The following is a 72,089-nucleotide window of genomic DNA, read 5'->3' as shown; positions in this document are numbered from 1 at the left end:
AAGAGGGTTGAAAGAATGGAGAATTTGTTTCAATTGATGGTTGCGGTGGAATGGACATGGATATTTATAGTAGAAAAAGACACATGAAAAGACGAAACGATTGCCATTAGATTTGACAAATAAAAGATAACATAAACAAATAATAATTAATATTATGAGTATACTTACTTTAGATTATTAACTATATTAATACTCTTATAATATAATATATAATATACGTAAACTCTGGTATATAATATATATACTATATATATCAATAACTATATAGTCAAATACCATATACACCTACCTATATATTATGCCATTAAAAATAATATCAATAAAAATATACAAAAGATACAATAAAAAAAGAATATAAAAAAATTCTTTTCAAACAAATTTAAAACCAAGACTATTACAAAAATAATTAAAATGAAAATGTTATATCAATATAATTCAATTAAATATTATAAATTGGAAAATTATCAAATACTTAAAATTTATTTTATTATTTAAGTAAATCATTAAATATGATTATTAATAAAAAATTAAGTTAGCAGAATGAAAAATATAAAGACATTTATATTGAAATTTATTTTTTTATGGTTAAGATTTTTTTTAAGTTGAAGTGAGTACACAGCAAAATGATTCAAATTGCAAATGGCACCCAATTAAGTTGAGACAACTTAAAATCTGTGAACAGTTATTTGGTTAGCCAATATAACTTATTTATGAAAATGAAAATAAATAAGCAAATCAAAATTGTAAATTCATTCTTCAAAAGAACAATTTCATTCGCTAATGTAGAATTTCATGTTAACAAATATTTTAAAATGTATAAGTATCAGTAGTAACAATATTTGTAGAAACTTTATGTAGTTGGCATTCATTTTTGTTGACACAACTTGATAAATGTCAACAATTATTTGTAAACCAGCAAAGAAAAAAATAGAATTAAAACATAATTAATCAGATATAAGCGCATAAAATCATTAATAAAAAAGTAGTAGTTCAATACAAATTAAAGACAAATGGATTCGTAGACATATTACAATCACAAAATACCATCAAATAAATTGTCTTAAAATATAAAAAGCAAGATTATCTCTGAAATCAATCATTTCTCCTTTTTAATATTTCTCGTCAGAAGCTTCAATGGAACATTGTCTTCTTCGATGGAGTCAAGTGATACAATCTTCTTTGCAGATTCTCTCTTTAGTGAATTGTTTACATCATCATATGTTGCATTATCTTTGATTAGCTCAAGTGACTGGGAGCCAGAGTCGATCGTTTTGTTGGTAAATTTTGCTAATAAATCCTATAATAAATGTCAAAATCAATTAAATGTTAAAACCAATTACAATGAATAAAAGAATATAGAATGATTAAAAAAGATTAAGATGTTTTGTATACCTCTACAATATCAACAGTGGACCCATTGACCACACGTTTTTCCCTACTAAACTCTCCATTCCCAACATATACATCCTTAAATAACATATTGACAAACATATGAGTAAATATTGAAACATAATTACCATCTTTAATGTAGAGAATCAAATTCAGAAATAGATCTTACCACTGATTTCATGGAAGAATCACTGAACTTTTGAATTATATCATCATCAACACATACTTTCTTCACTCTGAAAGACTGTTCAACTTGGAAACTCTGATCATTCCTACTTTCAACTTGTCATGACTTTCTAACCTATCAGCACAAGATTTCTTTAAAAGGATGGTTGCATCCCTATCAAACAGCACGAGTGTGGTTGAATTTGATGAGTCCATCACTCGAATTTTGATCTTATATCTGTAAAAAGAATAAAATTTATGATTCATAAAAATTGTAAAGTACAATAACATATTTGAATAGACAATAAATGAAATGCACAATAAGTTTACCTTGGAAAGACTTTCATAACATGCTTGTTACACTTTTCACACAAAAAAAACATCTTAGAATCTGAATAAACTGCTTTGTTGCAAACACAAGCTGTATACCACCAATCATCCTCATCCAAAATATGCTTAATGGTTCCAAACAATATGTAAGTGGTTACCTTTGAATATAATTTTTTTTTATCAAAACATTAATGTGAACAACAAAATTGAAAATGTTGATATATGTTGACCTCTTTACAATCCTTGAGACCTTGTATGTTTGTCCTAGGTGTAAGCATTAAGAAGTCATCTTCAACAGTATGTTTGGAACTTTGCGAAAGCTGAGTTAATCCTTGAGATGGAGAATCAATGTTCTCATACATTTTGTGAAGTTAAAAAAATGGTTACAAAATACATATAATCCAAGATATGTAATTTATAACAAAATGAAGAACAAATACAGTATTACCTTGATTTGAGTTCAGATGCCTCCTTGAAATCAACATTGTACTTAATCCTAGTGCAGAACTTACAATTTTGAACTTGCACCTTATCTAAAATGCAAAATAGTGTATGTGATACTAACATTGATAATAGTGTAATGAATAATGTATAAAACTAATAAAAACGTTTTACCTTGAAAAGTTTTAACTTTCGCAAACTCTATACTTATTGCAACATTTTGTACTTCTCCACTTGAGAGAAAGACATTCAGTTCATCCACATAAATACCAAACAAAGTACATTCTATGCGGAACCTATAAATTCAATAAATGTTATGTGACATCATTATTTTCATACATCCCAAAAAAATGTATATAGTAAACTTTTAGAACTAAATTACCCATCAGCTTCTATGGCAATGACATTTAATTTTGTTGTCTTTCCATCCACTTGCAATTCTCTTTCAATGCCAACTCCTACCAGTACTCCCAAGATATCTACATAATAATACAGCAAATGGTTAAAAAACTTAATAAACATATATTAATACCAATAAAAAATAGATAATAAAAAAATATAATATCAACTTAGCAACTAAATAATTTGTATCAAAGCCAGAGGTGGTCAATAAACACAAAGGTGTGTATTGTGGTTTCATATCTGAAACCAATTTAGTGTCAAGCAAAGAAAATTTTGTACCAAACTGGAAATTAATCTTATATGGGTGGTGTGTAGTTCGGTATATTCCATTATTCGGAGCCACACTGAAATTTTGGATGCCAAAAACATGGCCTTCAGATATTTCATTTTGAAATTTGTAAATTAAAGTACGTCTAATAGACGCGTGTATTTTGCCTCCCTGCAAAAAATGAATATAAATAATATGTTTAACGTACAAATATTTTTTCTTCATAACAGTGATGGAAGAAATGAAACGCAATATTACCTCTTTGTCTTGAATAACCAACTCCATTGAAAACGGACACCTCTGTATACTAAAATCTGGAACAAACCATGAACTGATTACCCTAACAATGATATTCCAGTTTTCCTTTTCTGGATTAACTTCATCTAGTTTTTGGCTTTGCTTTTGAACTTCATAGAAAGACATATTCAACTCACAACAACGATATATCAAAACTCAACAATATTTATAGATACAAAGTTGATATTCAGATGAAATTAAAAGAAATAATAAATAAATAGTTTAGAAATATATGTAAAGTTTCAATTTTTGCTTTGGTCAAACAATGCATACAAAATTCTAAGATGATGATAAACGTAAGCTTTAATAATAACATGGATTTGGCAATTCTCGAAAAACTTAACGCTAATATGTTAGTTGGGTATTTACTTTTCAACGGTAGAAGAATCAAGAAAGGACAAATGCAGATTCCATTGAGTTGTAAGCTATTAAAAAAGTGATAGGCATGTGATGTTAATAGAAATATATATTTTTGACCTACAAATGCAGATTTCATACTAACATGTTTTTGTGAAAACTGTAGATATCAGGTTTTGCATGCCAGAAACAATTAAACATTCATATTCATGTATTCAGAGGTTACATAAAAGGTCAAAAGAAATACAAACAAGTTATGATGAAGAAAAAGTAGGATACCTATTTTTAAAAGTAAAAACCTAATTTGTTGGCGTGGTGTATTCCACTGTCAAGCATTAATTGTAACACTAATGTGGAAACAACGCAGATCTGTATTCCACCAAAAGTAATAGCCACAAATAATGCTGAAGAGAAAGCATGTAATATATTATTTATAAGTACATACATAATGTGTTGGCGTGGTGTATTCCGCAGTCAAACATTCATTGTAACACTAATGTGGAAACAATGCAGATCTGCAAATACATATTGGCGTAGAAAGCATTCAACAAAAAAGGATTGAAGAAAGAAGATGTTATCTGAGATAGGACAATAGAAGGACAAACCCTAATAATGTGGACATAAACATATGAAATGCATAAAGAACAACAGATGAAGTGCATACCTTTGCTACTGATAAGTAATCTGGTTGAAAACTTGTGCACAGACCATTTGACATCAAAAAAACAGATAAGATTTCAATACTGATACAAACTTGCTGGAGAAGCAAACTAAACATGTGCTCCAATTTATTTAATTTATTAGAATTATATCATGGATTGAAAATTTGTTTGGTCAAACAATGTATAACATGGATTTGGAAATTTTCGATAAACTTAAGGCTCATATGTAGATGAAGTGCGTACCTTTGCGAGTGTTAAGTATTTTGGTTGAAAACTAGTGCGTACAAAAAGGGGGGTTAGTAAAACAGATCAGATTTCAATTTCAATTTCAATGCTGATACAAATTCCTGGATAAGCAAAGTAAATATGTGATGAAATAAATTTATTAATTTATTTTATTATACTTATATGACGTGTTGATATGCATTAATTATGACCAGTGAAAAATATCGTGGAATATGTACAAAATATATCGATAAGTACAAACAATCATAACATTACACAGTTTCAAAACCAGAGTTTACAAATTATAAAAATTGAAAAGATGAGAGATATTTTTGACGGTTGAGTATGGAATTAAGTAACTGCAAAAGTGTCTTGAATAGCGCAAAAAATGAAAAAAAATTTAAAAGTGATTTTAATCAATAGTTAAAAAATCATATTTTAAATTAGAAAATCTTTTTAAAAATAAAAACTGAATGATAAGACATTTTGGTGTCTGACATTAAATAAATGGCAAAGATATTGAATTGTGGAAAAAGATATGGAGCAGTGTTGAATTAAATGACAACTTTTTAAAATGGCAATAATATAGTTGAAAATCAATAGACTTAAACATATATATAATAAAATAATAATTCATACAAACAATAAAGTGATAAAAATGTTCAAATATTATAATTGATGAATGCTTTTAGTCGCGATGATAATATTCATTTATATTAAACAGAACATTGACATCCGGGTTTCTGTTTTCAACGTCAACCTCGAAGATAACTATGTCTCTTACCTCTAGTCCATGAACATCACAAAATTTTTTCCATCCACTGCCTATCTTGACAAACTTAGCTCTTATCACAACTTACACTAAACTTGTGCTTTTGGACCGTAAAGCACAATATCTGACAATTGACTATTGCGAAAATATTTACATAAGTCTGAATTCAAATCCTGCAGAAAAAAATAAGAAGAAATAATATGAAATAAAATAAAGTATTAATAGAGAATAATAGAAGAGAAAACAATAAGTTTGGTCATGAAATTAACAAAATTATAGGAAAAAAGGAAAGAAACCTTACCAAAAAACTTGCTTTGCAGTTCAATTTGGATAGCCTGAACTCAAAATGAATTAACTTGGACCTTGTCAGAGGAGCATTTGTTTTAACATGACTTAAAAATTTATGAACATTTGATTCTGAACACTGTTCGTAAAGGTATATTTCAAAAGCCGAATTTCCAGTATGTCTTAAATAACAAAGTTTGGGTGGTTGTAAATGATAAAAATTTCTTAGATCAGACCAGCCTTCAGTAATCCTTGGATTATAAATATCCATGTTGAAGGTAACATGGTGAACATTACCCTTGTTATCAGAAATAGTCCAACGTGGACCGAGTTCATGGCGTAATCTTATGACAAACAAACGGTTCACGAACCCAAAATCCTTGTCAGAACAGGAAGATCATATAAGAAATAAAAGAAAATCACATAAGAATGCTAGTAAAGATTTTAATGTGTGAAATATTGCAAAAACTTGTTCTTCGAGAAAAATAGCAAAGAATCTTTCACTTTGCAGAAACAATGGAACTTTCACAAAGTATGCATTGTCTAGTGGTCATCTGTTAAAATAAAAGACGGACGATCTATCAATGAATCGTATGTGAAAGTTTACAACTTCATCAAAATTAAATCAGTTTCATAGACATTGAAGTAGATCGTAATGTAGCAAAAAAATTGGTGATTCGAACATGCGTACCTTTCTGTAATGAAGAAGAAGTTTAAAAAATACTCAGTGTAATGTGAAATGTTGAATATGATGATGAGAAACGATGATCATGAAACAGAGAAGATAAAAAGAGTGTTGGTGAAACAAATCTTGAATAAGAACATGCATACCTTTCTACAATGTAGAAGATAAAAGCGTGTTGTAGATGATGATCAAAGAAGAGGATGCAGAAACGGAGGAGATAAGAGCCAGATGAGAGAAGTAAATGTCTTTTGAAATGTGAAAAGACATTATGGTGAGCAAAGAGTGTTCTGATTAAAATATGAAAGAGAGCAGTTGAGAAATCTTGACATTGCAATCATGAATTTTTTCAGAAGTGAACACCATAATGAAAGAAAACATGCACCGTGATCAAGAATCAGAATTATTATTCATTAGTGGATAATTTAAAGGTTGTAATATGAAACAGTTGAATAATGAAAATGTGTGGAAGATGAAGGAGCAGTTTAACTACATAAAACAGTGCTTTAATAATCATTATCTCGAGCAGTGCGAATATTAATGAGTTTGAATATTGATTGACACGTTTAATGCGTTGGAATAAACAATGTGTTGGAATAAACAATGAGTTGTAAGACAAAGAGGTTTTAAATGATTAGTGACAATGATAAATAGTGATTTCCAATGTGTTGGAATTTTACATATTTATGTAATATTTATATAAAATTAATTAAATATTAAATGATTAGGTTAAATTACTTCACGTTAAATGATCTTGGCTTGCGAATGTTCTCAAAATTAATATTTAATGTTTATATTAAATTATTTTTTAAAAAATAATAAGTAATATTTAATGTTTTGGTCTACCATTTAAATTTTGAATTTAGATGGAATCATCATTAATTTTTATTGATTCCAAATATAATTAACATTTATTTAGAGTTATTTCAAACTTCTGATTTTCATTTTTTTTATCAAAAAACTTCCCAATTAAAATAATTAATTAAAATAATTACGTTGAAATAACTATATAACAACAAAAGAAAAAACACATAACTTGATATATATATATATATATATATATATATATATATATATATATATATATATATATATATATATATATATATATATATATATATATATATATATATATATATATATATATATATATATATATATATATATATATATATATATAAAGTTTAAATTACAAAATATACATTCATACATATAATAACTGCATAAAATATTAAAGTCAAGTTTAAATCTTCTTATATATATATATATATATATATATATATATATATATATAAAAGAAGTTCCAAAAAAAGAATAACATACTAAATGTTGAACTTTTAAACCAAATTAAAGGATAATGAACTTTGATATGAATGCTTGATTTTTCACTTTCAATTTCAAAAAAGAGTTCATTGTGATCCTCTGCAGATAGTTCATGAAGAGCACAAAACTTTTTCCAATTAGCTCCTATCTTTACAAACCTACGTCTTATGATCAATTTACATTCCACTTTGCCCCTTAGTCCATGTAGAACAACAGATGAAAATCCACTATTTTGAAAATAACTCGCAAATTCTTTTTTCAAATACTGCAAACATAATGTGAAGATATATTACTTATTAAGAAGGCATGTAAATAAATAATAAACAAAAATAAAAGAACTAACCAAGTGGCTGGCTTTACAGTAGTATCTAGATAGTTGAACTTGAAAATGAATTAACTTTGACATACTTAGAGGACGACGGATGGAAATATTGTTTAGAAAATTCGCTTGGAGTCGTGAGTCTGTCGAATGGTTAGAGAAGTGGAGTTGGAAAGAAGAATTTCCAACGTATTTGAACAAAACCAATTTGTCAGACTTATCTGCATAGAAAGATCTTAAATCATTACAACCTTCGGTAATCAGTGAAGTGTGAATATCCATGTTGTAGGTAACATTGTGAACATTACTTTCGTAATCAACAATGGTCCACTGTGAACTAATGTCCTTCCCATATCGTATTATGAACAGCCGGTCGACATGTCCAAAAGCCTTCATAGATTAGCAAGTTCAGAAAAAAGAAATAAAAATAAAGATAACAAATAAATGTCAAGGAATAAAAAAATAAACCTGGTCCTTCAGAAACATAGTAAGGAATCTGGCAATAAGTTTTGCAGAAAGTATAGATTGTGGGGTGGCGATGGATGCCATTGCACGATAATAGATTGGTGATGAAGAAGATTAGTAAGAGAAGAGAATGGGTAACAGAAGAAAAAGAAGATTTTTCACTTGGTAGTTGGTAATGGGTAACAGAGGTGCAAACATTAGGAATATATATAAAGAGAATAGGATAAGTCATACCTGTTCCAAGCATTCGTACTTACTAGACAGACTGCTTCATAATTAATGTAATCGCTTGGGAATAAAAAACTTAAAATGAAGTACGAATTAAAAAAAAATGTTAAAATAAAAATTTAAAATATACAAAAATATTAATTATAAAAATGATAATTTGTAGAATAATCATTAACCTTTAAGAAGATAATAAGAAAAAATAAAATCCCACCTCTTGAATTAAAACATTTAAAAAAAGGCATCAAAGGTAAGATCAATTACATAAAATAAAAGAAAATAAGCAATCTTTAGATAGAAGAAGATAAATAAAATAAGAAATATGGGTAAAGATAGAAGAATAAGATCAAAAACATTGAGAAAGCTGAAAAACTATGAAATTTACATACCAGTAAGATTCTGCAACGAAAAAGATTCAAATTCTTTTGCTCTTTAAGACTGTTGCATGTGTTTGAACTCTTGATTTCAAGCTTGTAAACAATAAAAAATAGCATGAAAAAAATCTGGGTAAAAATATAAGAAGAATATGAAGCTGAAGATAAAACGAAATTTGGGTAAAAACATGAAATCTGGTCGCAACCAATGTTGTACTCAGTTCATTAATTTGAAAAAAAATTCCAAAACAAGGAAAAAGAGAGAGAAAAATCGGATGACAGAGAAGAAGCTGAAAAAATACAACGAAATATGGGTAAAAATAAAAGAAAAGATCAACTCTAAAGTTAAAAAACCTGAAATCTGGTAGTGACCAATGTTCTACCCAGATTTCATTCATCTGAACAAAAAATCCAAAACAAAGAAAGGGTGTAAAAAATTGAAAGACAGATAAGAAGCTGAAAAAATACAACGAATTCTGGGTAAAAATAAAATAAGAACATCAATTGTTTGCTTGAGAAACCTGAAATCTGGCCGTGACCAATGTTCTACTCACTTCATTCAGTTGAAAAAAAAATTGAAAAACAGAGAAAGGGTGAGAAAAATCTGAAGACAGAGAAAAAGTTGAAACAATACAACGACATCTAGGTAGAAATAAAAGAAAAGATCAACTGTTTACTTCAAAAATCTGAAATCTAATTGTGACCAATGTTCTACTCAGTTCATTCATCACCAAAAAATTAAAGAATAGACATAAAACAAAAAAAATAATAGATGAAGAATCGAAAAAAAGCAAAAATACAAAGAGATCTGCAGCGAAAAAGACTGAAAAATTTGTAGTCTTTAAGACTCTTGCATGTTTTGGAAGTCTTCATTTCAAGCCTATAAGTTCTAAAAAATAACATCAACGAAATCTGGGTAAAAATATACGAAGAATATGAACTGTTTGTTTGAGAAAACTGAAGAAAAAACGAAATCTGGGTAAAAACACGAAATCTGGCCGCGACCAATGTTCTACTCAGTTCATTTATCTGAAAAAAATTCCAAAACAGAGAATGGGTGAGAAAAATCGGATGACAGAGAAGAAGCTGAAAAAATACAACGAAATCTGGATAAAAATAAAAGAAAAGATCAACTGTAAAGTTAAAAAAAACCTAAAATCTGGTCGTGACCAATGTTCTACCTAGATTTCATTCATCTGAAAAAAAATCCAAAACAAAGAAAGGGTGAAAAAAATCAGAAGACAGAAAAGAAGCTGAAAAATACAATGAATTTTGGGTAAAAATAAAATAAGAAGATCAATTGTTTGCTTGAGAAACCTGAAATCTGGCCATGACCAATATTCTACTCAATTCATTCATCTGAAAAAAAATTCCAAAACAAAGAAAGGGTTAGAAAAATCGGAAGACAGAAAAGAAGCTAAAATAATACAACGAAATATGGATAAAAATGAAAGAAAAGATCAATTGTTTCCTTCAAAAACCTGAAAAAAATTAAAGAACAAAAATAAAACAAAGTAAATAACAGATGTGAAGATGTTAGAAATCTAAAGAAAAAATAGAAAGAGATCTTAAGATGAAGATTATGTGGAGGCCATGGTGTTTTGATGGCCTAAGAAAGAGAGAGAAAAACCAAAAAGAATTTGAAAAGAAGATGAAGAGTTTGAACGTGTGGGAGTGAGAAAGAGAGAGAAAAAATAAGAAGAATCTGAGAAGAAGATGAAGATTTATGGAACGTGTGAAAAGTGAGAAAGAGAGAGAAAAAGTTGAAGAGTCTACGATGAAAGAGGAGAAAGTTGGCGGCGGTGGGATAGAGAGGGTCGGTGGAAATGAGAGAGAAATGTATTTCTTTTAGATTTTTTTTTCAAAGTCTCAAAATTAGGAGCATTTGACACGTAAGCTTTCTTATTTTTTTTAGATAAAAAATTTTGAATAGAAGTTTGTCAGATATATTATTTAATCGAAGAACTTTCTATTTATTAGTTCTCATTTGTATTAAAATTAGATTAGATGTTATTTACTTTTCATTAGTAATTCACCGATAAGATGTGAACTTAGAATAGTGTATTGGTGGAAAGGATACAACGATATGAACGAGCTATAACAGGAATGAGTTTAATTAGTGAGATACATAGAATTGTACATATTATGACAGGGTACAATTTTTTGAATTATGCAGTAGGGTAAGAAGCTTGCATAGCTATGCCACAGAGTCCTTCCTGAGAAGCCACACCTCTTTGCATCCTAATGTAGCCTTCTTCACCCCACTGGGTTCCCCATGAGTTCTTTACAAGCCAATACTCAGTTCCATCGTCACTAACACCATATCCCACAGCTGTGACACCGTGATCTAAGTCAGTTCCACATGACCCAGTGAACACACCACTCTCGTAAAATTGAAAGTCAGAGCCACTGGCATCGATGGCCACAGACACCGGTTGATTGGCCACAGCCTTCTGCAGTGCCTTCTCATTGTTGGCAGGAACATCCTCGTACCCAGTAATGGTAGCAGCATCGTTGGCTAGTGCATGGAGTCATCTTGGAGAGTGCGAGATGTGACTTCAAAAGCCCACATCGCCATGCACAAAACCAATGTCAAACAAATATGATAGCACTGAGTTTTGGTAGCCATGGTAGCTAGTGTATTCTTAGAGTTGTTTGAAATTGGTACGTGAAAGATGCAGTGTGGTGCTCCCAACATTATTTGTGGTATTTATTCTAAATTGTCTTTGAATCGTAAATTAACCTTATGTGTTTTCAATTCATATCTGAAAGCACCTTATCCTTAATATACCAATGAAGTAGTTTTCCAAGGAAGCCTTCTTTGTTGGCACTGGAAAAGTTTGGAGCTATATAAACGAAAGTTTGAAACTTGTTTTGTTTTATTTGCATGCATATTGCTATGGCGCAAAACCAAATAAATTTAGTAGCAGTATTTTTCCTTCCAGCCTTCCAAATCCAATAAAATATAATATACTATGGATTAAATTATTTTTCTATCTTTATGTTTGTTCTTGTTTCTCAGTTTTAGTTCTTCCACGTATGACAACAAAATATCAATAATTTTAGTCTGTACATATGTCTTTTGTAGCCGTTTCTTACTGTCATAAATTTTCTTTATAGCAGTTTTATACTGATTCAGAATTTTAATACAGATAAACCATCAGCTAACTATATTTTAATTTTTTTTTAAAATATCATTTGTATGGATGGATGGGATATCCATGTAGTAAAACAATGGATTGGATTAGATTTTTATGAAATGAATCAGATTGATTCATATTTTTTTAACTAAATTTTTACTAAATTAAAATGGATTAGTGGAAACTTTTTAAAATCGATTCATTATGATCAAGAATAAAATTTACACAATTTATTTGTTTCTGAATTCATGCTAAGTTTAGCATAAGGTTTAAACCAAAAACAACACAACATAATTCATTTGTTAATAAATATCTTTGTATAAACCTATTTGGTTTGGAAAAGTGCGACTTTTATCTGATTATGGTGTAGAAATTTGCGTGAATGAAGTTAATAAAGTTTTCATACTTCAATTTTTATAATACTAAACTTTCCCAATACGCACATTCTCTTTGACAAGCACTTTGGCACCATATATCGCACCATTTATACGTTACGCTTGACAAGTAATTTGTCCACACTGCCAATATCCACTAGCAATGGTCTCTTTTAGAAAAGAATAATCTCAGCTACATACAATAAAGAGGTTCTTTCAGATTGAAGTTGGAAACTAAAACAAACTAATTTAGAATTCAACGCTATCATGCCTATATAAACACCACAAACAATGCAGAATACCACGCCACAACACATCTTTCAATCATTTCACTAACCAGCCTAAAGTAGTTATTCCAATTATCTGTCACATAAGTAGCCACCATGGTTGCAAAAAATCAGTTCTATCATATTTCACTGGCACTGCTTTTCTGCATGGGATTCTTGGCTTTTCAAGTCTCATGTCGCACTCTCCAAGATGCCACCATGTATGAGAGGCATGAGGAATGGATGGCTCGTTATGGCAAAGGCTACAAGGACCCTCAAGAAAGGGAAAAGCGATTCAGGATATTCAAGGAAAATGTGAACTACATTGAAGCCTTCAACAGTGCTGCCAATAAACCTTACAAGTTAGCTATTAATCAATTTGCAGACCTCACCAACGAGGAGTTCATAGCACCAAGAAATAGGTTCAAGGGGCACATGTGTTCCTCAATCATAAGGACAACAACTTTTAAGTATGAAAATGTGACTGCAGTACCATCCACTGTGGACTGGAGGCAAAAGGGTGCAGTGACACCCGTCAAGAACCAAGGCCAGTGTGGTACGTGCTTCATTACTCATTCACATTGCTGAGTAAAATTAAATTGCTTGATTATCTAACTATTAATAATTTACCTTGAGTAGGATGCTGCTGGGCTTTTTCTGCTGTTGCAGCAACTGAAGGAATTCACAAACTGAGTACTGGAAAACTGATCTCTTTGTCAGAACAAGAACTCGTTGATTGTGACATAAACGGGGAGGACCAAGGTTGTGGTGGTGGTCTTATGGATGACGCTTTCAAATTCATCATTCAAAATCATGGACTCAACACCGAAGCCAATTACCCCTATCAGGGTGTTGATGGAAAATGCAATGCAAATGCAGCAGGCAGCCATGCTGCTACCATTACTGGGTACGAGGATGTCCCTGCCAACAACGAGAAGGCACTGCAAAAGGCTGTGGCCAATCAACCGGTGTCTGTGGCCATCGATGCCAGTGGCTCTGACTTTCAATTTTACGAGAGTGGTGTGTTCACTGGGTCATGTGGAACTGACTTAGATCACGGTGTCACAGCTGTGGGATATGGTGTTAGTGACGATGGAACTGAGTATTGGTTGGTTAAGAACTCATGGGGAACAGAGTGGGGTGAAGAAGGCTACATTAGGATGCAAAGAGGTGTGGCTGCTCAAGAAGGACTCTGTGGCATAGCTATGATGGCATCTTACCCTACTGCATAATTATTAAATTTGTATACCACTATTTCTAAACTGCTTTATGTTGTGTATAACAGTGTATTCTCTCATGAATCGTTGTATTTCAACATATCACTTATGATGAAATGAAAAATTTGTCTGTGACTAAACATGTTATGATGGTTCATATATGCTTAGACTATTTTACCTTTCTAACTGAGATCCTGGAAGAGAAACCCATTCATACTTGAACTAGCTCAGAAAACAAACTGGTCTAACGGTTTAACGGTTTATTTGCACTGTGTTTTGTTTAGAATTTTTCAACAATAGGTTGTTCCCTTCCAATCAAGGAAAGTGTCTTAGTGCAGATTCTGAATTGAAGGAACTATGGTTGGTATTTTGCCATTTTGAAAGTGTGCATTGTGTTACAGAGGAAAGCAATTCCATGCTTTCTGGATAACATCACCTATGCACCTGAAAACAAAGTTTGTTTTTCCTTCTGTTGATCTCATACCAAAAGCAGTATATGAAACAATTATGATGGATAAAAATGGATATAATGGGCCTAGATCACCGGCTGGCCTTGTTGATCGGACACGCTCACCAACCTTCCACATCCTGGTTTGATCAATTTTGCCCATGGGAAAGGCAGGCAGACCCTCTTTCTCCTGTAAAACACAGGTACAGTTTAGATATTGCTCAATAGCTCTAAATGGAAAGTAAATATGCACGTACATAAAAGCGACGTCCAGCCAAGACAACACTGCGAATCTCACTCCCAACTAGGGATGGCAACGGGGCGAGGCGGGTACGGGTATCATGATCCCATCCCCATCCCCATAATAAAAATTCATCCCCATCCCCATCCCCAAACCCAACGGGTATACAACTTTTGACCCATCCCCATCCCCACCGGGTAACGGGTATTTTCTTATACCCATACCCATACCCATTTTTTTATTGTTCCATATATCAATTAAATATTTTTTATAAAAAAAATTTAAAAATCACACCAACGGAATCATGATACTATCAAAATATTCAATATTAAAATAACATACTCTTTTTTATTTTCATGATGTCAAATATTAAGAAAAATATTATAATAGTATAAATCTCAAATTAAAGTATCAAATAACAACTAAATAAAATTCAAATAATTATATAAAAGCTAAAAAATTACACATTACTAAAATTTTATAATAACCAAAATATTTATTAATTTTACAAATGATCAGTGGTTTCATTTGCATTCGATCCACCTACACATAGAAAAAAAATGAAAAATTAGATATGATATAATAATTGAAATTTAAAATTTTAATTACTAGAATATAATGTACCTTCTTCATCAGATTCATTTTCACTCATGAGAACATCTTTTCCTTTTAATTTTTTAACACCTACAAACACCAAATGTAGAATATTAGATGACAATTCACAAAAAATACTAACAAAAAATATTAATAAATTTGAGTAACTTACCTAGATGGTTTGAGTTCCATATCCAACTTCTTGTACACATCAAAGCCTCTATAGTAATATGATGAAGTCGACTACGGTGAGAAGTTAATATCTGACCACCAGTACTAAAAGCAGATTCAGAAGCTACAGTTGTTATTGGAATAGCTAAAACATCCCTTGCAATTGCTTGAAGGGTTGGAACAAACAATCAACTAATACATTGCAAAGTCGATCAGTTGTGTGAGGTGCGGGAACATAAATGAACCTATAAATTAAGCAATATTTTGTAAGACATATAATCTTTCTAGAGGTGCATAAAAAAAATTATTGGAAAATTTATAAATTAAAAAAGGTGTACCTCAAAATTATATTTTGCAATGTCCAATTGTCATCAATATAGTGAGTTGTGATAAACATATACCCTTTCTTTTGATTGCTTGCAGTCCACATATCCGATGTAATTGCTATTCTTCCTTTATTTGTATCTATCAACTTCATAACAACTTGTTTTTCATGTTCATAGATGCGGAGTATCTCTTTCTTTATCATATTTCGTGAAGGAAGTTGAAATAATGGTTGAATTGTTGTCACGAATCTAGTAAAACCAATATGGTCCACTATTGACAATGGATATTCATGCAATATAATCATTGTTGCAAGTTCCCTCTTGGCATTTTCTTCATTATAAGCTCCACAAGCCAATTCCTTTTTGCCACTTGAAATCTTAGAAAAAAGTGTTTTTTGTCCCCCTTTTCCTTTTGCTAAAGCCTTCTTTTGAATACATATGTTTGTATGATGGTGCAAGTGCTTTGTTCCATTCTTTGTTTCTCCACCAAGCAGTTTCTTGCAATAGTTACATTTAGCTTTGTATTTTCCATCAACTTTTATCTTTTCAAAGTGTTCCCACACAACACTTTTCAATTTCCCTTTCTCAGGCTCTACTTGTGTTGTTGAATGTATTTCATCATGAACTTTTGAAGGTGTTTGCGTAGATGGATTCAATGGAGATTGACTGTCATTATTGGAACTTTGAAAGGGAGTTGGTTGTTGTGAACACTGTGGTGGACTTGGTACCTGCAAATCTTGATCTCCTGTGCTCATTTTCTCTAGAAACTAACATACGTAACAAAAAAAATCAAACAAAGTAAAAAGGTTAATTTCTTTTTTAACAAAATATAAAAGGAAAACCAATAATCAAGTTTAAAAATATTTCAAATATTTTTTATACTATTAAAAATTTATATTATACCACTTAAACGAAATAGCACAAATAACAAAATTAAATTAATAATAATTCAAATTTAAACATAGATTCTTCATCTTTTGATCTTGAATTAAATTAAGGATTTATGCAATTGAGCACTTAAAATTGAGAATTAAACATTATCATGAAACAAAAAATAAATAATAAATAAAATTATCATAAAGGAGTAAAGATAATTAAATGTGTGACCCAAATTTGAGAATATCCATTTGAACATCACATAACGGAAAAAAAAATGTATAATTAAGATTATGATAAAAGGAAAAGTACCTTGAAGATCTGCTTAAACCTTAAAGAACAAGCCAAACAATTAAAAGAGAGTAAAAAAGTGTATAACCAAAGTAACAAAAAGAAGAGCTACAAAATAAGAGTCAAACATTTTCATGAAAATAAATAAATAAATAAAGATAATCAAATGTGTAACCTAAAAATTATTTCATAGAATGAAATTGAGGAACACCTATTTGAACATAACCATGTACAGAGAGTAAATATTATGTAATAAGAAGAAGAAAAATTACCTTCAAAATTAAATCTTAAAAAACAAACCAGACAATTGAGAGAGTAAACAAAGTGTATAACAAAAAACAAAGAGAATGAGAAATATGTTATATATATATATATATATATATATATATATATATATATATATATATTATATTATATTATATTATATTATATGTTATATTACTATGTATATATATATTATATGTGTGGATATCTTATGTTTATATATATATATAATTATTTATATATATTATATTATATTATATATTATATTATTATTACTATGTATATATATTATATGTGTGGATATCTTATGTTTATATATATATATATATATATATATATATATATATATATATATATATATATTTTTTATAGATATATATTTATTTTAAGTATATATTATATTATATTATATAATAATATAAATATAATAATATATATTATATTATTATGTATATATATTATATGTATATGCGTAGATATTTTATGCTTTTATATATATATATATATATATATATATATATATATATATATATATATATATATATATATATATATATTTCTTTTAAATTTTTATAAATTTGTAATGTTATAAATTTGTTTATAAAAGATCTCACTAGTTAAATGATTAATTTGTTTTATACGTATATATTATATATATTATATTATATTATTATGTATATATATTATATGTATATTATATTATATTATATTATATTATATTATATTATATTATATTACATGTATATGTGTAAATATATATATATATATATATAAAAGTATATTTTATTTATATGTATATATACTATATTATATTATATTATATTATATTATATTATATTTTATGTGTAAATATATTATTTATTTATATATATTTTTTAGATTATTTAATAAATTATAAATAGTTTAGTAATTTAAGCGGGGACGGATATTTGGGCGGGTATATATATATCCCCATTCCCATCCCCATCCCCAGTTGAAAATTTCGGGTATTACCCATACCCATACCCATACCCAGTCAAAGCGGGGATTCCCCGTCAAAACGGGGACGGGTTCGGGTGATACCCACGGGCACGGGTTTATTTGCCATCTCTACTCCCAACAGCGATATCCTCATAGCACTCGTACAAAATATCCATGCAGGGATAATATGAAGCACTATATGCTTTCTCAAATTCCCTTTTTCCATCTTCAGATAAAGTATTGTATACAGACAAAACAAGAAGTTAATTCAGAAGCACAAATTCACATGCTCAAGTAAAAGCTTTCTACTATGTTTCAGAGGTGCATAACAGTAACATTGCAAATGTAGAATGTAAACATAACTGGCTCTCAGAAGGCCCTAAAGTTATTATTAAGGCCTCAAATGATGCTATATCACTTAGAGTTTTCTTTGTTGTATGAATTGAGAGATGCTCTTATTCTGGTTTTTGGAGAAGGACTTGACAATGTGATTGCAAGGAACAGTCGTTTAGGCTTGTAGTCCAAATATCCTAGTTAAGAAAATTAGAAAGTTTATGCTCCCAATCAATCTGTATCATTTATTTGTTATAACTTTCAAAATGGTTACAGTAAATTTTAATGTATGTTTTAGTTTATGATTGAATGATATCAATTAGTAAATGATAGTTAAGAAGAAAACAAGCAAAAAATACAAACAATCCATAAAATATTTTATGCATAAGCTTCAAAACACGACTTCCAACTAAAAATTTAAATTTTGGTAAATTATTAAAAGAAAATAAAAAACTAAAAAGTACATTATAGTGTATTAGTATTTCCTAATTAGTTACTGCACTTAATGGTTACTTCTAACATATTTCTCTGAAAATCAAATTGCAACCCTAATATATAAAACAATAAAAATAAAATAGAAAAACTTAGAAAGATTCGACAAAGAATAATCTGCTCCAAGTTCAGTTTGACAAACAATACATGGAAAATAAAATTTAAAGAGAATAGTAATATTCAAAATGAACTTACCAAAACCTAATATTAAGCAACAAATTGTGAATCCTGCAATTGCTGCAAGAGAAAAATCCATCTTGTACTCATTCTCCATTGTGATGATGCATGCACCAGCTTCTACTAAATGCCTTGGTGAGGAGAAAAGCATGTGCAATCTACAAAAGAAGACTATTAGCTACTTCACAACATCAAAAATTTCACATGCCATGCACTATACTATTTTACAGCACAGAACTTCAAATCCAAATATAATTTAGATAGTAGATCTTTTAACGTCCCGACTTCTATATAAATAATAATTATTTGATAAAAAGATGGAATTGATTTTTTTTTTTTTATAATAAGATTTTTATGGAGAAAACATCAACAATAACATAACTTCATACTATCTATCTTAACTATCCACGACGTTATTTTGAACTATCCAAATATTCATTCACTTGGTAAAACTTTCTTAGACTCCATAATGCTTCTTGTCTTTCATCTCATATCCTACCAAACTGTGACTTCCCGAATATAAATACTCTAACATTAGTTTGATCTTAACTCATTGAAACCAAACTAAATAAGACTCTTAATTGACATATTCTTGAACACTTTCAAAAATCACAAAATGTGATGGCTATCACACTATGTCATTAAATAACCATACGCCAAGGATGTAAAATAACAATAAAACATACACATAACTTTCTTTTATCAAGCTCGCCGAATAAAATAATATTATTTTTACTTACTTTTATATTTTTCAAATTATAAAATAGTGATTAAATAAGAATCAAAACAAATACTTTAAATAAATAACTAAATATGGATAAGAATGTTATGAACAAATATAATAACAAAATATAAATTAATACGAGGGACACTGGAGATGAAATGAAATAAATAATCATGATCAGTGTGTAACTGAATATAAATTAAATTAAATGAGATAAATGAATAAGACCAGGCATAACTGAAAATAAAAAATAAATTAAATGAAATAAATAAACTAGACTAGTGTGTAAATGAAAATAAATAATTAAACAAGATCCGTACATAATTTGAGATAAAATTAAGGTTTAAATACCTTTTTGGTCCTCATTTTCGTAGTGTTTGTTGCGGATGGTCCTCATTTTGACAGAATGTTTAAAATGGTCCTCATTTTTATCGAATGTTTAAAATGGTCCTCATTTCCGTAATTCGTGTTTTATTTGGTCCTTTTCTGTAATGCCATTTAAATCATTAACGGAGACATGTACAGGTGCACAGATTGTATTAGGGTATGTTACGTGTACTGTACATATGGCTAATTAACGTTAATTTTTCAATTTAGGAGAAATTTTGCAATTAGGGAAATTTCTTCATCTTTGTTTTTCTTGAGCTCGGATTTGCAGAGGAAGCAGCTAATACTTGCCATTTCATCATTGGATTGTAGTTGCGCTCTTCATTTCAATTTTCTAGTTAATCATCATTAACGAGGTAAGTGGGTTTAGGGTTTTTTGGGTTGTGTTTGCTCGTGGGTTAGGGTTTTCGTAATTCTATTTTGGGATTTGTTTGTCTTTCGATTGTTGTGATGTTCTTCATGGTTTCTAAATTACTTCCATGATTTTGTGTAGTTTGTGTCTGTAGGTGGGGTTCAGGGGGTATTATTTTAGTTGGTTTGTTTGTCGGTTGTCAGTGTTTGTGTAATGGTCCCCATTATTTTATTTCTAATTGATTATACCAATCTACTTCAGGAGATCCACCTACGAAGAAATATATCAATCCATCATCTTTCCAGTCAATGGTGAAGTCTTATGGGAAAGAACTCCTTGCCCTGACGTCCATCCACCACATAAGAGGATCTTACGAGGAAGACCCAAGAAAAAAAGAAGGTTGGAAGAGTGGGAGTTGAGAAAGGATAACACACAAATCAGCAAAAGAGGTCATAGAAAAAAATGTAGCATATGCCGTCAGATTGGACATAACAGGAACAATTGCCCAGATAAGCCTGTGGATGAGCAGACTGCAACACCTGTTGAGACTGCACCAGATACCTAAACTGCTGAGAATGCACCAACTGCTGAGAATGCCCAACTGATGAAACTGCTGAGAATGCACCAACTGCTGAAACTCAAACAACTCAACCACCAAGGAATGAAGTGAAGAGTCAAGCAACACCACTACTAACACCAGAAGAACCATCTCAGCAGTTTAGGATGAAATTACAAATTAGGAGGAGGCCATGATAGCAGCTACAGACGTCTTAGTTATTTTTTGGAATTTCTGATGTATATTCATTATTGATGTACTGCATTTTGACTTAGATCAATTTAATTTTTCTCAAACTTAGATCAATATCACTTACTTCAATGCTCAGGTTAAGATGTCATTTTGAACATGTTGGGACTAATATCAACATAATCAAACTAATTCATTTCTTCATTTAACAATAGCACAAAACAGATTGGACTTTAAAAGATTACACACAATAATAGTACGAATAATACAATAACAACACAAGTGAACCCTATTACTAATTGTAGCCTCTTCTCAGCAACCTTCAATGACTTCTCCAAATCATTAATCTGCCTCATTTGTGTCATGATGATGACATCCTTTTCATCAACACCACCACTTTGTATTGGAACCACCACTCTATAAATCAATAAACCAAAAATTAAAACCAATTTATTATTAACACAAAAATAAAAACAGATTGTACCCAAAATTTTCTACCAATATTCTTTGGAGTTCTTGCCATCCTCAAAGCTCTCATCTCTCCGCAGCTACAAATCGGGCTTAATCCATTTCTCGTTGAACCATCAATAGTGCACGAAGTGATACAACACGGTTGCCTCCAACGATTACAACCAGAGGTAAAGGAAGAAGATTGGGACCGTAACATACCTATATAATGGGATTGCAAGAAGAAGAAGAATGCAGCAACACCAATTGGGAATGGAGGAATACGATTGCCAAAACTCACCAACTGCCCAAACATTCCTTACCAAAATCCTAGCTCACTTATTTATCCCCAAATATCTAATTACCACACATGTACAGTACACGTAACACACCCCTAATACAAATCTGCCACTTGTACAATGCTCCGTTAATGATTTAAACGGCGTTACAGAAAAGGACCAAATAAAACATGAATTGCGAAAATGAGGATCATTTTAAACATTCGGTAAAAATGAGGACCATTTTAAATATTCTGTCAAAATGAGGACCATCCGCAACAAACACTACAAAAATAAGGACCAAAAAGGTTTTAAAGCCTAAAATTAAATAAATAAATAAGATTCGTGTTGTAAGGTAAATTAAATTAAGTAAATAAATAAATAGGATCAATGCTTAACTAAAGATAAATTAAATAATATAAATACAAATAAATAAAGAGGATAAGAAATAAAAACAAATTAAATGAAAGTAAATAAAATAATATATGATTCAAAATAAATAAAAGATTAATATACCATCCATGAGTTTATCAAGATTAATATAAAAAAAGCTTAACCTCATTCTCCATTACCTTATTAGTTGGGGACACATTTCTAAAAGGTTCTAAAAGGTTAAAATTTCTTGTAATATCTTACTCCAACTTATTTCCTTCTTTCCCTCTCTCTCTTTCTTTCTCACGGAACTCACCCTTTCTTCAATTCTTTACTTTTCTATCTCACTCCATCCTTCTTTTATAAGCAAAACATATGTTCATTTTATTCCAAATTATAAAATTCAAAGGTTCTCTTCATTAATAAAAAGATAAGCCTTATCTTTTTTTTTTCCTTTTTCCTTAACTTGGTTTCCCTTCTTTGTTTTTCACCTTCTTCAAGGAATCATTACATGTGCATTAAATGCATGGTTATTTCTTTTAATTTCGTTATCTTCTTTGTTTTTCATCTTCTTTTCTCCTTATTTACTTATGTTCTGATAGAAGTTTCTTTCTTCTTTTATTTAAATAAATAATGCTTTAGTAATATTTCTTAAAACTACTTATTTATTTTTCAATGTTTAAACTATTTCTAGATATAATATAAAACATCATTAGTAAAAGTACAAAATTTTCTACTCTTATTTTAAAGTAAGGATAAAGTAAATAATACAATTTATTAGTTTATTAAAAATATGGATGTTACAAGATGAATTTTGAATTTAAGCTGAAGTTTTTATAGTCATCTAATAAACATAAATAAATGTTAATTAATTTCTACATAAGGATTGCTGGAATGCCATTAGGTATTAGCTATCTAATAGCATCTTCTCTAATAATCTAATTGAAGAACATGAAACCCAATTTCAAAATGCATAAACATCCTAGTACTCGATTAGCATTTACTTATGGAAAGATTATCATCATTCATGACATACCGCTCCTCCACAATACTATTAGCATTGAATATCACAATGTTTCCAAACATAACAGTGTTGAAGAAGGGCCATGCAGGAAAACATTTTATTGTTGTCAAGATGATTACGAAGAAAACAAAGAGAAATTAGTTAAATTTTATTAATTTAATATTTGGTTCATGCAATTTAAAGAATAACGTTAATGTAAAGATTCTAATATAATATCATTAGAACATAAATGTATTAAAGTTATGGGATTATTTTAGATTTATTAAATTAATTCCCTCATTTCTCACTTCAAAGGGGTATTATAGTATTTTACTAAAGTTTTAAAAATACTAGAAGTTAATATGATAGTTGCTCTTGAGAAGTGGTCGAGAATTTTACGTTCCAAATAGAACGTAAAGAAAATTAACTTTGACAGGAGAAGACTATGAGAATAGAAGTCCCACATCGGTGGGAACTTAGTTTGGGATTTACTTTTCATGTTATAAAAGGGAACCTATTGTTTTCTTAGGAAGCATCCCAAAGTTTTCCCTTTCTTTCTTTTTGCTTCAGTAAGTGAGAGAAGAATTAAGAGAAAATATTTGTTTCTCCTTGAAAGTTCTCTTTATTTGTTTTTCCTATTTCCAAGAGAGAAGTTCTCATTTGTTCTCTCCTTGGAATTGAGAGAATGATATGTAATTTTTTCTTTTTTTGAATAAATTATATCCATTGCCTATTATTTATCTTTGTTCCTTTATTTTCATCTTTTATTTTAATTGTAAGTACTTGTGCTAGTACTATGATACCCAACAATAGTATTAGAGTTGGTTGTTCGTGGTATTATATTATGTTGCTATTGTCATTAGAATGGTAGTGTGAAATTGCATGTCTAGGAAATTTTTGGCTAGGAAAGAGATGATGGTGATGAATGCAGAGAAGATTATGGCGAATATATATGTGCTTATGGGAGATACGTTGCAAGAAGCTAATGCAACATTTGCATCGATTAGTCAAGAAGAAGCAATGATGATGTGGCATCGTAGACTTGGGCATATGTCAAAGCGAGATAAAATAAACTTAATTAAAGAAGATATCACATACAATATAATATAAAGAGCACACACAATGAAGTATATCTATGTCAACCGTTACAGTCATCCAAAATATACTCGAAGAGAAACTAAGGCATGCCACGATTCCATGAACAGAATAAGAATAAAAGTTTGACAGTTATCCAAAATGCTTGCTCATAGGGCAAGATAGTACATATGCCACAGTGCCTTAAAAGAGTACTCAGAGTAAGGGAATCCAACCCAAGATTAGTTACGCTACGGAGTTTCCATGATCCTGGTGACCACTAGGGATTTCCACATATGCTCACATCAATAAATTGATGATCATTGCAAAAAGAAAAAACCACACACAAAACAAACACAAGCAAACATAAAGGCTAAGCTAGAGTATAAATCATTTTAACATGTTATGGCACGCAGATACTTAAAACAGTTCATGAACATGCAACAAGATAATAATCATGTGATAGCAAACAAGCAAGACTCTAAGACTCAATTATCCGGATACATATAATTAGTCGGATTCACTGGATGCTTGCACTTGTGGTGGCCTCTAATACTCTGCAAAGCCATTGCCAATGTGTTTCACCCTACCATGCACAAGGTTATCCTTCAAACATCTAAGGCCATTATCTTGCCAAAGACTAGGACCTCCTACTACTTTCACCACTTGAGTCAATCCGCTCTACGTGAGACTAATCGACTCTTTAGAGTTTCAAGATGCAATCATTACTTGAATCCTTACCTAATTATATGCACTAAGGCACCACCACGGAACCTTTCTAAGAGGTTTGCAGAATTACGTCCATCACATAAGGCACCACCATGAGATCTCACCAAGAGGTTCATGGAATTACCTCCATCACATACGACACCACCATGAGATCTCACCAAGAGGTTCATGGAATTACGTTCAACCCATACCACAACCCTGTCTTACCAACCAACCATAGATTTATCATGCATAATAAATTCATGCCAATATCCAACCAATCAACCATTCCTTATTCATGCACTTATTCATACCTAGCTCATCAATTCCAATCCATAAATTATATAATACATGCATATTCACACACTTCATGCTTTAAATAGGGTAATCCAATCAATCATGTAACCAACAACTAAAAACATATAAGAAAACAACACCAGAGCACGTCCATGCACGGATCTCGCTAAAGGTAGGAAGCAGTCACTTAGGCGAGTTCCTTTTGCCTAGGCGAGAGCTCGAGCAGTGGAACAGTGGGGCTTGCACATTTTCTCGCTTAGGCGAGACCTTCTCGCCTGAGTGAGATGACTTCTCGCTCAAAACTAGAGCTCGTCGCCTGAGCGACAACTCGCGCAAGTTTCCTTGTAATCTCAAAAGAACTCCACCAATCTGGGTGATAACGCTGTCGTTGACGCGTTCAAATTAATACTACTTATCTATAACAACTTCAGTATTGTTAAGAAAGTAATCAACAAAATAGTAAGGGTAAAGTAACCCAAAGTCGTCTCCCAACGAACACGGAATTGATTTTTAACAAATTAGTTCTTATAAAACTATACAAAGCGGTTAGTCAAACAAAATAAAAAATATAGGGGATTCAGATAAACAAAGATAGAAACAAAATTTAAAAGATAAAAAGAAATAAAAACAATAGAAAAGAAAATAGATTGATTCCATTGCCTTTTCAAAATAGATTCATCATCGGTTATCTAAAGATTATTGCTCAATTAATTATTGTTGTAGATTTCCAAATTAATCAATGTAAAGTCTCAATTAATTTGTTGGCGTTCTCACTTTTAACCAAAGTACAGTCTCAATTAAAAGTGAGAACTTTTAGATTATCCATAGTAAATTTAATCAAAGTACAGTCTCAATCAAATTTTACTATGCCTAATCATGTCTATTCTTTTATCTCCTCACCAAATAAAAAGCTTAATTAATCAAAGTAAAGTCTCGATTAATTTTCATTAGAGTAAATACCTTTAACCAAAGTAAAGTCTCAATTATTGGTAAAAACTCATTTAATCACATGAAAGTTTCTAAATAAAATCAAAGTAAAGTCTCAATTAAATTTAAAAACCCTTGACTCATATGATCAATATGCATATAGATTTAAAATCATTATTTTTTATGTGATTCAAAGATAAAAGACATAGATAAATTAAAACCTCAACAATAATAAAAAGAACAAAGAAATTAATTCATTCTAACCTCAGAATCCATAATGAAATTACAATGGAATCAACCCAAGAAGTTTAGCAATTCATGGAATACAAAATAAAAAGAAGAATAGAGAGAAGAAAAGAGAGAGAAAGGAAACGAAATTAGGCACCCCTAAGGGTTCCAAAACTCCGAAATCCCGAGCTTCTTTTTTTTCTGCTTCTCCCTTGGTCTCTTTATATAGGAATTGGACTGGGCTTTTCTGTTGCTAAAATCTCTCAAATATCTTTTAAAATAAAGATAAAGATAAATATTTAAAAATATTTGGAGAGATATAGACTGTTTGACAAATATAATTGGTTGATAATATCAATATCTAATATAATTAAATTAATTAATTAATTAAAGATATATGATAAATTATCACCAATTAGTATTTGTATTAATTTTCCAAATCAATCCTTTGCAATCTCCTTAAATTATCTTCTAAATAATCCAATATCTTCAAGATATATTTGTTTGTTGTGTAACTAAAAAGATTCAAGAAGATCTTGTCATATTTAAACAGATTTGGTAGTTATTATCTTTTAATATTTTATGATATAATTAAATAAGATAATTATTTAAAAATATCAAATAAAATATCTAAAGATATATTTTCCCAAATTATCTTCTATCATAAAGATAAAGAAAACCGCAAGGTCCAATTTTTTTGTTCCTTTCTTCTTGGTTTAGCCAAACTTCTTCACTTTTCCAAGTTTTTCTTGTCGTCTTCATGCAATGCTTGGCCTAAATTTTTGTGCTTTTGATAATTTCTTATTCTTTGATTTATCTTTAAGGTGTCATGAAGCTTTAATCAATTTATTTCCACACCTCTAAATGAGCTTAAAACTTAACTTCAGCTGCATCAACAAACGTTAAAATATCCAAAAATAATTTATGCAGCTAAAAATCACTTTTTAAGACATTTTTATCACACAAGCTCAAACAACCTAATTATCAGAATTATCAATTAAATCACTCTTTAAGCACACAAATTCAATTAAATACCCAGAATTAAACATTAAATGAGGGCAAAAATACGTACTCATCACTGGGTCACATACCCATGTAGTTTGTAACATCCTAGCCGGAAATTACCTATTTAAAAAATAAAATAAAGAAAATATTAATAACCTCGCATTTATTAAAAGCGTATTTCCCAAAAACATGGGAAATTTAAATCGTTCATTTACTCGCAACCAAATTCTTAATGTAAAATAATAAAGTTCAAAGGCATCATCGAAGCCTCATAATTATATTGTTTACAAATATTATAAAACTAGAAAGTAAATACTCAATAGTAAAATTCCCCAAGGTCGCCCCTCACTCCGAACCTAGGCATCCATTGCCTCACCTACATGCATATATGCTCACAAGTAATGAATTACATGATCATCGCCAGACACACACAGATAGGGTGGGCTCAAAAATCAAATAATTACAACAAAAATCAATAAAGTAATTCAAAACTATAACCCGTGTTAACATCCCAATCCTCAATCCACTACTTCCAAACCTTCTAATGGACGCCTCTTCATTCTACACCCTTTGATGAGTACACTAATCGATCTTTGTTGCACGAGTGTCTACTCGCCCCTTCGACTACAGGCCACCACCTAATAGTCCACACGCAAGAATAATTTGTCACAAACTGCAGTCTGTATTTGTCCCCAAACTACCAAACTCAACCAGTTTCACTGAAGAGGGCAATCTTCTGGAATCCCGCCATATAAGGCACGATCTTGCACACTACACTCGTAACTGGGCCCCCAACAAAGCATCGCATCATGACCTTCATCCAAAATTGTGTAGAAATCCTCCTCGCGATCCAACTCTACACCCAAAATCTCCTGGCGCATCACACACATTGCTAGGCGAATTCAGGTTCCAAATCGCCTGTTGGTAGCTATTGCCTGGCAGTTCAATCCACACAGCCAGACGCTACACTAGTAATGCAAAATTACTGGTTTATGGATCTCTAAAACACAGGTCCAAATGAACCAACACTCAAGACACATAAATTCAAAATACAGATATATGTCTTTGATCGTAGCAACATCAACATTCAAAATTAATTAATACCCCGTTGCGATTCCCTGAAGATGAGATAAATTTCATGACCTTTTATATTATATATATATATATATATATATATATATATATATATATATATATAATTAATTAATTAATTAAACCATGATATTAATACTACCTATTAACATATATAAACTCATATATTACTTTATATACAATTCTACATACAATTGCTAAAACAATGCATTTGCGTGAATCGATAGCAAAGAAAGGAAAAGGAAGCAATTCCCGTGGACCCAAGCTTTTCACTTATCAAACATTATTGGACCAATCACATTTAAGTTTGATATAAAACCAAAAAAAATGCTGAACTTTATCATGTGAGAATGAACCAATGTTAATAGTCAACAATTAAATTTTCTCTCCTACAATCATCATCATTATGTGGTTACAAAAGAGAAGCAAAAGCATGTGGGCCCATAAAACTAAAGATTTATATAAAAATGTAAGCTATCTTGGAATGTGTTTTAATGTGGCCTGTATAAAAAATAAATAAGGAAACCAAATACCATTTAAAAGAAGAGACATGTAAAAGATGAGAATTAAACTAAATGTTCAAAAAGAATTTAAAGAAGAAAAGAACCCAAAAACGTGAAAACACAACCCCTGCTGCAATGCTTCAAACACCACCACAACTATATATGTTTCAGATTTTAATGCATCCCCAAAAATACACTTTCATAAATCCATGTGTCCCTGAACTATTCATGGAGAACTATGCACCAAGCCACTAATCCTCTTTGGCCCAAAGGTTTACTCATGTTGTCTCTATGCAAACCCACCACTCATGGGAACCTTGCAGGAAAAGCTATAATGTGTGGTGCAAAATCAGAGAAAGGAACCGTGACTATAATATTCTCGAAAGAAAACAGATTCAGCAACGCGATACTTGGAAAACTATGATTTTGTTAATGAAAGGAAAAGAGCACAAGTGAGCCACAACCTTTAAATCAACGATTAAATGGGTTGTCAACCCTCATGACTATAGAACATGAACGACAAGGAGAAAGAAAACAATTAAGACTAATGAAAATTATAAAAGCTGCCGCAAGAAGAGGAGTGAGAATGTCCCAACCTTAATAAATATAGCCTATGCAAACACGTGAGTATGCACCCCAAAGCAAGAGGAAAACAAAATTTACATGTGTTATGGAAACTAAACGAAAATTAGCGTTGCACCAAAATTATAAGGAATAGGAAACAAGTTCATGTGGTCATGCATTCAATAACTCGAGAAAGGAACTAGCACCATGGTATACCCAGCAATTGAATCTAAAGGCTACCAAAAATCCTGTGATAGTTTGTGGTCCCCTCCCCTAGGCACTGCAACGTAATACATATAAATAAAAAGAAAAGTGAAACAATCATCACTTAAACGTAACCCTTTCTCCTACCACGAAAATCTTGAAACCTTACAACACAATGATTTATAACTCTATAGATAGAAAAAGGAATAAAGACCGGCACTGTCACGAAGAACTCCAATCATGAAAGACTTGGGTTTCATACAAAACATCGAACGCAATTAGAGAGAAAATGGAAAGAATATATTAGCAAGTGCAATATTCATCACAATACCAGCTATCCATTCACACTCCTTAGATAGCAGCCCCACGAAATTCCCTCATTCCCCTTCTTTTTGTAGCCCTAAAACTAATTAAACTACGTTAAACCCCTGTGTATGCGTCCAGGTTCATAATACTTACATTTAGCTCTTCACCTTCTCAAATTATTTCCCAAGGCATAATAAAAAAATAAGATGTTATAAATTCACTTTAACCAAGGTTTGTGTTAGCTTTGTAGGTGGTTAGGGTTTGTTAGTTTTGTAACCGTTTAGGGTTACCTTTGTAAAGCCATCACAGAACCTATTTAAGATAGGTTTGTGATCTCCCGTAGCAGACAGTTTCAGTTTTCAAAACAGAACACAAATTAATCAAGTTCAGTTCATGATTCTTCATACCTGTTTTTCTGTTTCTTCCTTGTGCGCTTTTCTCTCTTCTCACAGAGCAACCAGTTGTTCCCCTCTGTACACCATCCTCGAGCTGCTGCCATGGGAGAGATCAGAAGATTAGGGTTTCGCGCACCCCTCTGCCAAAACCATTATGGCATCAGAGTAGGTTCGTAACCTGCCTGCTTCCGCTGCTTCCTTCCATTTCTTTCTCAATTCTTGGTACATTCTTGCAAAGATTCTTGCAAAATGCAAGACAACAACAAAAAGGAAGAATCTGCACAGAAAACAATAGCAGATCAGATCCTCAATCCCTGCAGTCCTTATTACCTTCATCCAGGAGAGAATCCTGGCCTTGTTCTTATCAGCCAAAGTCTCAATGAGACCAATTACGCCTCCTGGAGCAGAAATCTGAAACGTGGTCTTGTTTCCAAAAACAATATTAAATTCATAGATGGCAGTATCAAAGCACCAAAAAGGGATGATCCCCTGTATGATGCATGGGAAATATCAAACATGATGGTTCTATCTTGGATTACAAAAACCTTGTCCACTCAAATAGCAGAAAGTGTGGTCTATGTGGAGAATGCTAGAGATCTTTGGGAAGAATTAAAAGAGAGATTTTCCAAGGGAGATTATTTCAAGATTTCAGACCTACTTCAAGAAATCCATTCCATTCGCCAAGGTGATAGAAAAATATCCCAATTTTTCACAGATTTAAAGATTCTTTGGGAAGAATTGGAGTCTTTAAGACCCATACCACATTGTATCTGTGATGTTCAGTGCAGCTGTGATCTATCCAGAAATTCTGTAAAATACAGAGAGATTGAGTATGTCATTTGCTTCCTAAAGGGATTAAATGATACCTATAACAATGTTCGCACTCAAATTCTGCTGATGGACCCTCTTCCTAGCATCAATCGTGCTTTTTCCCTCATAATTCAGCAAGAAAGACAAAATAATGGCAATCTTGGACACAACAGTGAGAGTAAAGCAGTTGTGAATGCTGCTGAGAAGCAAAGTGGCTCTAGAAATGTTGATCAAGGTAATTGGAAGCCTCAAGGACGTGGTAGTGGTAGTGGTTGGCCAGGACAAGGAAGGGGAAGAGGAAGAAACCCCAATGCGGGAAAACAATGTTCCTATTGTCATAAGATGAACCATACCATTGATGAGTGCTACTCTAAGCACGGGTATCCACCTTGGTTCAAGCAAAGACAGGATTTTGGTAATCAAGACAAAGATAACAATAGTCAGGCCACATGCAATCTGAATGTCAAAGAGGAGTTGACAGGGAATAACACTAAAACTGACAAGCAGGACTCTACTGGATTTACTCCTGAACAGATACAGAAGCTTCTGTAGTTTATTGAACATGCAGAGAAACCAGGGCATAGTGTGAACCAGGTTCAAAGAAAAGATTCAAACACATCCAATTATACCACTCAACAAGGTAGTATTTCTTGGATTTTAGACACTGGTGCCACTGACCATGTCACATACACTAAAGAACACTTTATTGCCTTTCACAAGATTAAACCTATATGCATAAAATTGCCTAATTCTTCCACTGTTACTGCACATTTTGCTGGAACAGTACAGTTTTCAGAAAATTTTATCATTTTTAATGTCCTCTACATACCAGAATTTACTTTCAATCTAATATCTGTCCAAACCTTGATCAAGGATTTAAATTGTGTACTAACTTTCTCTTCTAAGATGTGCCAGATTCAAAGCAGCCCTACATTGAAGACGATTGGACATGCTGAATTCGTCAATGGCCTATATTACTTGCACTCTTTTTCTGTATCAAATAAAAACTCTGTTTGTTCTAGCATAACTTTGAATTGTAACAACAATAATGCTGATTTGTGGCATTTTAGACTAGGACATCCTGGAAACAAGGTTATTAAACAAATCTGTACCAATTTTCCTTATGTGCAATCAGTGAATAATTCTATCTGTGATATATGTCATTTTGCCAAACTTCACAAGCTTCCCTTTCCCAAAAGCACTACTACTTCTGCTGCTATTTTTGATCTTATACATGTGGATAAATGGGGTCCTATGTCTATTATGTATGTTCATGGTCATAAATATTTCTTAAGCATTGTTGATGATTTAAGTAAACACATGTGGGCCTATATGATGCATTCCAAAGGTGAAACTAGGTCCCTGTTAAGAAATTTCATCATTTTTGCTAAAAATCAGTATGGTAAGAATATTAAAATCATCAGATCTGATAATGGCCCTGAGTTTTGTTACACAGATCTATATAACCAATATGGTATTGATCATCAACGTAGTTGTGTTGAAACCCCTCAACAAAATGCCATTGTTGAAAGAAAACATCAACATGTTTTGAATGTAGCTCGTAGTCTAATGTTTCAATCTAACCTACCTAAAGTCTATTGGACATATGCTGTTTCTCATGCTATCCATTTGATAAATAGGTTGCCTACTCCTACTCTAAAAAATAAGAGTCCTTATGAAATTTTTCATGGTGACCCCCCTACTCTCCTTCATTTAAAGGTTTTTGGTTGTCTTTGCTATGCCTCCACTTTAGAAAACAATAGAACTAAATTCGACCCTAGAGCCAGAAAAGGTGTTTTTATTGGATATAAAACAGGTGTAAAGGGATACATAGTTTTAGATATCCAGACCAGAGAGATTTTCATAAGTAGGAATGTTATTTTTTATGAACATGTCTTTCCTTATGTTAACAGTGAAAATAAAACAGAAAATCCTATTAAAGAAGGTGAAAGAAATTTTGATAATATTTTCTGTGATTATATTCATAATGATTGCAGTACCCTATTACTCAAACTGTTTTTGATATAAGATTTCCAGACACTCCTATTCATAATTCTGAGCAAGAAAACCTTGTAGATTCTACAGCAGGGACAGAACCTGATTCTCCTCATGTTAGAAGATCTGACAGAGTTAGGCGCATTCCAGATTATCTTAAGGATTATCACCATCAGGTCAATTTTTCTAATTCTGCTCACAATAATGTAGACTTCAAAAATACTCTTAAAACCCCTTATCCCATCTCTACTGTTCTCTCATATCACTCTTTATCTGAAAAATAGTTAAATTTTACTCTTGCTATTTCTTCTACTAATGAACCAAAGTCTTATAATGAAGCTTGCACTCAACCAGAATGGATCAAGGCTATGGAAAAGGAAATTCAGGCCCTACAACTCAATAAAACTTGGGATTTAACCCCATTACCCAAAGGGAAAACTGCTATAGGTTGTAGATGGGTATACAAGGTTAAGCATAAGGCAGATGGCACCATTGAAAGACACAAGGCTCGACTTGTGGCAAAAGGGTACACTCAACTCGAGGGGATAGATTTCTTAGACACTTTTTCCCCTGTTGCAAAGCTGACCACAGTTAGACTTCTCCTTGCTATTGCTGCCACCAAAAACTGGCATCTACATCAACTGGATGTAGACAATGCTTTTCTTCATGGGGACTTAAAGGAAGAAGTATACATGACCCCTCCACCAGGCCTTGACACTCAAGGACAAGTGTGCAAGCTGCGGAAATCCCTTTATGGACTCAAACAGGCCAGTAGGCAGTGGTTTGACAAACTCTCTTCCTTTTTAATCTCTATTGGTTTTGTTCAATCTCAATCTGACAACTCTCTCTTTATTAGAAATAATTCTGGCTGTTTTTTGGCCCTCCTAGTGTATGTAGATGATGTTATTTTAACAGGAAATTCCCTAAAGGATATCGAGGATGTCAAGGCTCTCTTAAACAGTGCTTTCAAGATCAAAGATCTAGGAAATCTCAAATAATTTCTTGGTTTTGAAGTGGCTAGGTCCAAAAAAGGCATACACATATGCCAGCGCAAGTATGCCTTGGATATACTAAGCCAAACTGGCATGATTGGCTGCAAGCCTTGCTCAACACCTTACCTTAAAGACAACAAAGATCTATATGATGCTGCTGAAACTCTACCAGATCCTACTGTCTATAGACAGCTTATTGGGAAGATTCTCTACCTCACTAACACTAGACCAGATCTTTGTTTTTCTATACACTTACTTAGCCAATTTATGCAGGCACCCACTGTCAAGCATTATGCTGCTGCTCAACATATTCTCCGATACATAGAAGCCAACCCCTCACAAGGATTGTTCTTCCCTGCTGACAATCAGATCCAACTGAAAGCTTTCAGCGATTCTGACTGGGGTACCTGTCCGGACACCAGAAAATCCACCACTGGATTCTGCATCTTCCTAGGTTCCTCTCTTTTTTCCTGGAAATCCAAGAAACAAGGAACTGTTTCTAGGTCTTCTACTGAGGCAGAGTATCGAGCCCTTGCCACTACAACGTGTGAGGTTCAATGGCTTAGCTACCTCCTACGTGATCTCCAAATTAAACACACGCAAACTGCTGTTATGTACTGTGACAATAAATCTGCACGCCACATCGCCCACAACCAAAGCTTCCATGAACGCACTAAGCATCTCGATATCGATTGTCACGTTGTTCGTGAGATGGTGCAATCCAATCTCTTCCTTCTTCTTCCTATCAGCTCTGAAGAACAGCTTGCTGATGGCTTCACCAAGATCCTCCATCGTCGTCAGTTTCGCACTATCACCTCCAAGCTTAGCCTGCTGAACATCCACAGTCCAGCTTGAGGGGGGGATGTTAGCTTTGTAGGTGGTTAGGGTTTGTTAGTTTTGTAACCGTTTAGGGTTACCTTTGTAAAGCCATCACAGAACCTATTTAAGATAGGTTTGTGATCTCCCGTAGCAGACAGTTTCAGTTTTCAAAACAGAACACAAATTAATCAAGTTCAGTTCATGATTCTTCATACCTGTTTTTCTGTTTCTTCCTTGTGCGCTTTTCTCTCTTCTCACAGAGCAACCAGTTGTTCCCCTCTGTACACCATCCTCGAGCTGCTGCCATGGGAGAGATCAGAAGATTAGGGTTTCGCGCACCCCTCTGCCAAAACCATTAGTTTGAACTCATCACCATGCAATTACCAATCCAATGCACATCCATCAAGTCAATCCGTGTTTCTTGAAAATTCTTATACATCTACAAATTTATAAGTATTCATCATGATCAAACAAATTTATAACTTTGAAACACACAAGGACTCCCCATAGCAGAACCCCCACAACAAGTATGCAATAAAATAGAAACCCTAAACGAAAGTTCAACATCAAAAATCAATAACATCAGCACGCATTCATCAAGTAAAATACAAAAAGTAGAAAAGAAAACTCACCTTCCATGACTACCAAAGATTCTTCTTCCACTGCCAAAGCTTTGTCTTCCACTACCAAAAAAAACCCATTTAAAAAATTTGGGTACCAAATTGAACATTCCTAAAGTTCAGGTACCAAATTAAACAATCACAAAAAGTTGGGATATCAAATAAGTAATTATACCAAAAATCAATTTTCTTTTGATTTATCATAATTGCATGGTTTAAAGATAATTACTGAATCATTATCTAAATCATTTATCATTAAGAGTCCTATATAAACAACACATTAGAGTTAAACAAGTTTCACTTCAATCATAAATTCTTTCGCTTATAATTAATTTCCATTCAATTTCTATTCATACCTTTCTTCTTGATTTATGATTTATGACTTATAATTTATAATTTATAAATTATAAATTATAAATTATAAGATATAATCAAACATAAGATTTGGAATATAAGATAATTTTGAAAATATTTGAAATATAAGATTTGAAATATAAAATAATAAGATTTGTATGTGTGTGAGTGTGTGTGTGTGTGAGTGTGTGTGTGAGTGTATGTGTGTGTGTGCGTGTGTGTGTGTGTGCGTGTGTGTAGGTGTGTGTCAATAAACAATTTGTCAATTTTAATAAACAATATATTCAATAAAATACATTAAACGTTCGCTTAAGTCTGCATATTCATTTTTAGAGTTTGATGCATATTTAATTAGGACGTGAACTTAGAAAATTTAAGAGTCATATAATTACTATATAGAATATCATATAATTATATTATGTAATAGTATGGGTGTTGAGAATTTGTAAGGATTATGAAAATATGAGATATATGATAGATATAAGAGATATGTTATATCAAAGAACATGTTATTTTATTTTATTCATATTTTATATTATATTATATATATATATATATATATATATATATATATATATATATATATATATATATATATATGTATGTATGTATGTATGTCTAAGAATTTTTTCTTTTTTCTAATATGAATTTAGATGGGATGTAGACTTAAATGAGTATACCCATTTGTTACCCAGTTCTGCTGCTAGTTTTCTATTTATATTAATTTCTTCATCAGATTTTGATAAAAGCATGATTACTTTCCATAGTAAAATGTTCAAATTATGAGTAGGATACAAATATTTTAGGGGGTATTTTATGTTCTATCAAGAAATCAAATTAGTCACATGAGAAAGCCGTCATTTCCAATGCTACCATTTTTTAGTTGTTCCCTTCTATCATGATGCTCTAGGTCTATCTACATAATGAAAAAAATAAAATGAGATTCTAAATCATCCTTCCTGATAAAAATAATCATCTAAAATATAATGAAAAACTTATTTGAGAAAAGATTTGATTTTTTATTTTTTTATAATTTTAAAAACTCTTTTATGTTTTTTTTATATTTTTAATTATTTGGGAATGAGTGTCATGAGACATGAACGATTGAACAGACACTACAAAGTAAACAAGTAAAACTATTTTTAATTTTAGTTTTTTTATATATTTTTTTATATGTTCTAAAGAAAAAAATTGAAAATTGGTATTGGACAAACACTAAAAGAAATGAGGAAAACTATTTTTTGTTATGATTTTTAGAATAAGATAAATAAAAAGAAGGTCACAATTAGGTGTACATAAAAAAACGTACAATGTTAAAAAAAATATAGTGAAAATTTGGGAATGCATAAATAAAAAATATTGGCACTAATATACCTTTTGAACTTTTCGGTTCCTTTTCTTCTTTATCAATCTCCTTCTTTTGTTCCCAACATTATAACTACATTCTCTCTCTTCTTTTTCTTCTTCCTATCTCCTTTGATAAGAATTTTGCTCTCCTCCCAAAAGAGATAAAAAGAAGGTGTGACTTTGTGAGTGATAATGAGAAAGATAAAAGTGTAGAAAATATTTTTTTTCTTCTGTTTTTTCGATCCTTTCTAATATGACATTAATACATTGCAATATCAATGCAATCTCAACCTTAATTATGATGAACAATATAAAGAAGAAATTAATCAAATCGTAGCAAATCATAGCATAATATCAATCATCATCAGTAATATTGATTTGAATCATTATAAGAGATATTGCTTCTACTTATTACAATCATATCACTATTTTACAATCATATCACTATTTTATCTAACAAGAACAAATGTAGGAGATACGTTGGGTTGTTGGACTCATGAGAAAGGGTGTGATAATTAAAAACAAATTAGACTCTTCCTTATTTTTTTTCTTTTTTTTATCTTTTTTTTTCTTTTTTTACTAAAATGAAAGTTTGAAAATATTTGAAAAAAAAATATTTCAGTTTTTTTTATTCACCATTAACTATAAAACATTTCATTTTTTTAATTTTTTTTTTCCGAAAATAGATTTATTCATCCCGACGTAATTGGATGTTGACAATATTACTTTTAGTTTTTCAAATATACATCTACACGAGTGAATATTAGAAATTAAAAATGAATTCTCAATTATAAAATTTAATTCTATTACATGAATATTAATTATTATTTAAAAAATTAAATAAGATAATTATTATTTTCTTAAGATTTTAGATTAAAAATAGAACTTAGAAAAAAAAATTGTCGTAGAAAAATGTTTGTAAGAATGTATACATTTTACTCAAAATCATAGAATTTAAAAGAAGAAAATTAATCAAAGTTATTGTACTTGTAAGTTGTTTAATATTTAATAAAATAAATAGAAATAACACTATATATATAGTTATTTATTTAATACTTGTAAGATTAAAATTACATATTTTAATGGTTAAAAATAATTATAATAAATTTTTTACAATTAAACTAATTATCAAAATCACGTATTAAAAACCGTTTGAGATAAAAAAGAAATTTAAAAGTTGTTAGTATTGCTATATAAGAAAAAAAATTATTAGAGTTAAGAATCATCACAAAAATTACTTTTATTATATAGTATTGTAACATATTTTGATAATTAAAAATAGCTACAAAAATATATTGTATTTTATTATCATTTAATACCTATTAGAGATTTTATTATTTTAATTTTAATTTTTAAAATTCAGAGAAAAAAATATTTATTATTTTCATAATAATAAATTTAATTATTTATTGTATTTAAAATTATTTTCATGATAATAATAATAATATTAATAATTTTACAATATTTAGAAAATTAATAGTCTAATTATATTGCATAATAAATAATTATAAATTTTGTTAAACAACTTTGTAAATAAATACATCTAAAATTTTGTTAATAATAAACTTAAAATATAAGTCATTATTTAATACTAAACTAAAAATATACTAACAACTCAAGTAATCTCAGTGTTGTCATGTGACAAAATACTTATCAGAGATGAGTAAATGCAATGAGAATGGATTCTTAACTTTTGTAGCACGAAGGACTTTCAACTCTTTTCTTCTTTCTTTTCCACAACCCTTTCACCACATTCTTTCAAATATACAAATTCTCTAAATGCATCTTGATATTTAAAATTTAAATTAGTAGTATTTCACCCAATTTCACACTAGAATGTCTAGGTAAGATGACATGTCATTATTTTGAATTTATTGATAAAGCAACTTCAAGTGTTCCCCTCATACTTCAAAAAAAGAGTATTATAATATCCTTTTTTATTGGTAAGAACGAAAAACAGTTGGAAGTTTATACATATCCTTGTTTACAATCTTAATTACATGCAGGGTCGATTGAAGGATAAAGTGCGTAAAGCACTCACTTTACGGCTCCAACAAAATAAGACTTCAAAATTTTTTTTAATACTAATATACCTCTATTGAATTAATTATAAAATTAGGTTTAAGAAAAAAAAGGTTTCCCAAAAAAATTATTATTAATATAGTTTTATTAAATTAATTATAAGTTTATGTTCAAAAATAAAATTTAATTAAATTATTATTGTCTGATATTTATTAGTATTAAAAATGATAATTTGATAATTAATGAGTTAAAACTTTTTTTAGTAAATTATAATTTTGTTTACGAAAAGTAGAATGATTAGCGATATCTTTATTCTATTATAATCCATTTGTATTATATTTTTTTCTTTTATTTCTCTCTGACTTCTTATGCCTCTCCATTTTTTTGAGTATTTTAGCATATTATATTTCTTGAATCTCCTCATCTTGAATATCATGTTGTCCGTGTGTAACAACAATATTTCCATCCTCATTTTTTGTTAGTACGTTTTTTCTTTCTATTTGCATTGCTTTTATTTTTATTTTGTTTTAGATTTGTATTAGATTTAGAACTGCATTTCTTCTGCCCAATTTTGTTTTTCAGTACTCTTCGATTTACAGGTTTCAAGAGTTTTTTTTTTCATATATCTTGCCCACTTACTATTGAAGAACAATAATTTTTTTCAATTATTTTCATTAATGATTAATCTTGAAATAAACTCTATAAATTTGTGAAAGAGTTGGGAGTTGAAAAGGAGAAAGAGGTTTGAGATTTTAAGATACTATAAGTCTGCTATCAAGTTTACTTGCTTGACAACCAGAACCAGATTTTATTGTTTTAATTCATTCATTTTATATACATATCTTTAATAGTATTTTATATATTATTATTTCATATAAAAATATATAAATATGTCAACTAGAAAATTTGAATCAGGTTATTAATAAGTTCGAAAAAAAGAGAAGAATTAAGGCATTAATTGCATAATAAGAAGGAGCTATGAATAAATTTATAAAAATAAATAAGAAAAATGAATTAGAAAATACAAGTGAGTGCTCTTTGAATGAATAAGATAATAACAATATAGATATAGGTGAAAGCAACAATAGAGAAAGAGATGTAATTAGTAATTAAGATAATGTTAACAATTTCGTGTCAGTTGCTTCAGTTGAAAGAAGTTTCTCAAAGCTAAAGATAATAAAAACTTATTTAAGATCAACAATGTCCCAAGAAAGATTAGACGAATCAGTTCTATTATCTATTGAAAAAGAAAATGTTAAATAAAATTAATCATGAAAATTTAATAAATAGTTTTGCATAAAATAAAGCTAGAAAAATAAATTTTAAATAAAAGACCTCATATTTTAAGTTTGCTTTAGGACTTCAAAACTCTTGAACCACCCTTGAGTATACGGTGATACAATTTAGTTACCACAGGTAAAAAGAATTATTTGAAGTTTCATACTTATAATCTGGAAAGTCTTGATGCAAGTAGATGAAAATAGTTTGAGGTAAGTTTATAATAATCATACTAAATTAATTAAGTTTACATATTTTTTAGACATTATATATTACACATTCTCCTAAAGATAAGCATAAATTGTTGACATCTAAAGCCTGGGTGGTGTGTCTCATAAAGATTTGTTGAAGCTTTGTTGAACTACTTGGAGTCATTGCTTTGGAATCATGCCTTCGTTAATGAAGTAAAGGAGATTTGATGGTATTCATGTCACTACAAGAAAATTGGCCATTATCTAGGAAAGTTTATCTACGAAATATTTTTCGTAGATAATTTTATTTTATATACGAAGAGTTGTCGTAAATAATATAATAGTTCGTAGGTAAAAGAAAAGTAAATTACATACGAAAATTTCGTAGATAATCATGACTCACTTTGGTGGAAAAGATTTCTACGAAGTGTTACCTGTGAAATTCAGCGTAGATAACAAATATCATAAAAAATATATATATAAATTATTTTAAAAAACTTTATCTACGAAAATATTTCATATGTAAAAATTATATTATTTTTATTAAAAATATAATATTTTAAACTTACTGTGTATTACCTAGACAACTCTTTTTTTCTAAGTTAGAAAGAAACCTCGAAACCTCACCTCACTCGCGAACCCTCACCTCACTCTCAAACCCTCTGTCACCTCAGCTCACTCTCGAACCCTCACACCCACCGAAAACACTTTATCACCGAAAACCTCCACTGTCACCGAAAACCTCCACAGTCACCGAAAACCTCCACACTTCGTCGTAAACACAAGAAATTGGCAGCAACCTCCATCCCACGCAGAAGAGTCGACCTTCATCGTCGACTCAGGCGATGTGACTCCGTGGCAGCAATGCGTCCCAACGAGGTTGAGGTTCATGCTCCAACCCTGTCCAAAACGACGTTCATGTTCACAAAGCAAAACCCCCTTCACAAACCATAACTTTGTGCACAATAAGGAATCAGAAACCTCCACGAATTCGGCAAGAATTGTAAGTGATGGGTTTAGGGTTTTACGTTTTGGGGATGTATGTTGGTGGCTAATCATTTTCTTTATTATTTTAGTTTTGTTTGAGTTATTTTTTAGGCTTTCAAGTTGATGTGGTTTTGCTGTGATACAGGTTGTTGCATTTGCATATTGTGCTGAGGCGCTGTGTATGCTTGATGATTTGCAACATTTACTGGTATTCCTTTAATCATTGTGCAATATGGTGTAGATGTGTTTGCTTGTAAATGATGGTCTTGGGATGGATACTGTTTTTAACTTAGCTTGATCAGACTAGAGATTAATGCTTAGCTGATATTAGTCACTATGTTGAACTTGGGTAGTTTTTTTGGTAGACTGTTTATGACATAGCATGATGGGATTCTTGACAGTTAAAGAAAACATTTTGTTCTAATTTATCTTGTTCATTTCCTATAACTTTTGCAGGATGGAGATGAGCTCAGTGGTCTACATCGCTTTAGGCATCTTAGAGATCATGTAATAGGCTTTATAGAATCTATAAACAGGTACGCCACTTATGATGTACTAATTGCATCTGAAAATTTAGTAAACAGTGCTTTCTACTTTCTTGATTTTATGGAGCTGAGTAATAATTAGAAGAGAATAGGGTTGAGCTAATTGCTTAGATGGGTTGAAACCATATTTACCTATTGAATCATAAGATTTAGACACAATGAAAAATATTTTGACATACATAGAGTTAATTCGTAATATTGTATTCCATACACATAAATCTGATAGTAATAATTTTAAACCAGGAATTGATCACAAATCATTATAATCATAAGTTTATGGAACAAACTTGTAGAGATATAAATTGAATATTACTATCTAGTAGCAACTTAACCTAGTTCTAGTTCAATCTCCAAAGTTTGCACCTTTGTTCTGTCTCCTTATTCTATCCGTCTTCACATTCAATGGCAAAGGACATATAAGAAGAAATAAATAAATAAAATAGCTTTTCTCTCCTCACTAAGTAAGATCAATGCTTTTTGTCAATGTATAATTATTCTTTCCTCTACACAAAATGCAGGTTTTTTTGGCTTTGGGTTGCATTAGTTATCATAAGTAGACATTGGGTCCATGATTCAATTTCTGTACTGAATCTTATAATTATGCCAATTTGAGTTGTTACTCTGGCTACTGTGTGATTGGCTCTTCAGTCTATCAATTGTGTAAATCCCTTCCAATGAATGAAAGGATGATGAAGTAAGATTGTGTCTTCATTTAGTTTTCTCAATGCTTTTTCTTTAATTTTCTACGACTTGTAAGACCCGAGAAAAATTAAATAGTTAATTAAATAATTATTTAATAAATGCGGGTAATGGAAGCCTTTTAAGACATTTAATGCGGAGTGTTATGACGTGGAAAAGTACTAGCTTAAATGTTTGAGAGTACTTAGTTATGTTAAAAAGACTTAGGTTCGAGTCCTATGTATGCCAATTGTATGCCATTTTGATTTGTACATCCTTTTGTTGATATATTTGAATGTGAGACGTGATAATGTAATCCTAAAATTATAGGAATTATCACAAATATGAATTGGTTGAATTGGTTGTACACTTGACTTGGTAATTGATGGGTTATGGGTTCAAACCTTAAAATAAGAACAAATTTACTCTCTTTTTTGCCAAATTTTCCTTTGGCATGAATATGAAAGGGTTGAGGAACCCTAGCAGCCAAGAGAGGCAGTCTAGAGGGTTGGAAACAAAGATTAAGAAAGTTATTGGGTTGAATACACACATCAATTTCGAATTTGGAGCAAGGAATACAGGTTAGGAGAGTTTTTTCTTGTGTTATATTTCGTGTTTGAATGATTATGTGTTGCCATGTATAACTGCATGATTTCCCCCCCTTCTGACGTTGTTTTTCGTAGTTTCTGGGTTTTTGCCCAGAAACCGCCTGGCGGTCGTGAGTGTGTCACCAGGCGACGCATCTTAGTTGGCCCAATTTACTGGGTTATGCTATGATCTGTCTGTTGGTGAAGGAGACCTGTTAGGCGACACGTAGTGATTTGTGGTGTTTTTGGTTTCTGTACGTGTTGTGCCGTGAGGTTTATTTTGGGGTTTCTGTGACGATGGTGATTTTCCGATCAATGTGATATGTGATATAAATTCGTGAAATTATGTTGTTAATTAATTTTGGGTTCTGGTATATTGAATTAGGATATGACCATGAAGAGTGAGAACTTCATGTTAAATGGGTGAATGAATATGAATTGTTATAAGATTGGGAATCATTGACGTTTTGGTTGGATGAATAAAATGGGGTTTTGGTTGTGTATGCAGCTGGAATTAAAATAGGAATGAACCTTTGGTTCGCACATAAATTTCTAAATTTATAAGGTTACACAGAGTGGTGTCCAAAGGCATTGTAGGACCTAGGTTTTTCCCAGGAACTGACGTGCCGCCTGTAACATCCCTAAGGAATATTACTAATATTTAATAATTAAAATAGGAAATAAAAATAAATGCCTCATTTAATATAATACCATTTCCCAAACAAACACGGGAAATTTAAAACTTTAATACACATGTAATAAAAACGGGAGTCCATAATTTATAAAACTAAAATAATATTCACATGGCTCCCAAAGGATTACATATTTATCTCAAAATCAAAATAATAACATATAAACAAAATCCCCTGCTGTCCCTTGCTCCAAGTCTATGCATCTCCTGGCCCACCTGTCAAATCATCTGCTCCCGGATAACGAGTTATCCGATCATCGCCACACACACACAGAAAGGGTGAGCTATGCACAATATATAAGCAGATACATGAAATAAATATGCCGCCCATCCCAAAATAACATAACTAAAATTTCATGATTTTCAAATTACCCAACCATGACCTCATAGTCCTTCATGAGTCATATACATGAACTAGGTTTTGGGACTTCACTGTGCTCCCACGAAACTAACTCATTCGTGGTTCAACCCTATGAGCCTATCCCGCTCATAGTCCTGCCCTACAGACTCCTCGTCTGTAGTAAATCATCCAAGCCTTCTCGACTTGGACCTTGGCACGCACGCAATCACCATACTATGGATTCCTCGCCCAATAGTAGCCGACGGGAACATCACAGTTCCTTGCCCATCATGCGTCCAACGCATGTAATCACCATACTAAAGGCTCCTCGCCCAATAGTAGCCGACAGGAACTCAACCAGTTCCATGCCCATCATGCGTTCAACCATTCAAGCACATCCCAAACCCCTATTGGACTTAGTCCGTCAAGCCCAAACACCACAACCACATGTATATACTTCCTATACCTAGGAAAGAGTAGCCAAACATCACACGCAAGCACACAAAACATTGCAATTTGCATAACTCGCTTAAGTTAGGGACTCTCGCCCAAGCTAAGCCCTCAGTCTCGCTTAGGCTAGCTCACCTCGCCTGAGCGAGCTTAAAACAATAGCATCATCCCGTTATCTCGCTTAGGCGAGATCCTTTCGCCTGGGCAAGCCATACCATCGCTCAAAAACAACACACACCTCGCCTAAACGAGGATGCAATCAAACAACCATCAACTCTCATCGAGACCTCGCTTAGGCGAGCCATTCTCGCCTAAGCGAGCATGTTTGTCGCTCAGAACCCCAAAACCTCTCGCTTGGGGTGAGAAGTCACGCTCAACCTACCCGGTCTCGTCGCAATCTCGCTTAGGCGAGCCACTCTCGCCTAAGCGAGAGTATCACTCGCTCAACATTGCAACAACTGCCTAAACGAGCAGCAAGACCCAAAAATCAGAAACGTAGTTCTGCAATTCTCGCTTAGGCGAGATGGACTCGCTTGGGCGAGACTTCTAGGGTTTTGTCTCTGTTCGCGCCCTCAGTTCACCAAATCCAATACCAAAACACTACTAAAACATGATCGACACAATGTAATGGCAAATCAACTCCAGAATCATGTTTTATATTCATTTAGTCTACACAAAATACAAAACTTAGGTATCCACATCCATTCATTACCAAAAACCCTCATTCCCAAAAATATAATGCGTTATAGGATTATGCGCACAACATCAATCAATTAAACTTTCAATCACCACACATAATACACGAATTTCATGCCAAACAAAAATCAATTGAAACAACATTGACCCAAAACCATAACACATGTCAATCAATTTAAGCGCATAAGGACAGCTCCCCTAACTTGGAATTAGTGATCAAAGTTGAGAGACCCTTGATTCACAATTGCTTTTGCCTCCACCCCTTTGCACACCCTAATTTCGTTCTCCTCTCCACACCAGTTCACCACACTGCCAAAACCCTTCCCTCTACCTAAAATTTGGCTTTTATAGGTGTCTTTATGATGGCTTTTTAGTGTGTGGCTTTTATAGGTGTCTTTATGATGGCTTTTTAGTGTGTTTAATTCTCATTTAGGGGTCATTATAGGATGTTTTCCAGCCCCTCTTAGCTTCCCCTTTTAAGTTTTCTTTTGCCCTCTCATATTCCCTCCAAAACTACACTTTTAAAAATAAAGTTCCAATTTCATTCCCAACCAAGTTTGAACCCATGACCACTTAGGCACCATTCAAGTGCATAACCAATTCAACCAATCATGTTTCGTGATACACTCTAATCATGATAAGCTTACAATACCATTTCAATACTCATACATATTATTAAAAATCAATAATAAAACAACAACACATAATTGGCATACATAGGAATCGAACCCATGTCCTCCTCACACAATCAAAGTACTCTCAACCACTTGAGCTAGTACTTTCCACATCACATCAAACAATAATTAATGCCCTAAAGACTCTTTCTACCCGCATTTATTAATTAATTAATTATTTAATTAATTAATTTTCATGGGTCTTACACCGCCTGGCGGCCCATAAGATGTATAGGATAGGGTTTGATTTATAGTTTGTATATGTATAGGAAAGTTTTATTGTAAGTTGATATATAAAAAGTTGATTGTAATTAATTACTGTTATATGTCCTAGGTGTGTCAATTTTTCTTAGATCATAATTTTGATACTCATGCACTTATCTATCCCTTTTCTTTTTGTGGACAGAGTTGCACCATCTAAGGTCCTAGCTTGGTTTTTTGTTGGTGAGAAGGTTAAAGTTCTGGTCCTGAAGTCACACTCTCTTGATAAAATTTCTTTAAGGTACTACATTGCTGACTTTTTTGACTAATATCTCTTATTTTTGGTTTACATCCATTTGTTACTATTTATAAGTAAAACAATCCAAACTACTACAAAACTCAAGTAAAACTACATGGTTAACTATTCTAACTCCTAAAACTATAAAAATAAGATTCAACTAAGTAATGTATAACTAGACTAGTTAATTATTCAAGTGTAAATGAAGACTGGTGTGTTTTGACAGCTATAGCTCAGCACAAATGTACTTTGATGTCCATTAGCCTCCCCTACTGTTGGCATATCCATTTGAGCTTCAATGCAAAAGTCAACTATAAAATAAATTATGTGGATTTTTGCCAAAACTAGTGCAGATATCACCTCTTTTCTGATTGGTTTCACTTTGTTCTCTTGATCACTAATCTTGTATCAACTTCATTGCACCTCTTTGCTGGTTAGAAACACTATTTATTCAAAACTACTCAAACTAGACTAAGTTAGGTCACTAACTAGACTAAACTAGATTTATGACACAATAAAACTCTCCAAATGCATACAAATTAACCTTAATCTAAACTAAACTACTTAAGCTAACTAGAAATCAGTTTGTGCTATACTAAACTAAGCTAAGATGTAAAAATACTATAAGTAGGCTAATAATGTAGAATTATAGAACTAACAAAATAAAAAAATAGAAACTAAGAGTAACTAGCTACTCAAATTGATTCTAGAACTAGGATGCTGAAATTAGTAAATGTTATGACCAAAACTAGACTACACTATTCTAGTATAGGTTAATGAAGCTAAACAACTAACAACTAGGCTAAACTACTACGATCCAAAACTAATTAACACAAATTAAGAAAAAACTAAGAATATGACACTCCAAACTAAATTTAAGCTAAAAACTATGAATTAAACACTTTAACCAACCCAAAATGAATGCAAATGGACAAAAAAAAGTGGAAAAATTAGAAAATTATCACACCCTCACACTTGAACAATTGCACACACTTAGGGAAAAATAAAAAGAAAAGCAACTCACTTTCTAAAAACAGAAACAAATCTCCCAATAAAAATTTTACACACTTGACTCATCCTACTTTTCTAACTAAAAACTGCACGTGATAGCAAAATGCTTTAATTCAAGCTACAAAACATCTAGTCAATAAAAAAAACTCCAAGCAATGATATTAAGTAATGAACAATCAAAACTTATTGGCATAAAACAACATCAACCTCACAGATTAGTGTTGAAGTGAGATGGAATAAGTGATAATGCGATGAATGTAGGTGGCATAATGCGAGTTCAAGTGTAGAAAAAAATCTAGCACACTTATTTTCTCCACTCTCATCACCTTTTATCTTTAGTTTCTTTTCTTTTAATTTTTTTCCACTTTTCCATCTTTTTCATATTTTTCTTCTTCATTAGAATTTTCTCATTTTGTTCCAGTTTTTGCTCTCATTTCACTGATTCACAAGATATTTCAGCAACCAACTCAGTCACATATGCCTCTTTATCAATAATACACTCGCACTTGAACTCAACAATGTCCCATAACTTAGCCTAATTCACCTCACAGTTGTAGAACCATGTATAAACATGGTTTTACGGGTCCAAGGTGCTAATAAGCTAAAAATTCATAATAAAAGTTCAAAATACGCTCAAAAAAGGGTGCAAGGGAAAATTGTCCAAGTTAGGTTATATTTGGCAAATGAATCAATTCAAAAAGGCCTATATAACATCAAGAATGCACATTTAATGATCAATTATGAAGAGAAATAATGCCAGGCCTAGAATGCCATTTTAATGAATGCATACAGAAGAAAAAAATTCAGGTTCAAAGCTCTCGAGGTTCATTTTTTTCAAAACTGTTATTTGCAATTCATGTAAAAATTAGTTAAATCAATGTATGGAACTGTACAAATATCACTAGAAAGCTATCTGCTCAAATTAGACACTCGATCTATCACCTACAATTCAAGAACTAAAACTAGTAAAATGGGAAATATTCAAATATGTATAGATAAGTAAAAACAGAGGTAAAATGTATGCAAGTTTAAAACGAATAAAGAAAGATAGAAATCAACTCAAAAATCAAATTGTACAAGAAAATCAAAATTTGATTACTGAAAACCTAAAATAGCACCCTAAGACTAGGCTAAAATAGGCTAAAACTAAGAATTGAACTAAACTAATAAATGGAAATACTAAGCAACTAAAACAATAACAGAAAGGTAAAAATAAAGCCAAATATGCAAAATAATAACATAAATAAAATCTTATTATAAGAACCTAGAAATGCAATTTTTTAAACAACAAAACAGCAAAATAAGCTAAGCATGGAACAAAAGTTGTAATCTATCTAAACTAATTCATTTACAAGTTTAAAATAGAAAACTGAGAGTAGAATTTAAGGTAACTATTGAAAACAATGAAAAATTCAAAATACCATCTATAGACTAAAATTTGTCCAGTTTACAACCCAAAAGGTTAAACTATTATACTAGTTAACAACTAGAATGAACCTATAAATTAAAACAGACCTAACACTACTAAAATCAACCAAAAACAACCACTAACATGTCCAAATTCATCAATCAAAACCAAATATGCAAGTATTTACGAAAGCAAAACAAAAACTTAGAATCTAACTATGCACTTAGAATCATCTTAGTAAAACAGAACAAACAACATAAAACTAGCTAAAATAGTAATTGCAAAATTATTTACTCAACTATTGTTACAGAACAAAATGATCAAAGTAGTGTGTGTGAAAAACATGTAAAATTTAACCTTCCAAGAAGTTTGAATGATTCTGCTACTTGTTGCAGTTCAAATTTCAACAATCAATATCCATTTTAATTTATTTTTTGACAAGTTACCACTTTTTCATCAACGATGAATATTTGATTTCATCTTTTGTTAATATTTTCTAAAAACCAATCCATCCTTAGGTTCTTAGAGGTTTATGTTATACTATATCGATGCTAATTATTGATGATTAGCATAAAGATAGTTAACATAAAGATATTCAAATGGGTAGGGAATGATTTGAACATTGTGATCTGATATATACGCAACTTCTTTAAATACACAGATCATGACTTCATTTCTCTCAAGTCGTGGTTGGATGTATGATAGGGTGTATAAAGGTAGAAGAGGTTTGAAACCTACTTTCATAGCTGGGGTTGAAGAGTTTGTCGAAATAGCCTCTCAACAAGAAAGTTATGTTAATGAAAGACAACTTAAATGCCCATGCATTAAATGTGAGTGTACAAGGATTTATGATGTTCAAACAATCAAGCTCCACCTCTATAAGCATGGCTTTATGCCTGACTACTTTATTTGGATTGATCACGGGGAAGCTATAGAGAATATTTCCCCATCATGTTGACAATGGTTTAGGAAGTCGTATACATGTGACTGAAGGACAAACATTTAACTCAATGCATGACATGTTGTGTGATGCTCTTAGACAACATGAGTAATTTGAAATAAAACTTTGAAGAGCCTCCGAATGAAGCAACTCAACGATTTTATAATCTGTTAGTCGAGTCAAATGAACCATTATTTGAAGGATCATCAGAGTCTAAATTATCAATCTGTGTTAGAATTTTAGCATGTAAGTCGAATTGGAATGTCCCTAACGAATGTCTAGATTTTATAGCAAAAATTCTTCTAGATGTAACACTGATGAATAAAGTTTTACCTAAAAATTACTATGATGCTAAACGTTTAGTATCAAAGCTTGGATTGACTGCTAGAAGGATTGATTGTTGTATACAAGGTTGCATGTTGTTTTACGACAATGAATATGGGAAAAATGATGGAGCACTTATACATTGCAAATTTTGTGAATGCCAAGGTATCATGATCGAAACACAAGAGCAAACACAAGAAAGCTTGTTCCAGTGAAAACAATGTTCTATTTACCTATAATTCCAAGGTTGCAGAGATTGTTTGCATCAATGGAAACTACTAGTCACATGTCTTGGCCTCGTGAAAATAGAAGTAGCTCAGGCGTGTTATGGCATCCCTCAGATGGTGAAGCTTGGAAGCATTTTGATCGGGTACATCCAGACTTTGTAGTTGATCCACACAATGTACGTTTGGGTTTATGCTCTAATGCATTTAACTCATTCATTCAATCAACAATCCCTTATTCTTGTTGGCCAGTAATTGTCACCCCGCACAATCTTCCTCTTGAAATGTGCATGACAAAGCCATTTATGTTTTTAAGTTGTCTAATACCTGGTCCACGCAATCCAAAGGCAGGAATTGATGTGCATCTCAAACCTTTGATGGACGATCTAAAGAAGTTGTGGATTGGTGTAGAAACATATGATATTTCAAGAAAGAAGAACTTTATCATGAGAGCTAGTTTAATGTGGACTATAAATTTCCCTGTATATGGGATGTTGTCTGGCTGGGGTACTCAAGGTAAATTAGCATGTCCACATTGTATGGAGCATTCAAAAGCCTATACATTAGTAAATGGAGGGAAAAATTGTTGGTTTGACTCACATCGTAGGTTTTTACATAGTGATCATGCCTTTAGAAAGAATAAAAAAGCCTTCTTAAAAGGGAAAGGTGAAATTGATGGCCCACCAACTACAATGACACCTGACTTGGTTTGGGAAAGAGTAAGGGATTTACCAATGGCCACAGAAAATCCTCGTTTGTTGAAATTACGAGGATATGGCGAGGTTCATAATTGGAGGAAAAAAAGTATATTTTGGAATCTTCCTTACTGGAAAGATAATCTCTTATGACATAACCTAGATGTCATGCACATAGAAAACAATTTCTTTGACAATATATTGAACACTGTCATGAATGTCAGTGGTAAAACAAAAGACAATAAGAAAGCAAGGATGGATCTCGCTTTGTATTGTAGTCGCCCTGACTTAGAGATGAAACTGCTAGCTAATGGAAAAATGTTTAAGCCTAAAGCCAATTATTCTTTAACTATAGAGGATGCGAAATTAGTTTGTTGTTGGATAAAAGAACTCAGGGTGCCTGATGGTTATTCATCAAACTTGGCAAGATGTGCTGATGTTGAAAAGGGAAGGGTACATGGGATGAAAAGTTATTATTGTCATGTGTTCATGGAATGCTTACTTCTTATTGCATTTAGTACATTTCCAACACATGTTTTAAATCCCCTAATCAAAATAAGTCATTTCTTTAAAGACTTATGCTCTATGACATTGAGGTATGACGATTTGGTCAAATGGAAGAAAACATTCCACTAATTCTTTGCAAGAGTTGGTGGCGCAGTGCAATATAGGTGGATGTATCCTTTTGAAAAGTAATATATGATCAATCTATTTCATATAAAATTCATTTATTTAACGATTACAAAGCATGACCAAGAAACAATTTTTTTTATAGATTTATGGGAGATTCTAAGCGATCAATTAAAAATAGGGCAAGGGTTGAAGGATCGATATGTGCATCTTACATACACCGAGAAACAACTTATTTTTGTTCCCACTATTTCAAAGGTTATATGTTGTCATTGCAAAGTAGTAGAAATGAAATGGGAGTTAAAACCAACCAACCATTATTGTCCATCTTCAACCAACCAACTCGTCCTTATGGCAAGCCATCAATTCATTGGTTAACACAAAGAGAATGGGATTCGGTCCACGTTCATATGTTTATCAATTGCCAAGAAGTGAAACCATACCTCGAGTAAATATTTTCCAACTATCAGTTTCATTGTTATAATAACGTTAATTCTTTTATTAAATTAACCTTCTGAATGACTTATTTGAATAGGTCATTCCTTCAATCTCAGGAAATACCTGACTCAAGTACTTCTAGTCATGTACATGCTCATTTTCCTAGATGGTTCAAGAATCAAGTATGTACTTGATAATTAAATTACACTTTCAATGTTTAATAAATAAAATATGACATTGAGTTTATGTTGTACTGTAGGTTTACATTGAGCCTTTGTGACAAACCAACACTTGAGAGATTTATCGCTAGGTCCCCTTACTGAGGTTAAGCAATGGCACACGTTATATGTCAATGGGTATAAGTTTCACACCGACGCATGGAGTCAAGGTAAAAAGATAATAAATAGTGGGGTTTATGTAAAAGGGCTTACAAACGAAGGTGAAGATGATTTCTATGGGATCATTAAACACATATACAAGATAAAGTACAATACTTCAAGCACTCCCAAGAAAGTAATTGTATTTTATTGTGACTGGTTTGATCCATCACGAAGAGGTACAAGAGTGGACTTTAAATACCATGTTGTTGATATTCGGATGGATAAAAGATATGTGCCGTATGATCCATTCATAATTGATCACAATGTAAGACAAGTATACTATGTCTCATATCCACCATCTCGAATAGATAAACGTGGATGGTGTGCTGTAATCAAGACAAAACCTAGAGGTCGCATAGAAGCTACTGATGTAGATGATGATATGCCTTACCAAGAAGACCAAGTTTCACACATCAATAAAATCATAGAAGTTGAACCTATTTTAGGCTTCCAAGATTCAGAAAATGGTGTTGAAGTAGAAGATGAAGCCATAAAAGAAGACATAGAAGAAGAGGAAATTCAAGACTTTGATTTGGAAGAAGAAGATGATGAAGGGGAATTTGATGGTCACGAGTCAGAAGAAGACAATGAAGAAATGGAATTGGATGATGATAGTTCTGAATAGGCGTACAATAATTAGATCAATGATTTGTACCAATTTCTATTTGGACAATTTTTTTTTAGATTTTCCTTTTGTGTGTTAAACTTATGACTTTTATTAAGTACTTTTAGATGAGGGTGGCAAAATGATACATTGTACTTGTTTTTTTCTAAGAAGATTGATACAAGACTTCTCTCACTCTTTTATCATCAAATTGATACACTCCATATCCTGATTTAACTTTAGTAGTATCCCATCAATTAAAAGAAAAAAGAGACTTTTTTAGCAAGGTTCAATCAATTGGTCAATTAGATATATTCAACATGTTTAAACATATGAATATAGTAAAATCACGCTCAGGTCAATATACTAGCAAAACACTTGCATTATAAACAGAATATAAAGAACTGATTCATTGCCAACTTGCAACCAGTTACAAAATATAGGAACTGATAGAGGACCTGGGGGAGTGGAAGAGTGGGTTTTAGAAGTTAAGAAAATTTTGCATATGATTAGAAAAAAAGGGTCGTGGCAATAGGAATGGAAACACTGAATGGTGATCCGACATTGGCAACGCTCTATGAACTAGTGGAAAGGGCAAACTCAAACCATTCATTCACAGTTGGATTTGCTCATAGTGTGGGACTTAGGTGTGTATATTTTCCCTTGTTTCATTCAAATTCACTAATTAACTGAACTGGAAGTAATTCCTACATAAGCGCATTAGAACATGGTGTTAAAAGGTTTAAAGATTTAACTGTCATGACATAATCTATTTCTGGAACAATAATAGGGTAAGTACAAGTAGAAATTAGTCAGTTATGGTTGTAGTATTTTGCTAGTAGTGAAAAGAATATAAAGAAAAACCAAGCATTGTAATTCTTGGACTTCAATAGAAATTATAATAAGCAGAAAAAATTTGTTGATAACAATCATAGAATTGCTTTGTCTCTTATGTATAATTTTTTACTACAAACATTGGAAAGTTTATAAATTAATTATTAAACTGAAGATTATCCTAAGATAACTTAGGTAGTGCTTGGCGTAACTTTATTAGCTTTACTTTCCCTTGAAAGGAGATAGCCAAACACATTTTGGTAAAAACTCCTATTAAAATGAAGTTTATTTTTTATTAAAGAAAACAGGGGAATACAACATACACACATATTTTTTAAAGATTAAGCGCACATACTTGAGCCTCCTTCCCTCCCATCTAGACCAGAACTACTTAATGAACTAAGAAACAAAACTTCCGGTTTGAAAGCTTTTTAAAACTCTTATTTTGAACTTGAACTTTAATTTTTTTCCTAGAAAGGAATTAAGAACCAATCACTTTACTTTTAGCATGATTTAGTCCTATCATTTAATAGATTCATGGTAAAAAGGTTCAGAAAAAGTTGTTATTCTCCAAAACTTTTCAAAGTTGGACCTGAATTTATGACATTTTTTGAATGTTCATACTAATTGTTCTGTTTCAAACAACATTATTGCTGAGATTGAATCATTCTCAGTGAAAATCTGATAGCATGGTGCTTAAAGGAATCAATTGAAAAAACACGAATAAGTCTAGTTAATGTAGAGTGAGATAATTAGAGTAGAAAGAAAATGTTTATATATTGGTGCTAATGAGGTTGGTATTCGGATGGGTTGAAAGTTTTTTTGAAAGCAAGGTATTTGTATGATGTTTGCTGAGTTATTTATTATATTCTTGTACGTGAATTACTTTCATATTCCATCAATTTTTGTATACGATAAAATAGTAATTTTGATTTGGCTGATTATTTTTAAATTACTTTATATTCACTTCACTTTGATATGGAAGGAAGAGCGATTTACTATTGAATTTATTTGTGTTAATATTTTATTAAAAAGTTGATAAGGATTAGTTAAATTAGATATATTCATCGGTGCTTAAATGTAGAAGTTGTATATCATATTCATCAGCGGTGATTTTCATAGGTTGAGAAGATTGATTTGGTTGGACATATCCAAACTCTACTGCTGAAAATAAAGGCAAAAACATCAAATTATAGAGTTGATGATAGTGGTGGCAGTTAGAAGAAGCTTCACCTTCAAAGCCAATACAAGCAATCCAAAGGTTGGCCCATTTATCTTAACACATTTTTTATCATATGTGATATTAAGATTGACAAAGTATGTCTATATATGATAGGAAGAAAATAGTTGAATGGTGATTGATACACAATCAGAAGATGCATGTCACTTATTTTCTGATACAAAAACGGGTGTGAAGGGAATGATGAGAACAAAAGAAATATTTTCTACTTATTTGTGGTTGTAGATATGTCATCAGGATGTAATAAAGACATTGCTAAACCATCTTTGCTTATTGCCAAAAAGGGGAGAAAGGGGACAATGAAGGGAAGACGACCAAAATATGTTCTTATATTACCATAACAAAAAGCACCACAACAAAATCCTTCTACAACTTCAATTGTTGTACCAATTCCTTCCCAACCATCAAAAGTTGAATCTACCCCTTCCTAACCCTCCATTGACCAACCCATACCTTCTCAACCCCCCATTGTTCACCTGTGCAACCTCATGTTAATGAACCTACACCTTCATCTATGGCTTCCCAATGTGTTGGTGCTAGATTGACATCATTATCTTCCCCCTCTCAACAAAATGATACACAAACCTCAATACCCACCCGATCTATTCAGAATGTACTTCAAGAAGACCAACACATGTCTACCGAAGAAGCAGGTGAACCATCCATAAATGAAGATGATGACCCTCATGTTGGTGCGATGCTTGAAATTATTGAACCTTGTAATGATGGGTAATAATCAACACTAGTTGAAATTATCTTTTCTTTTATATTATATGGTTTTTTTTCATATTGACATCATATTTTTCAACAATAAGTTTATATTTTTAGATTTTACCCAAGTAGAGTTGCCTCCAAGACAATCACAAAGACAATTAAGAAACAATATGTTGAGCCATGGTTGACTTGGGGTGCAATGTTGGATGAAGAGAAGGAGGTCTTCTTCCAAAGGTTCAAGGTAAGTTTATATTTGTAACCTACCCTTTACTAAAAATTTCAATTAAGCATATTTAATTTATTTGCATATATTGTTTATTGTAATAATCAATATCTTAACTACTATATTATCTCTTAATGTAGAGAAAGGTTACTTGGAGACCTGAACATGAGGAGAAGATTAGAAAGATTTTTAACACAAAGGCCTCTCATAGACTTTTTGAAATCTTCATGGAAGCAAGAAAAACTGGGAAAAAACCTTATTGGATGTTTGGTAGAGTATGGAACAGTTTGCTTGCTAAGTGGAACCAACCCGAGTTTCGATCAAAGAGAACCAACCCGAGTTTCGATCAAAGAGTGCTCGTAATCAAAAGAATCCAGCATCTAAGAAGGGTGGATGTTTGCACATAGGTGGCTCAATCACCATCCATGAGCATGCCCTTCGCATGTATGTACATTAAAAAATATTGTTATATAACTTGATTACTATTTTATCATGATTAATTAGTTTTTGTTATAAGTAGAACAGTTGGGTCGTCTTGTACATTTTGATGAGCTTTTCCACCATACTCATGTTCGAAAGAATACTGGTGATTTTGTAGATCACAGATTTAAACAAACATATGTATTTTCTCTAACTTCTTAGATCTTTCCTCCTTTTTAAATATAAAGATTTGCCATTATATAATATGTCTATTTTTGAATAACAGGAGGAATTTCAAACTGTATTTTCCCAAGCAAGATCTGAGGTTGCTTCTTGTGGTGAATGAGAAGAAATATCTCCATTGGACCCTGATAAGGAGGAGAAGTTAAGGAAAAATAGTTGGTTAGTTGTTGTTGATGGCAAAAATCCTAAGGGACGAGTATATGGGGTTGGAAAACTGAATGAAAATCATCTTTCCGGGAAAGCCTTCACACAACAACCATCTAGTTCTACAGCTATGGATTCACAAAAGATTATAAGGTTGGAAGAAGAAATTCATCAATCTAGTGAGGAGTTTCGTCAATCTAGGGAGGAGAATCAACGACTGCAGAGAAAATTAGAATTCCTAGTAATTGTTGTTCTCCCTCTTCTTCCTTCCGATGCACAAACCATTTTGCAAGACATCAATGAACAACCACAAAATGAGGACCAAAACCAAGATGATGCTCAGGAGAGGGACCACCATAATGGACAAAAATCTTCTCATTATGCAGATTATTAGTTAGGTTTGTAATTGTAGGACTTGACCTATGTAGATTATTTGTTAGTTTCTTAATTTGTGTTATCTACTTTATTTTATATTTGTAGTTTTTAATGTTTTTGTGTGATGATATGAATGGTGCTAAACCTTTGGGAAACTATATTGTTATATTTGAAGGTGTTATTTGAATGCTAGGATGTTTGTAGGATCTACAGGTGGAGGCCAACTTTTATGTCTAGACATCACTTCTCTTGTCTATGATATAAAACTACTAAATTTTCTATTCTAGAATCTTTTATGAGTTATAATTAAGTAGACAAAATTGTCTACTGCATTGTTTACAGGTAGAGTTTAGATGTGAGTCCTGACATCAATCAATATATGTTAAAATATTTAATAATAATTTTTAGAAATTAAAATTATTTTAAATTTTTTATAATATTATAACATTACTTACGAAAAGTTTCGTATGTAAATTACTTACGAAGGCTGTCGTAGATAATTACCTACGAAGATTTTCATAGGTAATTTACATATGCAGAATGTTTGAGATAGTTACCTACGACAGTTTTCGTAGATAACTTACCTACAAAGATTTTCGTAGGTAAATTACATACGCAGAATATCGCAGATAAATTACACATGATAGTTTTCGTAGATAAGTTACCTACGAAATATTTCGTAGATAACTCTAGTTGTAAATTATCCATAACTATTTTCGTAGATAATCATGTTCGTAGGTTATTCGTAGATAATTATCTACGTCCTCTTTTTGTAGATAACATTCGTAGACAGTTTATTTACGAAGACAGAATTTTGTAGATAAAGTTACCTACCAGCTCAATACCTACAAAATTTGCTTCGTAGGTAATTCGTAGATAACAACGCATTACCTACGAAAAGAGAACATTACCTATGAAAAATTGTCGTGGATAATAGGCAGATTTCTTGTAGTGTGTTCAACAAGCATTGAACGTGTGCCCTCCACATGGATCAATCATTAGGAGAGAATGTTTGATGTTTGTAATTCACATTGTAGACCTTGTAGCATTAACTTGATGTATTTGGTCTTTATTGTGTTTTTTAATATTTTGAAATATTTTTCAATAGGTTAAAATGTGCATTTAATTTGTTGAATGGATTTTCAATAGGTTAAAAGGTTGGTTGTAGTAGTCTTAAACTGTGACTTATTCAATTAGTTGATTTATTTTTTAATCGACTAATTTCACTTAAGTAAAGTGAAATCAACCGATTGATTTAGAAATCAACATGTTAAATTTTGTAACAGTTTGACTATAAGTGATGTGATTTTCGAAAGAGAGGTAACAAGACCATTTTTTAGCACGAAATTGTTCTGGAAACCTTGGAATTCTCTCTCTTTCGTGATCATTCAGATTTCATCTATTGAAGATTGCTCTTGGATCAATTCTTGGAGCTTTTGGCTTGTGTTTGGAGCTTGGAGAAGGTGTTTGTGGTAGGTAGGGTTGTGCTACTACTGAGGTTTGATCTTTCTCAAGCTTTGTGTGTGTGCCTTGTGGTTTTCCAGGTATGCAAGAGGTGTCTTGTTGTGCTGGTGTGATTCAAGAGTCTTTGGTGTGTGTTTTGCTTATTTTGAAAGTATAAGAGTGTAAACTTTGTAAATATTTTGAAATAATGCAAAGTTAGGCTCGACTTGACTTGGCAAACTGGATGTAGCTCAGGTTTGAGTGAACCAGTATAAAAATCTTGTTCTCTAATCATTTTTCTAACCCTTCTCTCTTGCATAATCATTTAAAATTTAAAGAACTTGAATTTAAACTGTCTTTTTCATATTCTTGAGTGTTTTGGTGGCATCTGCAACATTGAGCATGTTTGCATAATCAATTAGAACCTGCCTTGACTATTCTTTTTCATTGTTCCTGCTCCAAATCGTAAATCTACATTTCTGTATTTTTCCTAGTATTTCAGTCGATTGTTTTTCTGTTTTTATCGATTGATTATACCAGAATAGAATCTATTTAGTTAAATCAATCGAATAACTCTGTTTTTGACCGATTGAAAGTATATTATCCAGTGGTTTTTGCATCCAAACTTGATGATCAAATTGATTCAATTAAAGATACTTTTTAGACTTTAAAGATTGCCTAAATTTTTAACTAGCCAATTCAACCCCCCCTTCTTGGCATTTAAACCATTTCAAATCTTACAATTGGTAAGATTTGAACTACTTGAAATGGCTGAAAACAAGTTACCTTTTGCTAAAGGTGCCTCAATTCATATACCCCCTATTTTTACCGACATTAATTACCAATTTTGGAAAATTAGGATGAAAATCTTTATTGAATCAATAGATCAAGGGATATGGAATGAAATCATAAATGGATCATATACTCTTAAGCATATTGTTGCAAATGTGCAGGTTGATAAGCCTTAGACTCAATGGATTGAGGAAGAAAGGAGGAGAGCCCAATATGATTGCAATGCTAACAATATCCTCATGTCATCTCTCAACATGGATGAGTTTTTTTTGTGTTTCATAATGCAAGAGTGCCAAGGAAATGTGGGAGGTTCTTGAATGACTCTTGGTGGTGCATATGACCATGAAGCTGGCTCAAGTGGTGCAAATCAAGAGGAAGAACCTACTGCTGGTCCCATGGACCTAATTCCCTACAACCCTCTAGAGGATAAGGGCCCTATGTATTCACATTTTGAGAGGTGTTGGCACAAGCAAGCTTGAAGCAAAGAATTGATAAAGCCTTGTGCATGAAGATCATAGGTGTTTGATGAAGATTGATGAAGATCCACTTGAAGATTAAGTTTTGGTGTGTTAAATCTGAAAATAACATGTTAAATGTAATGTTTTTGTGTTATATCTTGTTGGTAGGCTATATGACATAGGTTAGATGTCTTGTGCGCCTTAGTGTGTCTCTTTTAATCTGTTAAAATGGGTTTTAACAGGTTAAAAGGCTTGTTGTATATAGTTTCTAATATGAATGCATTCACTCTTTTGAATTATTTTTCAATCGATTGATTTCACTTAAGTCAAGTGAAATCAGCTGATTGTACGAAAAATTCAATGGACTGTTTTCACTTAAACTAAAGTATATAAGTTGTGTTTTCGCGAGCAAAGGTGCAAATATGAGTATTTGAGCACGAAACTTTGTCATTCTTCTCTAGAAAGCTCTCTTTCTGCAATACACAACTACAACTCGTGGTTTGAAGATCTTGGTTGATCTTAGAGGCATTTTGGCTGGTGAGTAGGTTGAAAAACACATGTATGGTTGGCTAGGGACAGCGACCATCAGATTTGGATGTTCTTGTGCCTCTGGTTGGTTTGCCTGATGTGATGTTAGGTCTATAAGTGTGATTCATGCAAGTTGTGTGTCTAGATTTTTGTGTGAGTCAAAAATCTTGTGAGTTTTTTTGTTCAAAAGTGTAATCTTGGTGTGTGATTTGTAAAACTTTTGAATATAGTGGAAACCAGGCTCATGTTATCCTTGTAAACTGGATGTAGCTCTGTGATTGAGTGAAGCAGTATAAAAACAATTGTGCAATTCTCTCTCCATCATCTCACTCACTTTGAATCACTTTAAAATCTCAAGAAAGCCATCCAATTCGTTCTTTGGTGTGATTTAATGCGTTCTTGTGTAATATGAGGTTGTATACTTGTTAAAAATATTGATTAGAACAAGTCTTGTACGTAAAAGATTGTTATTTGAGTTGAATTTGCGAATTCTGCATTATGCATAAATCTCCAATATTTTAGCCGACTGATTTGTCTTTTTAATCGACTGTTTCATAGCTCAAGAATAAATTAGTCTGCTGTTTTTATGTTTTAATCGACTAAAAGTGTACTAGTCTGTTGTATTTACATCCAAACTTTCCAGTCTATTTGATTCAATTGAAAAGAGGTTTAAGCTTTAGAAAAAGTTTCATAAAGCGAATTCAACCTCCCCCCTCCTCCCATTCTTGGCTAAAATCACCATTTCAAAACTAACAATTGGTATCTAGAGCAAGCTTCTTAAAAGGTGTTCAAGTTTGATAAAAAATCTTTTGAAATGGCTGAAAGTAAACTCCCTTTTGTTGAAGGTGCCTCTATTCATAGACCAGCTATGTTTTGTGGCCTAAACTATCTGTTTTGGAAAATAATAAAATAAAGAAAATAATAAATAAAGAAAATAATAAATATGAGTCATTTATTATATCATCATTTCCCAAAACATAAAAGCTCCCAAGCCATCCTATAAGTGTTTACAATTTATTTCAAAATCATAAAACATAAAAGCTCCCAAGCTATCCCCGCTCCGTCGCTTAGCCTTACCAGATCCACCTGCAACATCATCTGCTCACGTGTATCGCGTACACGATCATCGCCAAACACAAGCAAATAGGGTGAGCTAATAGATTAAAACATATATACAATGCATTTATATATAACACAATCACACCAAAGGAATTTCATCCTTTGATTTCATACCACATGGCCACAATCATGTTAACCGTGTTCTACGTCTTATAGTGAATACCTCAAGATGTCTTACTGCCATACCTATCAGACACAATCGATAAAGCACGTGCAGGAAACCATGCTACGGATATAACACTGTAACGAAAGGTGGAGTTCCCAATACGAACATAGTTTGTAATGTTCCAAGACTACCAAACTCGTTGGTCTTATACCAACGAGGGCAATCTATATGGACCCGTCGTACGGGCCATAACCCGCACACTCACACCGACAACACTCACCAATCCGAGACAACTGAAGAGTTCCTCGTGTTCATCCGCCATCCCGAGCGACAACTCAAGAGATGTTATTCTGAGCCACAACTCAAGGAATACCATGTGCTTAACCCCTATCTCGAGCCACAACTCAAGGGATACGTTCCGAGCCACAACTCAAGGAACACTAGCAAGCCGACCTTTAAGGCATCACTAAAGCATTGTAGATTATGCACATCAAGAGTAAGAAACATCAATACTACTGTAGTGCCGCCAGGCGGTTCCTGCAACTCTGGTGTGGCACCTGGCGGCAAACTAAGTGCCGCCAGGCGGTTCCTGCTGTTCCAGGAACCTAGTACTTCTTCCTGCACCTGCGAACTCCAACCAGTCCCAACTATTCTAATTTTAATTGGAATTACGACCCAATGGCTGCACTCTTGTGTTTAATTCACAGTTCATTCCTAAAATCCCCCAATATACGTATTTCCATCAACATTTACCACTTAACATAGTGCGAATTGGATAATCCCAAATAATCAACCCTAAAATCATGTTCACACAATTTTACACCTAATCGAACCTTTAATTACATCTAATTCAGCGAATTCTGACTTCCAATCACTTCCAAACCATTAGTAATATCTTTTCCCCCTATCAGAATCCACCCAGAACCCCAAGAACAACGAAATTGAACCAATTTGGTCTACGTCGCCTGGCGAGTGTTCATCACCGTTAGGCAGTTCAACGAAACCCAGAAAAAACTGGGTGCATGCTTGTGTTTCCTGGAGGTATAGGGCTTCACCGCTAAGCGGTTCCTCGTAGGAACCCATAAAACACACCAAACTCATGAGTCGTTTGGTAGCTATGAATAGCTCGCCAGGTGGTTTCTAGGAATTATGGAAAGCAAAGACATATCAAGATTGAATGTCCTAATGTTAACAAAGAGAATGAGGAGGTTGATGACAGGAAAAAGGAGAAAAAGGCCAAGGAAAGACGTGCCTACATAGCTTGGGAGGACAATGATGATTCAACAAGCACTCCATCTCAAGCAAAAAGTGAGGAAATAAATTTATGCCTCACGGCCGGATATGAATCATCCTCATCAAGACAAGTAAGTTCCTTGTCTTCTAAAGATAAAAATGACTATTACCAATTTTGCATGACTTTGAAGAGTTGCATAGTGAGGCAAACAAAATTGTTGTCATGAACAATTGGCTAAAAGGATTAAATAGTTGGGTAGAAAACAGAGTTAGCCAACTAGAATCAGAAACAATCAACTTAAAAACTGATTTTGAACATTTGGAAATGATTTACAGCAATTCGTCGATAGTTCTAAAAAACAACTAGCTATAAAACCTTGTGAAAACTGGACAACTTTGAAAAATCAAGTGAAATATCTTTTGAAAACTTGTGCAAGGTTCAAAAGAGGAAAAGCAAACCTGGAAGTTGCTATTGGCTCTCAAAATTGTGTTTTTGGGAAGGCTGGACTTGGTTATACACCTATCCATGAAAAGAAAACCAAGAAGTTCTCTAGTTTCTTTTCCAAGAGTGAGCCAAATGTTATGCCATTCATTTCCTACAACTATTGTATGAAGAAAGTTCATGTTCTACAGAATTGCTATGCTAGAAAGTATGATGTACCTAAGGGATTTATGAAATGGATCCCAAAAGGATCTAGAAAGGCATAACAATGTTGGACCCAAACTATCAAAGGGTACCATGTAATACTATGTTGTTTTGCAGGTCATAAAAGATGAAAAGAAGGATTTATGATACCTAGATAGTGGTTGCTCAAGGCATATGACAGGAGATAAGACCAAATTTGCAAAGTTCGAGTTGAATGAGGAATGGTTTGAAACCTATGAAGACAACAACAAAGGAAGAATCCTTCGAAATTGAGTCATAACCAATGGATCCTCTTTCAACATCAAGAATGTGCTGCTGGTAAAAGGGCTGAAACATAATTTGATAAGTATAAGTCAATTATGTGACAAAGGCTTTAAAGTCATGTTTTATAATTTTATAATTTTATAATTTTATAATTTTATAATTTTATAATTTTATAATTTTATAATTTTATAATTTTATAATTTTATAATTTTATAATTTTATAATTTTATAATTTTATAATTTTATAATTTTATAATTTTATAATTTTATAATTTTATAATTTTATAATTTTATAATTTTATAATTTTATAATTTTATAATTTTATAATTTTATAATTTTATAATTTTATAATTTTATAATTTTATAATTTTATAATTTTATAATTTTATAATTTTATAATTTTATAATTTTATAATTTTATAATTTTATAATTTTATAATTTTATAATTTTATAATTTTATAATTTTATAATTTTATAATTTTATAATTTCATAATTTCATAATTTTATAATTTCATAATTTTATAATTTTATAATTTTATAATTTTATAATTTTATAATTTTATAATTTTATAGTTTTATAATTTTATAATTTTATAATTTTATAATTTTATAATTTTATACTTTTATAATTTTATAGTTTTATAATTTTATAATTTTATAATTTTATAATTTTATAATTTTATAATTTTATAATTTTATAATTTTATAATTTTATAATTTTATAATTTTATAATTTTATAATTTTATAATTTTATAATTTTATAATTTTATAATTTTATAATTTTATAATTTTATAATTTTATAATTTTATAATTTTATAATTTTATAATTTTATAATTTTATAATTTTATAATTTTATAATTTTATAATTTTATAATTTTATAATTTTATAATTTTATAATTTTATAATTTTATAATTTTATAATTTTATAATTTTATAATTTTATAATTTTATAATTTTATAATTTTATAATTTTATAATTTTATAATTTTATAATTTTATAATTTTATAATTTTATAATTTTATAATTTTATAATTTTATAATTTTATAATTTTATAATTTTATCATTTTATAATTTTATCATTTTATAATTTTATCATTTTATAATTTTATAATTTTATCATTTTATAATTTTATAATTTTATAATTTTATAATTTTATCATTTTATAATTTTTAATAAAATGATATATGATCAATAATGTGATATGACATGATAATAACTACGTCATTCTATCACGTAGTTAACAAATATTGTTCACCAGGATGACTCAGTGGAAAATTTGAAATTTAGTAAGTATCAATAGACCACTATTGGAGACTCAATTATTGAAAGTTTTCAAATATATTGAATTTAAACATAATTAAACCTAATATATATTGTAAATATTTATTAGTAATAGAAATCTATTAATTACAAAATGAATTTTTTAGTTTAGATGAATTTCTTTCTTATCCTTCCGATCATTCAAGAATATACATAACTATTTTAACAAAGGAAATTGTTTTCATACTTTTAGTTAAAAATATTTTCATCTAAATATCCCTGTACAAATGAATAAAGTTAATTAAAAATTAAATCATTATAACAATCTTCTTCTAAACAAATTTTACAAGTCATATAATATCTTAAAATTCAAAAAAAAAAATATATATACAAAACTATTTTCCTTAAATTTAAATCAAATACCTGAATATAATTTTATTTTAACTGATATGTATATATTTGAAATTAGAAATTACGAATACAAAAGATAAAAATAAGTATACAGAAACAAATTTATTTATTTGTTGTGTTTCGATCTAAAATAATCTTACAATTTTTTTACATAGTATTGTATTTTACAAATAGTTGAGTATCAGAATTGAGTTTGCCACCTAAAGCTGCTTCTTCCGGATGTCCTGAACTTTTGCAGTTTTTTATTAACAAGTTGTTGATATGGGAGAACGCTCTTTACTTGTTTGGTATGCTCTGATCTTCTAAAAGAAAGTGTATCTTTATTTTTATATAAGAATCGAAGCTGCAAGTACGAGATAAATTAACATAAACATAACAATTAAAAAAAAATAAAAAGAGAGATTAATTATGAAAAAAATAATAATGGCTTTGTCAATTTTAATAAAGAATATAATCAATAAAATTCATTAAACATTCTTTTAAGTCCGCCACGCATGAGTTTGATTCAAATTTAATTAGGAAATGAACTTATTGAATTTTAAGAGTTATATAGTTAGAATATAGAATATTATATAATTGTACTATGAAATATTATAGGTGGGTGGGTGGGTGTGTGTGTGTGTGTGTGTGTGTGTGTGTGTGTGTGTGTGTGTGTGTGTGTGTGTGTGTGTGTGTGTGTGTGTGTGTGTGTGTGTGTGTGTGTGTGTGTGTGTGTGTGTGTGTGTGTGTGTGTGTGTGTGTGTGTGTGTGTGTGTGTGTGTGTGTGTGTGTGTGTGTGTGTGTGTGTGTGTGTGTGTGTGTGTGTGTGTGTGTGTGTGTGTGTGTGTGTGTGTGTGTGTGTGTGTGTGTGTGTGTGTGTGTGTGTGTGTGTGTGTGTGTGTGTGTGTGTGTGTGTGTGTGTGTGTGTGTGTGTGTGTGTGTGTGTGTGTGTGTGTGTGTGTGTGTGTGTGTGTGTGTGTGTGTGTGTGTGTGTGTGTGTGTGTGTGTGTGTGTGTGTGTGTGTGTGTGTGTGTGTGTGTGTGTGTGTGTGTGTGTGTGTGTGTGTGTGTGTGTGTGTGTGTGTGTGTGTGTGTGTGTGTGTGTGTGTGTGTGTGTGTGTGTGTGTGTGTGTGTGTGTGTGTGTGTGTGTGTGTGTGTGTGTGTGTGTGTGTGTGTGTGTGTGTGTGTGTGTGTGTGTGTGTGTGTGTGTGTGTGTGTGTGTGTGTGTGTGTGTGTGTGTGTGTGTGTGTGTGTGTGTGTGTGTGTGTGTGTGTGTGTGTGTGTGTGTGTGTGTGTGTGTGTGTGTGTGTGTGTGTGTGTGTGTGTGTGTGTGTGTGTGTGTGTGTGTGTGTGTGTGTGTGTGTGTGTGTGTGTGTGTGTGTGTGTGTGTGTGTGTGTGTGTGTGTGTGTGTGTGTGTGTGTGTGTGTGTGTGTGTGTGTGTGTGTGTGTGTGTGTGTGTGTGTGTGTGTGTGTGTGTGTGTGTGTGTGTGTGTGTGTGTGTGTGTGTGTGTGTGTGTGTGTGTGTGTGTGTGTGTGTGTGTGTGTGTGTGTGTGTGTGTGTGTGTGTGTGTGTGTGTGTGTGTGTGTGTGTGTGTGTGTGTGTGTGTGTGTGTGTGTGTGTGTGTGTGTGTGTGTGTGTGTGTGTGTGTGTGTGTGTGTGTGTGTGTGTGTGTGTGTGTGTGTGTGTGTGTGTGTGTGTGTGCGTCTGTGCGTCTGTGCGTCTGTGCGTCTGTGTGTGTGTGTGTGTGTGTGTGTGTAAGCATGATTACCTGCCATATAGTAAAATGTTCAAATTATGAGTAGGAAACCAATATTTTAGGGGGTATTTTAAGAAAGCAAATTAGTCACATGAGAAACCCTACATTTCCAATGCCACTATTCTTCAGTTGTTCCTTTCTATGATGGTGCTCTATGTCTATCTGCATAATGAAAAAAATAAATGTGATTCTAAATAATCCTTTCTGATAAAAATAATCTTCTAAAATATAATATTATATTGATACAAATTCAATATACATCATTCAAAATCTTCAAAATTTCTGTGCGTATGGTTAGATTTGGCAAGCTTCCATCAGGAAGTGGCTCAAGCCAATTCTTTAATACTGTTAGCAATCCATGATCTAAAAATTGTTGTTGAAAATGATTCCTGCAAAATAGTTGATGAAAAAGTTATTAGAATAAGGATAAAGTTATTATCAAAAATTAAAGATTAAAGATTAAAGATAAATTAATCACATACTTTGAGAGGACATCGGTCAAAAGAGGCAACTTCTTGAGTTTATTAGTAACAGGTTTTCCCTATCTGTAAAGATCAATATCCTCCTCAACAGCAACTTTAAACTCAGTCATGACATTCATGACTGATGAAGTTATTTCAGCATAGCTTCTCTCATTCCTTTTTCTTTTTTTTCCTATTTGGAAAAGATCATTCATTTTTTGACCCTCTTCACTTTGCTTTGTCTAAAATTTCATTTAACATACAAAAATACATCAGAACAACTTTCTCAAGAAACACAAATCCTAAAATCAATTCCAAATCAAATAAATAATAAAATGTATAAATATCTCATAATCGCTCCTAGTAATCATATTCTTCATATCTATATAAGAAGAAATGTATGAACAAAAATTGAACGAAGTGCTTTTGAACGAAGTGAAAGAGTTTGTGATTGAGGTGAGACTTTTCTAAGAAGAATATGTTATTATATAGGACTTTTAAAGATAAAAAGATTTAGATAATGATATACTAATTATCTTTAAACAATGTGAATATAATAAATAAGAAAAAATATTGGATTTATAAGCTTAATTTTTTTATGATATAATAATTTTAGAAAATATTTAAATATTTAAATATTCATGTTTAATAGATAAGATAATTTTGAAAAGATATTAAAATTTATTAATATAAAATATTTGTGTTATGTTTGATAAGATAAGGCAATTTTAAAAGATTTGAAAATTAAGATAATTTTTAAAAGATTATATTTTAAAATAAAGTATTATTATATATAGATATTAGATAAAATTGATTCTATAATTTAAAAACTTATTCTTAAATCAATATAATAAAGATATTTAATATAAAAGTGTTATAATTTTAAGAATTTAAAATCATTACTAAATTATAAACTATATATATATATATATATATATATATATATATATAATATTCTTGTTTTTATCGATTTTGCTATCAATGATAATGCAAAACTGAAAAATGACATATCTATACAATTTTCTTACTTTTTTGCGTTTGTGTGCTATTAATAAATAATATATCTGTAATGTTAATTTACATAAAACATGACGTATCTTTTCAATATAATCTTATATTTTCAAAATTATCTTATATTTCAAATCTTATTATCTTACATTTCAAAATTTTTTAAAATTATCTTATAATTAATATCTAATATTTGATAATATCTTATCGAATATATATATATATATATATATATATATATATATATATATATATATATGTATACTATTTATATATAATATATTAATTTACATAAAACATGACTTGTATTTTTAAATATAATTTTTTTAAAATTATCTTATATTTCAAATTTTTGTAAATTGCTTTATCTAAATAAGGCAATTTTATCTTATAATTGAAATCTTGCTGTGTTACATGTCAAAGATTTTCAAACTTATCTTATACTTCAAGTTTGATAATATCTATATATATATATATATATATATATATATATATATATATATATATATATATATATATATATAATATTCTTGTTTCTATCAGTTTTGCTATTGATGTTAAATTTGAAACTAAAACGACATATTTATAAATTTTCTTTCTATTTTGCATTTGTGTTAATATATAATTTATTTGTAATGTTAATTTACATATTCAATATCATCTTATATTTTCAAATATAAACTTTTCAAAATTATCTTATATTTCAAATTTAATTGCTTTGTCCAGATAAGACAATTTTATCTTATATTTCAAATCTTATATTTAAATCTTATTATTTTATATTAGAAATCTTATATTTCAAATCTTTTCAAAATTATCTTATATTTCAAAGCTTATGTTTGATTAGATCTTATCAAACACAAAACAAATATTTTAATATTATTAAAATTTTAATATCTTTTAATAATTATCTTATCTTTTTAAAAATTTCGATATTGATAAATTTAAATATTTTCTTCAAATTATTTTACCATATAAAAGATTAAGCTTAAAAAATCAAGGTATAATTACTGATTTGGTACCCCAACTTTTTTGCATTGTTCAATTTGGTAACCGAACTTTAGGAATGTTCAATTTGGTACCCAAATTTTTTAAACGAGTTTATTTTAGTACCTTCCGTTAAACACTACTTAATGTCATATTGTAAGATCCGGGAAAATTAAATAGTTATTTAATTAATTATTTAATTAGGACGGATAATGAGAATGTTTAAAGAAATAAATGCGAGGAGCTATGACATGGAAGAGTACTAGCTTAAGTGGTTGAGAGTACTTTATTGTGTGTGAGGACTTGGGTTCGAGTCCTATGTGTGCCACTTGGATGTTATTTAAATTATGTGTTTTTGTGTGATTTTATATTGAACTCGTATGGATCATGTTAAAGTCTTAAAATTGTAGGATTTAGCATGAAACATGTGTTGGTTGAGTGGTTTGGCCTTGGTTTGGTATGTGCGTGAGTGTGGGTTCAAACCTTGTTGAGAACTAACTTACTTTTCTTTTTGCTAAATTTCATTAATATGAATATGAAGGGGTTTGAGAACCCTAGCAGCCAATGAATGGGCAATTCAGAGGGTTGGACGTAGCTTGAGCAAGAGAAGGGGTATTGAGACAGGAGCGTGGGCGTTGGGTGGAGAACATCTGGTCTGGACGCATTACAGAGAGGAATTGGGAGGAAGAACGGTGTAAAAGGTACAAATCAAGAGAGGAGAAGGTTTTACTTCAAAGCACACTCATCAATTCGTGTTTGGAGCAAGGAATCCAGGTAAGGGGAGTTGTTTTTAATGTGTTTGATTCGTGCTCGATTGGTCATGTACTGTATCGTGTAATGGCATGAATTTCTTCTCCTTTTGACGCTGTTTTTCTGGAAATTCTGGGTTTCGTCCAGAAACCGCCTGGCGGGTATGAAGGTGCCACCAGGCGGCGCATCAGTAATGACCATTCTGGGTTTTGTAACATGGGTTGCCTGGCGGTGAGCATGAACCGCCAGGCGATGTGTGGCACTGTCGCTGTGTTTATTGTGTTTTTGTTGAAATTGTGGCCTGCGTGATTTTCAATTGGATATTCTTGCATGTGTAATTGGATAATCTGTGTTATTTCATGTGTTCTGAGGTTTTGGGTGTATTAATAATCTGATTGGAGACAAGAGAGGTTCGTACGGGAATCAAGGAATGGTAAGAGTGGTAGGCTAAATAGGATTGCTATGCAATGAGGAAGAAGTATGATAAGTAATTGAATAATATAATGACGTGATAGTTGTTAATCCATGCTGAGTGAATTGAGCCTGAGATTGGGAATTGGTTAGGACTTGGAGGGTTTTGGGTATTCGCCAGTGCAGGAAAAGCTGAGATTTCATCATGGTACTGGAATGCCGCCTGGCGGCGTTAACCGTGTCGCCAGGCGATAGTGGGACGTAGACCTGTTTTGGGCAGA

General features: G+C 31.5%; 3 protein-coding genes, 1 long non-coding RNA gene and 4 pseudogenes across 6 annotated transcripts; 4 read left to right on the top strand and 4 right to left on the bottom strand.

Annotated features, from left to right (window-relative positions):
- Positions 1–8,945, bottom strand: part of LOC146881806 (uncharacterized) — a 16,768-nt pseudogene extending 7,823 nt beyond the window's left edge.
- A 2,204-nt stretch (positions 8,946–11,149) lies between these two features.
- LOC114170309 (cysteine endopeptidase RepA pseudogene) lies at positions 11,150–12,880 on the bottom strand (annotated as a pseudogene).
- Positions 12,879–14,126, top strand: LOC114170003 (senescence-specific cysteine protease SAG39-like). Its single transcript, XM_028055457.2, has 2 exons — positions 12,879–13,317; positions 13,401–14,126. The coding sequence occupies exons 1-2, from the start codon at positions 12,879–12,881 to the stop codon at positions 13,991–13,993; spliced, it is 1,032 nt and encodes a 343-aa protein (XP_027911258.2). The 3' UTR covers positions 13,994–14,126.
- Positions 14,118–14,732, bottom strand: LOC146881805 (uncharacterized). Of its 2 annotated transcripts, XR_014986227.1 has the most exons (3): positions 14,684–14,732; positions 14,335–14,616; positions 14,118–14,194 (listed from the first exon to the last, which is right to left on the bottom strand). It is a non-coding gene; the product is annotated as an uncharacterized LOC146881805 (long non-coding RNA). The 2 variants fall into 2 exon arrangements; XR_014986226.1 differs by lacking the exon at positions 14,118–14,194 and having other exon boundaries at positions 14,325–14,616.
- A 14,520-nt stretch (positions 14,733–29,252) lies between these two features.
- Positions 29,253–32,745, top strand: LOC146881804 (uncharacterized). The gene is made up of 2 exons (XM_085668434.1): positions 29,253–32,212; positions 32,488–32,745. Exon 1 carries the CDS (start codon positions 31,012–31,014, stop codon positions 32,122–32,124), a length of 1,113 nt encoding a protein of 370 aa, XP_085524560.1. The 5' UTR covers positions 29,253–31,011; the 3' UTR covers positions 32,125–32,212; positions 32,488–32,745.
- Positions 32,746–35,577: 2,832 nt separating this feature from the next.
- Positions 35,578–68,867, bottom strand: LOC146881802 (protein IWS1 homolog 1-like; annotated as a pseudogene).
- LOC114170691 (uncharacterized) lies at positions 41,806–58,451 on the top strand (annotated as a pseudogene). The gene is made up of 9 exons (XR_003601124.2): positions 41,806–42,193; positions 42,323–42,385; positions 42,634–42,713; positions 47,245–47,340; positions 55,948–56,086; positions 56,291–56,794; positions 56,894–57,020; positions 57,143–57,446; positions 57,709–58,451. The product of XR_003601124.2 is annotated as an uncharacterized LOC114170691 (transcript).
- LOC146881803 (uncharacterized) lies at positions 51,120–53,413 on the top strand. Its single transcript, XM_085668739.1, has one exon. The coding sequence runs from the start codon at positions 51,178–51,180 to the stop codon at positions 52,090–52,092; it is 915 nt and encodes a 304-aa protein (XP_085524865.1). The 5' UTR covers positions 51,120–51,177; the 3' UTR covers positions 52,093–53,413.
- Positions 68,868–72,089: the final 3,222 nt, after the last annotated feature.

The sequence above is a fragment of the Vigna unguiculata genome, chromosome 11 (genome assembly GCF_037176805.1).
Source record: "Vigna unguiculata cultivar grain cowpea cultivar isolate G323 ecotype 2 chromosome 11, ASM3717680v1, whole genome shotgun sequence".
In the NCBI taxonomy this organism is placed as follows: domain Eukaryota; kingdom Viridiplantae; phylum Streptophyta; class Magnoliopsida; order Fabales; family Fabaceae; genus Vigna; species Vigna unguiculata.
The sequence above is the reverse complement of the archived record's forward strand: the minus strand, read 5'-3'. Positions and strand labels throughout refer to the sequence as shown.

Bases quoted from the DNA above. Each gene is read 5' to 3' on its own strand.
- LOC146881804 (XM_085668434.1), top strand. From the start codon at position 31,012: ATGCAAGACAACAACAAAAAGGAAGAATCTGCACAGAAAACAATAGCA.
- LOC114170003 (XM_028055457.2), top strand. From the start codon at position 12,879: ATGGTTGCAAAAAATCAGTTCTATCATATTTCACTGGCACTGCTTTTC. The intron at 13,318-13,400 runs GTACGTGCTTCA...TACCTTGAGTAG, and splicing joins CAAGAACCAAGGCCAGTGTG to GATGCTGCTGGGCTTTTTCT.
- LOC146881803 (XM_085668739.1), top strand. From the start codon at position 51,178: ATGCCAAGGTATCATGATCGAAACACAAGAGCAAACACAAGAAAGCTT.